A 72,089-nucleotide genomic window follows, 5' to 3' on the forward strand; every position below is an offset into this window, starting at 1 on the left:
AGTTGTATGCAAATACTATTCTATTTTATATAAGGGACTTCCACATCTGTGGATTTTGGTATTTGAAGGGCTCCTAGACTCAATCCCCCATGGATATCTAAGGACAAATATATATGGCTTATGGGGGGTTGCCTATGGCAAATATTGACTGAGGAAGAAAACAATTCAGGCCTGGTTTATAGATTGGTATGCTATGCTGGCACATCCTAAAAATGGATAGCTCAGCACTACTGCCCCACTCTGGGGTGGCTTTGAACTAAGTGAAGGGAGCTCCTATTGTTGGACAGTACTTCAAGGAGTACACCTACTTATTAATTTTTCCTGGAAGAGGAGATGGCCCCAGGTACGGCCTTATACTTGCAGGCAGTGGCTAATGGTTTGACTAGATGGTTTGTGTTATGGACTGACTGTTTGCATCCCCCCAAGAAAGAACACAACTAAACAATTGGTGACAAGGTGTGTGGATAGATCTTTCTGAATGGGCATAGAGAGTGAAGACGTTTGTTCCATGTGATTGCTCATCAAAGAGCAACCTCAGTAAAAAAGGATTTTAATAATCAGATGAACAAGATGCCCTGCTCTGTGGACATCAAGCAGGCTTTCTCTGCAGCCATTCCATCCATGCCCAATGGACTCATGAACAAGTGGCCATGGCAGCAGGGGTAGAAGTTACATATGGACTCAGCAACATGGACTTCCACTCACTAAGGCTGATCTGTCTATAGTCACTGTTGAATGCCCAACCTGCCAACAGCAGAGTACAACTTTGAGCCCCTGACGTGGTACCATTCCCCAGCAGGCTGAAATACCTGCTGGTAGGTTGGTTGCAATGGACCACATCCATCTTAGAAGAGGCAGTGCTTTGTTCTCACTGAAAGAGACATTTACTCTAAATATGGATTTGTTTTCCTTGCCCTCAAGGCTTTTGTCAAAATCACCATCTGTGGACTTACATAGTATGATTCACATCAAGGTATTCTTATAACACTGCTTCTGACCAAGGAACTTACTTAACAGCAATTGTGGACTCATGCTGATGGAATCTACTGATATTACCATGTTCCCCATTACCATGAAGTAGCTGGTCTGATATAATGCTGATATAGCCTTTCAAAAATTTAGTTTCCATGCCAGCTGGGAAGGAACATCTCACAGGTTTGAGATAAAGTCTACAGGATGTGGGAAATACTGTAAATCAGTGACCAATATACAATGCTCTCTTTCACAGAGGTAGGATCCATGGATTCAGGAAAGCTGTGTGAGATGGGAGTTATTCCTTTCACTATTACCCACAGTGAGCCACTCTGTGTGGAAGTTCAGTGTGGGGTACCAGGCACTCTTGAAGTTCATGCCTGTTGTCCCTGATCTGTTGCTCATCCTGTTAGCACAAGGCAGCAGCCAAGCCCACAGCTCCCCAGCCCCTGCTGGATCACCTCCTTTAGCTTCTCCAGATCCTAAGCTGAGTGTGTGGATGGCTCTGTGGTGAAGTGTGCCAGCTCCTTCTGTGCCATTGAGGCTGGAGATAGAGAGAGGGAGATGAGGGTTCCAGCTGGTCTTTGTAGGTTCCAGTTTGTCCTTGTCCTGCCTTTTAAATGTCCAGCTGTTCTTACCAACTGCTGGTACTGAGAAACTCTACAGAGCCTGCAGGGCTATAACAGACAAGGACCGACAGCCTCCCATAGGGTTCCTCAATAGCTCCTACAATTACATAAGGTGGAATTCCTACAGCAAATCCCATATAGTGGCTCTGCTTGTCTGACAAAGCCTAAATGACACAGCATCTGTCTACTATCTCTGAAGATTCTCGGGGAGGACTTCGTCCTCTTGGTCATTTATTGGCCTAATTTTCTGCTCCTCAGAGTTTTCAAATTTACTGTCGCCTTGACTCTTGTGTCTGTTCCCCTTTCTATGCCCCAAGTCAACCAAAATGTGGAACACAATGCCTTTTCCTTAGTTTACCTCAAATACCACTCATAAAAGCAAGGAATTTCACAGAGGTTCTATGGTAAAAATGGGAGTTGCATTAGAGCAAAATACCTATAGCAGAAGATTACTTAAAATTGAATATTAGTTGCCCCATTTTGAAAAGTCCAGTTCCTTGGCCTCCTGCCAACTATCAGTTTTCTTTCTCTTCTCTCGTCTGTCTCCCTCATCTGTCCTCCTGCATCTTTCTGGCAACTCAAAACTCCTTTCATTAAAAAAAAAAGTAGAATAATTCAGCTCTCTCATTGTCTTCTTCTTGATCATTGATATGGTTTGGCTGTGTTCCCACCAAAATCTCATCTTGAATTCCCACGTGTTGTGGGAGGGGCCTAGTGGGAGGTAATTGAATCATAGGGGCAAGTCTTTCCCATACTGTTCTCGTGATAGTGAGTAAGTCTTACGAGATCTGATGGTTTTAAAAAGAGGAGTTCCTCTGCACAAGCTCTCTCTTTCTTTGCCTGCTGCCATCCATGTAAAAGATGACTTGTTCGTCCTCGCCTTCCACCATGATTCTGAGGCTTCCTCAGCTGCGTGGAACTGTAAATCCAATTAAATCTCTTTCTTTTGTAAATTGCCCAGTCTTGGGTGTGTCTTTATCAGCAGTGTGAAAACAGACTAATACAATCATGTTATTGCATGCTTTCATTTTTATAACCAAAGGCCATCAAAGAAAAGACATCTTTCTCCTGAAGAGGAAGTTTGCTGCCAGTTGTAAAACATAGGCCCTTCCCTCCCTGCTGTATCTTGAACTATCTTACATTAGATCTCAGTGGAGAGGGATGCCATATTCTATACCATCCTGTCACAGATTTACTCAAAATCAATTTTATAAAACCAAAACCTTAAAAGATTGGCAAAAACAATTGTATTAGGAGAAGTAGGTCCTGCTAAGAAACAGCTTTGAGAAAGTTTTGAATTACAGGCAGATTGTAACAGCTGTGGATTGCAACATTTTCCCTGGTGAGTTGTTTAGCGTGTCATTGTGTATAAATTTCAAGCTATACTTCTAGAAGCTTTCATTTAGAAAGTTGATTTTTACTTCTTTAAGGGTATAAAAGGAAATTGCAGGGTGTGCCTTGGTATGTGAACTACGGGCAAATTGCAGCATGTCAGTCTCTCCTTTGGAGACATGTATGTTTGCCAGTTTTTAAAATACAATTTAAGGAAGCAACAGAATTGTAGTGAGATGGATATTTAAATTCAGAGATGGGAGAAAATATAGAAGGAAATGGAGGAAGGTAGGAGAGTTATTTTTTAAAAATGTATCAAGACATGAATACAAGCCCTTTGTCTTAACAAAAGGACTAGTTGTAGCCATGCTGAATTAATCATTCTAATTAGATTTCCAAGATATTTGAAAAAAGACTCTCCATATTGAGAGACTGATAGTTTTTCATTGACACTTTGCTATTTTTGTATTACTGGTCCAGAGCCTCATAAGTTTAGAATTTTTAATTCAATAAATTAGAATAAAAAGTGAAAGAGAAAATTACTTCTTTTTGACTAGAGAGATTCTAATCACAGGTTTTTATGTTCTCAGTGTAGGGATGTCTTATCTATCTACTTTTTTTTTTCTTTTTTCTCTCTCTCTCTCTCCCTCTCTCTCTTTTTTTTTTCTATGTGCAAGATAGGAAGAGGTGTTTTGAGGGAGAGCACACTTGTGGGAAATGCCTTCAGCAGCAGCTATGCAAGAGAACAGATGAGAGAAGGCCTTGTAGGTTTGGTATCCACAGTGCTTTTGACAACCAGTTGACTTGATGTTTCCAGTGATATGGCCAGAGCACCAGGATTCAGGGTATGACCAAACCACTATCGGATTCTACTTCTGGAGTTCATTTCCTTGGACATTGCTCTGAAGCAGTAGTTTCTTAACCTTTTTTGGTTCATGGAGGTGTATGAGGTCATAGACCCTTTCCAGAGAAAAATGCACATATGTATACAGAAAAATTTGCCAACAATATTAGAAGATTATAGGCCCCATGAAACCTACCCAAGGACTATAGGCTATAACTCCCATTCTAAATCACTATCTTTTGGAGAATTGTAAAGGCCTTTCTATTCCACATTGAGGTTCCTTTTCAGATCTAAGCCTGAGTGTCACTCAATTCTTCTGTGACTTAGCAGAGGATGATATAGATTCTTATACCTCACAGTTGTTTAACACAAGGCTAGATAAATTCTAAAGTGAGGGCAGCCACAGAGAAGCCACATCTGTGTCTTATTTACTGTTATATTCCAGGAACACAGTGGGTACTCAAGAAGTAATTGTTGAAACTTTTGCTTTAGAGTATAATGTGGTGGTAAAGTGAGGTGAGAAATTAAAGTGGGCTTTGTGTACTCTTGGAGCAAGAGGAGTGCTCAAATGATAGTTAGGATGTGCAACTGGGTCTCCAATAAACCAATTAACAAAGGACTCCTTGCCTTCCTTTAGTATTGCTGGTCATAAGAGGAAACTTGGGGCTGCATAAAAATTTGAGCTGTGGGTAAGGCTGCTGGAGGACCTGCCTGCCAAAGAGAATTCTGCATTTGTCTTCTTTGTTTCCTCTTGCCTAAGGAAGAAGAATCCTTACCCCTTGAGAGGAGAGCAGATTTATGTAATAAGGGGAAGAGATTGCTGGAGGTGGAAGAAAGAGAGAAAAACCACAGGATTAAGAGAAGTTTTTGGAGAGAGACCCTCTGGAGAACACACACTTGCAAATATGCATTTCAGATGATTTCTTCAGGATCGATTTCCCAAAGTGAAATTACCTGGTCAAATGGGGTAGATGTTTTTAAGACTCTTGATGACAAAGTGCTTTTGAGAGAAGTCAATCATTTAACCTCCTCTATTTTCCATTCCTGAAACATAAGAAGGTGCTCATATGTTGTCAGTATTTTTTACATTTTATAACCAAGGAAACAACATTTTGGAGAATGTAAATACTTGCACAAGTTGGTAAATACTCTATTTGTTCAATTCCAAATGACATGCTTTCCCTTGCACAGCACCATGGTTCAGTTTTGAGATCCATGGAAAATGTGACAAGGTTGGCCTTTGACTCAGGCCTAGCAGCCCTGAGAATAGGGATAGGGACTGAGAGAGAGAGACAGCAAGAGCTAGAGAGAGCTGTGGATCCAGGCTTCAGGGATGCAATGAAGCCTGCAAACACCTTTCTCTCAAAAGGCTCAAGAACATCCAGTCACCTCCCTGACCACACTTCTCAGATCTGCTTTTATCTGACTTTCATGTTCTCAAGGTTAACCTTGTCAGGCTTGATGATCAACAAGGTTGCAATGAGTATTCATAGAAATTGGTACAGAAGTTAATGTCCAGATCCACATGAAATGCAGGCAGAAATGAAGACAGTGACACTTACCAATCTTGACAGAAGGGACAAAAGCCTAAACTCTACAAGGAAACATTTGTAACCCTCATCAGCATGGTGCTGCATATTGTAGACAATACATGCACTTTAAAAATCACAGGATCTAAGCATTATGGAAATGACAATGACAACTTAAGGAGACCTGTTGTCACTGGGAAAGGATGCTTAGAAATACGCACTGCTTTTCAACATCATTAGGAAATCTCGAAGTCCTTGGTTTTAGGTTAATTTCTTTTGTAAGTTTATAAGATATAGCTCTCAAATTCTTTCCAAGTCTTATTAGTTCCCGGATATTTACGATCAGTTATTCATTAAGTGGAAAAATGAAAGGAGGGGAGGGAAGACAAATGAGTTTCCAGTTTTTACAAATATTGTTTCCTTTTTTGTTCTGATTCCTGAAAATAATAATATGGGATACATTCATACAGTCCAGAGGATGATCTCTACTGAAGACACAGAGAAGAATGGATAAGCACACAGTATACAAAGTGAACAAATTCCCCTTAATGAATATTCAAAGCCTGTCCACCAAAACTTCCCAGTTTTCTGGTTTCAGTAGGTTTTGGAGGTTTGATTTTGTAGGTCAGACCTGGTAGGTAGGGCAGGGACTGAGTTATCTGTGCTTTTGTTCTTCACTAGTGTGGGCCTGCCTTATCAATGCATCCCTAGAGCCAATTAAGGACAAGATGAATTTCTGGGGCCTCTCTTGTTACCTTTCTTAAGCTTCCACAAGAAAGGTAACTTCTAGTACCTTTACCTGATCTTGCTTTAAAAGTCAGGAGAATGCTATGGTCTGAATGTATATGTCCACCCAAAATTCATAAGTTGAAAACCTAATCACCAATGGGATGGTATTAGGTGGGGTCTTTGGGAGACGATTTGGTCATGAAGTTGAAGCCCTCATGAATGGCATTAGTGCCTGTATAAAAGAGGCCCCAAATACCTGTCTTGCCCCTTTCTACCATGTCAGTTTACAGCAAGGAGACAGCCTTCACCAGACACTGAATCTGCTAGTGCCTTGATTTTGGACTTCGCAGCCTTCAGAACTATGAGAAGTAAACGTTGTTTATAAGCTATCCAGTCTATGGTATTTTGTGATAGTAATGTACATGGACTAAGACAGAGGCTGTTACCAAAATTATAGGAAATGTATTTAGAAAAATTATTTTAAAATGCCAGATATTTATTCATATGGAGAAAAGACTCTTCTCTTAGAGAAGTATTATGGCCCCTAAAGGCTGTACTTATTCATATATATGCTTTTTCATTTAATGTTGACAGCAACTCTATGAGATAGACATTATTATTATCTCTCTTTTATGGGTGAGGAAACTGTGGCTTGGAGGGGTTTAGGTGACTTGCTCCTGGCTACACACCTAGTGAGAAATGAAGAGAGGAGGACTCACACATAGATATTCTGAGATGAAATTGTTTGCTCTTTGTGTTACTTCATGTTCCTTTGGTTTAAACCAGGGTGTATTATTGAAGTAATCATGGTTATATTTATCTTTCATCATTAGTATCCCTCATCATCCATGAAGTGGCTTTCATCTTGTAGGTCAAATACTGGGAGGTATTTCCAGTTAAAAATCAAAAAGTCAAGAAGTCTGAAAGTACAACTCTGAGCTTTGGCCATTTGAATGTGAAAACAGCCCAGTTTCATCAAAATTAAATGAGAAAAAAGTGAACAGTGTATCAAGTAGGAGTGCATTTGGTTGTAAGTAATAGAAAAATGGAAGAATCTGGTCAGAGTAGCTTAACCAAATAAGAATATATATATTTTTCATAACAAGAAGTTTAGAGGTGGGCAGTCCATGGTAGGGAATAGCCCCACATGCATCAGAGTCCCTGCTACTCAAATCCTTCCACTCTGCCATCCTTAGCATGGGACTTCTGTCTTCAGGTTTGTTGCCTAATGATTGTAAATTGGGTTTTCCATCTTTAGCTCCATATCCACATTCCATATTGGTAGAATATGGGCACAATCTGTTTGCCTTTGAGTCTTTCTTCTTGTTTGGAAAGGGATGTTCTCTCTGAAGACTTCCTTGTGTCAATTGGCCAGGGCTAGGTCTCAGGACCACCCTAACTACAAGGGAGTGTAGGAAGGTGAATATTTTCAGCTAGGCCCACTTTCATACTGGAAAAAACATGGATTATGTTAGAAAGAAAAAATAAAAGAATGAATGTAAAGTGAATTTTTTGGAGGGATTGGGAGTGAAAGTTGTGAATGGATAGTAATGATTAAAAATCATTTAAACCAAATGCTCAGTTGAGATAGGCTTCTGAGGAGGAAACTAGAACCTTGTACTTGGGTGTGTTCTAATGAATGAGGAACTAGTTGGGACAGCCTAGGCAGCTAACTGCATTGAAGAGCAGGCAGAGCTAAGTGGCTGGAATGGTGGTGAGAGATAATGACAGCGAGGTGGAGCTCAATTACAAAATGGCCAGAAAAGATTAGGACAGAGAGAAGATGCCAAAATTTATGGGGTCATACTTTTTAAAAAAATTATACTTTAAGTTCTGGGATACATGTGCAGAACGTGCAGATTTGTTACATAGGTATACACATGCCATGGTGGTTTGCTGCACCCATCGACCCATCATCTACATTAGGTATTTCTCCTAATGTTATCCCTCCCTTAGCCGCCCACCCCCTGACAGGCCCTGGTGTGTGATGTTTCCCTCCCTGTGTCCATGTATTCTCATTGTTCAATTCCCACTTATGAGTGAGAACATGCAGTGTTTAGTTTTCTGTTCTTGTGTTAGTTTGCTGAGAATGATGGTTTTCAGCTTCATCCATGTCCCTGCAAAGGACATGAACTCATCCTTTTTTATGGCTATATAGTATTCCATGGTGTATATGTCTCACCTTTTCTTTATGCAGTCTATCATTGATGGGCATTTGGGTTGGTTCCAAGTCTTTGCTATTGTGAACAGTGCCGCTATAAACATATGTGTGCATGTGTCTTTATAGTAGCATGATTTATAATCCTTTGGATATATACCCAGTAATGGGATTGCTGGGTCAGATGGTATTTCTGGTTCTAGATCCTTGAGGAATCACCACACTATCTTCCACAATGGTTGAACTAATTTACACTCTCACGAACAGTGTAAAAGTGTTCCTATTTCTCCATATCCTCTCCAGCATCTGTTGTTTTCTGACTTTTTAATGATTGCCATTCTAACTGGCATGAGATGGTATCTCATTGTGGTTTTGATTTGCATTTCTCTAATGACCAGTGATGATGAGCTTTTCTTCATATGTTTGTTGGCCGCATAAATGCCTTCTTTTGAGAAGTGTCTGTTCATATCCTTTGCCCACTTTCTGATGGGGTTTTTTTTTTTCTTGTAAATTTGTTTAAGTTATTTGTAGATTCTGGATATTAGCCCTTTGTCAGATGGGTAGATTGCAAAAATTTTCTCCCATTCTGTAGGTTGCCTATTCACTCTGATGATAGTTTCTTTTGCTGTACAGGAGCTCTTTAGTTTAATTAGATCCCATTTGTCAATGTTGGTTTTTGTTGTAATTGCTTTTGGTGTTTTAGTCATGAAGTCTTTGCCCATGCCTATGTCCTGAATGGTATTGCCTAGGTTTTCTTCTAGGTTTTTATGGTTTTAAGTCTTACGTTTAAATCTTTAATCCATCTTGAGTTAATTTTTGTATAAGGTGTAAGGAAGGGGTCCAGTTTCAATTTTCTGCATATGGCTAGCCAGTTTTCTCAGCACTATTTATTAAATAGAGAATCCTTTCCCCATTGCTTGTTTTTGTCAGGTTTGTCAAAGATCAGATGGTTGTAGATGTGTGGCATTACTCCTGAGTCCTCTGTTCTGTTCCATTGGTCTATATCTCTGTTTTGGTACCAGTACCATGTTGTTTTGGTTACTGCAGCCTTGTAGTATAGTTTGAAGTCAGGTAGCGTGATGCCTTCAGTTTTGTTCTTTTTGCTTAGTGTTGTGTTGGCTATATGGGCTCCTTTTTGATTCCAATGAAATTTAAAGTAGTTTTTTCTAATTTTGTGAAGAAAGTCGGTGGTAGCTTGATGGAGATAGCATTGAATCTATAAATTACTTTGGGCAGTATGGCCATTTTCATGATACTGATTCTTACCATCCATGAGCATGGAATGTTTTTCCATTTGTTTGTGTCCACTCTTATTTCCTGGAGCAGTGGTTTGTAGTTCTCCTTGAGGAGATCCTTCACATCCCTTGTAAGTTGTATTCCTAGGTATTTTATTCTCTTTGTAGCAATTGTGAATGGGAGTTCACTTACGATTTGGTTCTCCATTATTGTTGTATAGGAATGCTTGTGATTTTTGTACATTGATTTTGTATCCTGAGACTTTGCTGACATTGCTTCTCAGCTTAAGGAGATTTTGGGTTGAGACCATGGGGTTTTCTAAATATACAATCATGTCATCTGCAAACAGAGACAATTTGACTTCCTCTATTCCTGTTTGAATACCCTTTATTTCTTTCTCTTGCCTGATTGCCCTGGCCAGAACTTCCAACACTATGTTGAATAGGAGTGGTGAGAGAGGGCACCCTTGTCTTGTGCTGGTTTTCAAAGGGAATGCTTCTAGCTTTTGCCCATTCAGTATGATATTGGCTGTGGGTTTGTCATAAATTGCTCTTATTATTTTGAGATACGTTCCATTATTACTTAGTTTATTGAGAGTTTTTAGCATGAAGGGGTGTTGAATTTTATTGAAGGCCTTTTCTGCATCTGTTGAGATAATCATGTGGTTTTTGTCATTGGTTCTGTTTATGTGATGGATTATGTTTATTGATTTGGTATATTGAACCAGCCTTGCATCTCAGGGATGAAGCCCACTTGATCATAGTGGATAAGCTTTTTGATGTGCTGCTGGATTTGGTTTGCCTGTATTTTATCGGGGATTTTTGCATTGATGTTCATCAGGGATATTGGCCTAAAATTTCCTTTTTTGTTATGTCTCTGCCAGATTTTGGTATCAGGATGATGCTGGCCTCATAAAACAAGTTAGGCAGGAATCCATCTTTTTCTATTGTTTGGAATAGTTTCAGAAGGAATGGTACTAGCTCCTCTTTGTACCTCTGGTAGAATTTGGCTGTGAATACATCTGGTTCTGGGCTTTTTTTTGGTTGTTAGGCTGTTACTGCCTCAATTTCAGAGCTTGTTATTGGTGTATTCTGGGATTTGACTTCTTCTTGGTTTAGTCTTGGGAGGGTGTACATTTCCGGGAATTTATCCATTTCTTCCAGATTTTCTAGTTTATTTGCATAGAGGTGTTTATAATGTTCTCTGATGGTAGTTTGTATTTCTGCGGGATTGATGGTGATCTCCCCTTTATCATTTTTTATTTTGTCTATTTGATTCTTCAGTCTTTTCTTCTTTATTAGTCTGGATAGTGGTCTATCTATTTTGTTAATCTTTTCAAAAAACCAGCTCCTGGATTCTTTGATTTTTTGAAGGGTTTTTTGTGTCTCTATCTCCTTCAGTCCTGCTGTGATCTTAGTTATTTCTTGTCTCCTGCTAACTTTTGAATTTGTTTGCTCTTGCTTCTCTAGTTCTTTTAATTGTGATGTTAGGGTGTTGATTTTAGATCTTTCCCACTTTCTCCTGTGGGCATTTAGTGCTATAAATTTCCCTTTAAACACTGGTTTAGCTGTGTCCCAGAAATTCTGGTACATTGTATTTTCATTCTCATTGGTTTTAAAGAACTTATTTATTTCTGCCTTAATATCGTTATTTACCCTGTTGTCATTCAGGAGCAGGTTGTTCAATTTCCATGTAGTTGTGCAGTTTTCAGACAGTTTCTTAATCCTGAGTTCTAATTTGATTGAACTGCGGTCTAAGAGATTGTTTGTTAGGATTTCTGTTCTCTTGCATTTGCTGAGGAGTGTTTTACTTCCAATTATGTGGTCAATTTTAGAATAAATGCTAAGAAGTATGTATATTCTGTTGATTTGGGGTGGAGAGTTCTGTAGATGTCTGTTAGGTTTGGTTGGTCCAGAGCTGAGTTCAACTCCTGAATATCCTTGTTAATTTTCTGTCTTGTTGATCTGTCTAATATTGACAGTGGGGTGTTAAAGTCTCCCACTATTATTGTGTGGGAGTCTAAGTCTCTTTGTAGGTCTCTAAGAACTTGCTTTATGAATCTGGGTGCTCCTGTATTGGGTGCATATATATTTAGGATAGTTAGCTCTTCTTGTTGTATTGCTCCCCTTACCATTATGTAATGGCCTTGTCTCTTTTGATCTTTGTTGGTTTAAAGTCTGTTTTATCTGAGACTAGGATTGCAAACCCTGCTTTTTTTTGCTTTCCATTTCCTTGGTAGATCTTCCTCCATCCCTTTATTTTGAGCCTATGTGTGTCTCTGAATGTGAGATGGGTCTTCTGGATACAGCACTCTGATGGGTCTTGACTCTTTATCCAATTTGGCAGCCTGTGTCTTTTAATTGGGGCATTTAGCCCATTTACATTTAAGGTTAATATTGTTATGTGTAAATTTGATCCTGTCATTGTGATGCTAGCTGGTTCTTTTGCCCATTAGTTGAGGCAGTTTCTTCATAGTTTCAATGGTCTTTACAATTTAGTATGTTTTTTGCAGTGGCTGCTACCGGTTTTTCCTTTCCATGTTTACTGCTTTCTTCAGGAGCTCTTGTAAGGCAGGCCTAGTGGTGAAAAATCCTTCAGCATTTGCTTGTCCGTAAAGGAGTTTATTTCTCCTTTGCTTATGAAGCTTAGTTTGGCTGGATATGAAATTCTGGGTTGAAAATTCTTTTCTTTAAGAATGTTGAATATTTGCCCCCACTCTCTTCTGGCTTGTAGGGTTTCTGCAGAGAGATCCATTGTTAGTCTGATGGGCTTCCCTTTGTGTGTAACCTGACCTTTCTCTCTGGCTGCCTTTAACATTTTTTCCTTCATTTCAACCTTGGTGAATCTGACAATTATGTGTCTTGGGGTTGCTTGTCTCAAGGAGTATCTTTGTGGTGTTCTATGTATTTCCTGAATTTGAATGTTGGCCTGTCTTGCTAGGTCTGGGAAGTTTTCCTGGATAATATCCTGAAGAGTGTTTTCCACCTTGGTTCCATTCTCCCCATCACTTTCAGGTATATGAATCAAATGTAGGTTTGGTCTTTTCACATAGTCCCATATTTCTTGGAGGCTTTGTTCATTCCTTTTCATTCTTTTTTCTCTAATCTTGTCTTCATGCCTTATTTCATTAAGTTGATCTTCAATCTCTGATACCCTTTCTTCTGCTTGATTGATTCGGCTATTGATACTTGTGCATGCTTCATGAAGTTCTCGTGCTGTGTTTTTCAGCTCCACCAAGTCATTTATTTTCTTCTCTAAACTGGTTATTCTGGTTAGCAATTCTTCTAACCTTTTTTCAAGGTTCTTAGCTTCCTTGCATTGGGTTAGAACATGCTCCTTTAGCTCGGAGGAGTTGATTATTACCCACCTTCTGAAGCCTACTTCTGTCAATTCATCAAATTCATTCTTTGTCCAGTTTTGTCCCCTTGCTGGTGAGGAGTTGTGATCCTTTGGAGGAGAAGAGGCATTCTGGTTTTTGAAATTTTTAGCCTTTTTGCGCTAGTTTTTCCTAATCTTTGTGGATTTATCTACCTTTGGTCTTTGATGTTGTTGACCTTTGGATGGAGTTTCTGTGTGAATGTGGATGTCCTTTTTGTTGCTGTTGATGCTATTCCTTTCTGTTTGTTAGTTTTCCTTCTAACAGTCAGGCCCCTCTGCTGCAGGTCTGCTGGAGTTTGCTGGAGGTCCACTCCAGACCCTGTTTTCCTGAGTGTCACCAGCAGAGGCTGCATAACAGCAAAGAATGCTGCCTGTTCCTTCCTCTGGAAGCTTCATCCCAGAGGGGAACACACCAGATGCCAGCCGGAGCTTTCCTGTATGAGGTGTCTGTTGACCACTGCTGGGAGGTGTCTCCCAGTCAGGAGGCATGGGGGTCAGGGACCAACTTGAGGAGGCAGTCTGTCTCTTAGCAGAGCTTTATTGCTGTGCTGGGAGATCTGCTGCTCTCTTCAAACTGGTAGGCAGGAATGCTTAAGTCTGCTGAAGCTGCACCCACAGCCGCCCCTTCCCCCAGGTGCTCTGTCCCAGGGAGATGGGAGTTTTATTTATAAGCCCCTGACTGGGGCTGCTCCTTTCTTTCAGAGATGCCCTGCCCAGAGAGGAGGAATCTAGAAAGGCGGTCTGGCTACAGTGGCTTTGCCAAGCTGTGGTGGGCTCCACCAAGTTTGAACTTCCCAGGGTCTTTGTTTACCCTATGAGGGGAAAACTTCCTATTCAAGCCTCAGTAATGGCGGACTCCCCTCCCCCTACCAAGCTCAAGCATCCCAGGTCAACTTCAGACTGTGTGCTGGCAGCAAGAATTTCAAGCTAGTGGATCTCAGCTTGCTGGGCTTTATGGGGGTGAGATCTGCTGAGCTAGACCACTTGGTGCCCTGGCTTCAGCCCCCTTTCCATGGGAGTGAACAATTGTGTCTCACTGGTGTTCCAGGTGCTACTGGGGTATGAAAAACCCCTGCAGCTAGCTTGGTGTCTGCCCAGATGGCCACCCAGTTTTGTGCTTGAAACCCAGGACCCTGGTGATGTAGGCTTCTGAGGGAATCTCCTCATCTGTAGGTTGTGAAGACCATGGGAAATGCATGGTGTCTGGGCTGGAGTGCACCGTTCCTAACAGCACATTCCCTCATGGCTTCCCTTGGCTAGGGGAGGGAGTTCCCCAACCCCTTGCCCTTCACGAGTGAGGTGACACCCCATCCTGCTTCAGCTTGCCCTCTGTGGGCTGCATCCACTGTCTAGCCAGTCCCAGTGAGATGAGCTGGGTACCTCAGTTGGAAATGCAGAAATCACCTGCCCTCTGTGTTGATCTCGCTGGGAGCTGCAAATGGTAGCTGTTCCTATTCAGCCATCTTGCCAGCCACCCTGGGGTCATACTTTTAAAGCCAAGTCAAATAGTTTCTGGAAGCATAGACTCTACTTTTCTAAGAGGAAGAACTTACTTGTCTTAAAGTGGCCTTGTTTTTCAAGCCACCTACTTACACCACAACTCGGAGTGTCTCAGGAAGTTGGAGTATTGCTTAGCAGAAAACCCCCACATGCTGCCATTTTTTTGGTAGTACTTTGATTATTTCAAGAGCAACACAGTGATAGTGCTAGATTTTGAGCAAGAAGACTATAATTATCCAATGCCCCTTCTGTTAGGGAGATTATGTGACAAGCCCATGGCTTGTGGAATGTGCATCTTGGGGTTTTTGTCTTAGCCACTAATTGGCTTCACTTTTTCCTTTTGTTCTCTGTAACAACATTAGGCTTCTGCAGCACTGCTGGCCATTTATTGGTGATACATCTGTGACCATAGAATGGTGAGGCTGCCTGGGGTCTTTGTGACTTTGTTCGCTTTAGGCTCATGTTAAGGCCATTAGAGTTACATAGAAGTACACTAGAGTCCACTGCTACTGGAGCTCTTGCCCTAGAGTGAAAACTGGGGCCACGAGGATACAGCCCCACTGACAAGCTGGCTGGGGCCTGTCCTATGAGTAATATATGAGAGCATCAAGCCGCAGGCTGGGTTTAAAGATGATCAGCAGCACCATGCTGAAGGAGAAGCCAGGAAGGAGAACTCAGGTATAGAAGCCAAGTGGAAGAGGAGAGTGCTGTGGTTAGTTAAGCTAATAAAATGGAATAAACAGAGAAGATACATTTTGTAGAAGCCAATGTCTAGAAATATCAGAACTCTTGGAGGTCAAGGCAAGGGATGGGCACTAGGCCCCAGAAGGCACAGTTCTGAGACAGAGTCAGGTGGCATGAGTGTCAGCTAGGGTGGCAATGGTGATTGGTACTGGGCCAAGTGGGGAGGGGTGCTGAGAGAATGTTGTTGAAAATGCACACATCTGGTTCTCCCAGTCCTGAGTCTTATCTGTCTTACAATAGTGGTCTGAGACTGGCCACTGTGAAAATGTGGTACCTGGACCTGATCAGCAAAGGCTTGACACTTGGAATTTCTCAAAAGGGATTGTTGGAACCCATTTCCATTACCAGAAAACTGTTTTCTAATCTACTTGGTGCAAGGTGTGGTCCAATCTCTATACGCCTTTTCTTTTCCATTGTTTAAAATGGAGACGTTTCCTAGTTTGTAGCCTGGAAGAGATGTTATGAGTCCAAATGAGATTATGTAGTTCTTGGAATTCCACTGAGGAAATAGCTATGTAAATTCAATGTGTTGTTATTCATGACATGTATGGTTGAGCTGAAAACTCTAGCTACTACCCAACCATGCAAGCCATAAAATTAGACTTCCTATACTGTGCACAGTAATTCTCTTTCTTACAATAGAAACCATAAACCAATTTTGCCTTACAGAAATGTGCTCTCATCCAAAATTTTTAATGCACATTTTAAAAACCAGCTCAGTTTTACTGTGGAGTCACATCTGAGGAAAGTGACATAGTCAGGGAAATGTCTGTCTTACATACAGGAGGAGCATACATATTTTATAAGCTTACCAGGAGCTGATTATGAAGATCACGCATCAAAATGATCTAACAACTTTCATTTTCACATCGCTAGTTCAATTAAGAAATAATTTCCAATAATATGAATCCAAATATATTTTCATTTCTGGACATATATGCACCCATGCTGTGGGCTTTATTTCATTTTTTTATTACTCTTTAATTCTTTAACAGTTGCATTTTTTTTCTTTGCAAGTGCATAGTGGGTAATTTATGTTGTTTTGATAGTTTGTTTCTTTGATATAATTTGCAATTCTGCACCCAGAGTTGTAATATACAGTATATTACAACCCAGAGTTGTAATATACTACAGTTTATCTAAACTACAGTTTAGATAAATGACATGGAAATACAGAGGTTATCATGTAAAATGATTCATTTTCAAAATAGGGACTTCTGTAAAATGAAAAAAAAGATATTGCTATTAATCACATTTTTTGTATGACTTTTTTCCTTCACTGAGATTTGTTGCATTTACTATTGTAACATATTTCCAAAACACATTAGTTAAATGGGGCTGAAAATCACACTTACATATTTTATGGAAAAAATGTGCAGATATATTTTCAATTTTAACCTATAAACTATGGCTTTTTTTTGATGATTAAAATATTCTGGCCCATTAAAATGAGCTACATAATAAAAGTGATGTGCAATAATAATTTTACAGTGCTTAATAATATAAAGTACTTTATCTGAAAGATGCCTTTTAAAATACTTTATGCATAATTCAAGCACTTTTGTTCTCTTCTGTAAAGAAAATAAGTGAGTGATATGCAAGTGAAATCAGAAATTGAAAAGAATTTAAAAAATAAAAACTGGACAGATTTCTGCCTCTGCTCAAATTAAGAAGTAGTGACATGTTAAAATGTTTTATGCTATTGGCAACTGGGGAAAGTAGGGCAGAGTGACACAATAGAAAACATTAGGCCCAAACTTTCTCTAATATAGGTTTTCTGGCTTTAAAAAAAGGGGCACAAAGGGTCATTGAAGTTTGTTCAATATGCTTCTTATTGTCAATTCATGTCGCTAAAGAGAGTTTGCCCTTGCTCACACAAGAGAGGAGCTTTCAGATCTTCAACCAGATACCTGACAGGAGTATCTTTAACATGCAAACTAGCCCAGGGAGTTTGCCTGCCTACCAGTCACCATCAAAGCACAAGCACCTGAAGAAAAAGTGCACACGTCCTCCTAGTGCTGCCCCTGAGCTATCCCTAAAGAAGACGCAGGAAAACCAGGTTAGGGAATTGTAATGTGTTTATTAATGAAGGCTGGGCTATTGTTCACTTAGAATCATCCAAAAGTTTAAAATAATTTTGAAAGGGGCTTACGGTATAAAAAGAGGTGTGGAAAATCAGCCCCAGTAGGAACCAATTAATTACTAATCCACAGTGGAAATCATGCTCCACATTTTTAAAAAAAATCTGAAGACATGGTAAACTATAGGTAGATTTTTAAAAATTACATATGAACTGATGACTAGATTGTGAAATGTAATAAAGTGCCAGAATACCCAGTTGCTTTGGTACAGAATTCCGTATATTGTTTGTAGGTTTTATCCACCTAACAACACAATTTTGTTTGGGTGAATTTTTGTTTGTACTTGATAAAGGTTTTGGTTGTATTGTCTGGCTTATTTGAGTCGGGCAGCCTGATCTTTTGTTCTGACTTAATCTCCCATGAACAAATTTCTAAAAGGATGGTTTTACTATTTATAAATTTGGATGCTTCTCAGATGTCATTTAGAAATTAACGTAATTAAAAAGGCATAAATGAAACAGGAACCTGTTGACCTGCCCTAGATATAGTCTTACCAGAAGGCAGGGTTGTTGTGTGGTTTGTTTTTGTTTTTGTGGGGTTTTTTTTGGTGGGAGGTATTTACTTGATTATAGCCTTAGAAAATTCAGACAGAGCTTTGTAAATAGTGTCCTGAAACCTTGTTTGTAAGAAAAGTTGGTTACTCTGGCTTCTATGGTCTCACTCTATTCTAAAATCTTTCATGATAAGCATGTCCTAATAGGTCAAGGTAAAGCTTTGCTGTCCTGGTAATGGGTGGGAAAGACATACAGAAAAAGAGCGCATAGATATGCTTTCATTTCCCTCTATGCTTTCTTGCCTTCTGGATTTGGCCTTCTCCTTGCTCTCCAACATCTTTATGTTGAAGGGCCTACAGAGTAAACCGTGGGACTCAATAAACATTTGTTACTTGGTTTATTTTAGAGAAAATTTGAATATAGCCTAAATAGACACAAGATTTTGTTTCGTTGGGGCAATATTTACAGAGTGTCTCACATAGCATAAAGAGTAAAATGTATTTTAATGTGGGTTGTCTTTGGTTCATCCTTCTATAAATTAAAACTAGACATTTCTGTTGAGAATCACTTTGTTCCCTCTACTCTTTGTGTATGACATTCACTTGTGAAACAACAAGACTTTCTAAAATCCTTAGCCAAGTTTAAATCAATTCTGAAAAATCAATTAATACTGTGTTTTATTTTTTTTTTGCCATCTGCTGTCATTTATTCTGGTTTTATTTTTTTACCCAGAGCAACTCCTTAGAAGAGTATTACATGGGTAGAAATAATTGTTGGTTAATTGCTTATGATTGGAGAGTATGTGTTCTGAAGTTGGAGGTTAAATAAAGCCAACACCACAGGTCTACATAGAATATATGTATGGTTGATTTGATAGAGAAAAAACCCAATTCACTACAGAGAGGGCCAGGTGAGATGCCTTGAGGGCCTTGGACAACACTTTTGATTTCTAATCTACACAGATTACTTTGGAACTGACTATAAACTAGTTAAACGATTGGCTGGTGACAAAAAAAAAGATGAAGAAAGTAATGAATGCGTACTAAATGGCACAGAAGATTTAGATGGATTTGTATTAGCTTTGTAACCAGACTGACATATGGGAAATAAAATTTATTGTTACTAAACATTGAACATTACTCTTGAGCACTAAAATAATGAACACAGTAAAAATAAATAGCATTGAACTAACTAGAGCAGTAAGACTTTCAAAAGAACCCTCCAGAGAGAGGAAGGAAGGGTTTTTCTTTCACATTGTGTAGATAATATAAAGCGCACATCACCTATGCAATAGCATTAGGCTAATTATTCCCAGATAGCTGGTCAGAGTGTCTAGTTATGCCCAATTTATTGACTCTTTCCTCTTAAATTCCTAAGGAAGCATCGATATTTCTTAAAATATACATGTCAAGATTTCAAATCCCCAAGCTTTTAAAAACATAGCAAGAAATCATAATACAGTTTGGATTAGAAAATGATTAGAAAAGTTTCAACTTAGCATCTGTGTTGAGTGTTGAATAAACCTATTAGAACTTGATATATTGCCTTGGAAAACCTAAATGACAACAAAAATTATTCGTTTAGGGAGTAGCCTTCCTGAAAAGAGTTAGAAACTCTTATCACTAGAGACATTCAAAATGGCCATAAAATGTGTCAAGGAAATTATTTTCCCTCTGATGTTATTCTGAGCATACATAATGAAAAAAATTCTTTTTATCAGTGTGTTTTTTACAAGCATACATAATGAAAAAAATTATTTTATCAGTGTGTTTTTTACTCTCAGTTTACCATTAAGTGCATTACAAATCAGTTCTGAATTTCACAGTAAACACACTCATGTTTTTCAGGGTCTCCTCAATAGGTCCATATAGTCATAGATTAATTGCTTAGGACAGTATCAGGTTTGTCACTTACCCAGGTACTGACTTTCAAACTGTACCTCTCTTTAGGAATAAGATTAGTTTTGTTGTTGTTGTTGTCGTTTTTTCTTCCTACTAACTGCATTTGTCCCTCTTCATCAAAGCACACTCTGAATAGCCATGCTTTTGCATCTTAGTGATGCACAGAGGTTGATCAGTTGGATTGAAAGACAGAGCTCGAAAGGTGTTGTAATGTTTTGTTGGCAGCACCAGATCAAGGTGGTATGCTGTGGAGGGGATTCCAGCTTTAGCTCTGCCACTAAAAAGCAGCTGGACTTTAGGTCAGTTGATTGGCATCCATAGGTCTTGGTTTCTTCATTCACAAATTAAAAAAAAAAAAGTCTTTGCCCCTGTTCCAGGATGCTCTCAAAACTATTTTTTATCCATCTAACCACCAGGCTTTATTCCATCCAAGGGAGAACAATATAAACGAACAGTGCTGCTTCTGGAGGTCTCATCTAATGAGGGGCTGAAAAACTTTTAAGGGGCCAGAGAGTAAATATTTCAGATTTTGTGAGGCAAAGTTGAGTGAATTATGTAGGTATTTATGTAACATTTAAAAATGTAACCATTAGAAAATGTAAAACCCATTCTTGTGGGTGGTATAAAAACAAGTGGTGGGTTAGATTTGGCCCTGCTGTGGTTGTCCACCCCTGCTCTAGAGGAATAATATACACAGATAATCACACCCCAATGTGCAAGATAGAAGTAAGAGGCAAAAAAATTCATCTGAACCGTTTCCTTCCTTGACCAGACACTTTAGTTAAGACAGCCTTTCTTGGTTGTGCAAGAGCCCTTTGCCTCACTGGGGGCCATGGAGAGCCCTCCTGCCCATTCTTTTCATCTCTCTTCTTATCTTTCTTTCTCTTTGTTTTCTTTGACCTCAAACTACCATTCCCATTTGCTTCAAGAGCTTTTTTATTGAGACAAGATGAGGAGGCCTGGGGGAAGGGTGGAAGGGAAGGAGGAGGCCAGCAAGAATTTTAATTTCCCATGCGCCAACATAATTACAGAGCAGATACAATTGCCTCCAAATCTTTTGTGCTGCTTTATATGCATTGATTATTTTCCTCATCTTTTTGTCACCAGTCAGCCATTTAACTAGTTTACAGTCAGTTCCAGGGAAATTTATGTAGATTAGAAATCATCGACCTTAACTGAAGCCCTGAAGACATCTTACCTGTTAGCATGTCGATAGATATTGTGTTTTAATAAATTCAGTTTCTCTATCAGAAACTTTGTGTCAGCTGCAAGCCTCTCTTATCACAGAGGCATCTGAACTGCCCTAAGTATGAAATATGGACAATCAGAAAGCCTCATCTCAGATTGTTCTGGAGGTTTACTCCAGAGAGAGTCCATCATTTTGGAAATTCATTTAAATAGGTAGAAGGAAAATATCAAGAGCCTAAAAAATGCATGTAATGCCATTGCATTTTCGTTTTAAGTTCCCCTGGGAAATGTTACCCTTTGAAGTTGTAGATGAATTAGAATTTTTCTCTCAGAATTATTAACACATACCATTTCTGACAAGTAGTGTGTTTCCTTTAACAATCTTTGATTTTTCTCACATTTAAATGCAGTTAATATTGAATAAATGGCCTGTTGTCTTTCTTAGTATTTATTGTTAATGTGACTTGAACACTTGCAGAATTTCCTTTTTGAAATGTGTAAGGATATATACATGTTCCAAGATAAGACTTTATCTAAAACATTCTGACCAGTATTGAGTATGTATCAAAAATGATGTGCTTCTTAATTTGAAGTCCAGTAAAGACAAAATGAAAAGTGGTGGGATAAGTCTGGTAAATTGCAGCTTAAGCCCAAACAATGACTATTATGGAATATAAACATGTATAAGCTTGTCTGTCAAACTGGTGGTGCACTGCTGCAATGAAGCCTTTTTTGATCACTACAGGTACTGGATGAGCACTCATTCAGAGAGAAGGAGCCAAGCTTGAAAAGCTTCATCCATTATCAAAACCATAGTCACAGCCAGTGTATGTGTGGATGACACATGGGACAGATGCCCACCACTTAGCCTTATACCTGGCCAGTCCCCCATGGACTCAAATCTGGGCTGTAGAAGAGAGAAGACCTTGACTAGATTTTCTGTGTATGGAAGGTGATACGGCGGAATCGGAATCTGTGGCGGATGCTGTTAGTTGCCCTTCTAACCCCGATAGCCATTTCCCCTCCTTTTTGTAAGCACAATCTTGTTTTCTTTGAGGGGGAGGGGGTAGCCTTATGCCCCACTATGAGGGCTAAAATCATGATTGGTTTAAGTCATTAATGGCAATTTCATTACTTTGACAGTCTCCCTTTCCCAGGGGTCCCAGAGCTATGATGACCATGTGACCTAGTTCTACTCAATGCTGTGCAAGGAGAAGGGTGCAGCTGGGCTTCTGGGAGAAACTCTCCTACCATTTTGCCCACCTGATATTGTGTGAAGATGTGCAGCTTATATCTATGGCAGTCATCTTGTGATCAAGAGGTGGCATGTCCAAGAATGAAAAGCTCACAGTTGAGAATGGCATGGTCGAGGCAGAAAGAAATTAGATGATGGATGGTGCTGTGGAGCTGCTGCATGAAACTTGGAGCTCCACATCTTCAGAATTCTTATATCACGAGATCAGTAAATGCTTTTATTGCTTAAGCCACGGTGAGCTGGGTTTTCTCTTTCTTTCAGCTGCTTGAAATCAAATGAGTGTAACATCAAAATGGATTAATGCATTTGTTTAATTCACCACAAAGCTTGGAGGACTTTCAGTAATTCGAGGGCCCCAGCCGAAGAGGTAGCAGAGTTCAGGAAGAGTGAGCGTGTTAAGCCAGAGCATCAGTACCCAGAATAAGCAGTGGAAGTGCCAGTGGAGGCAGCGGTGCCCAGAGGCTATGGCAATAATGTCTGGCAATCGTGGCAGAAGAAGCAGATGTGCCAGACTGAAGTAATGTGAGTGGGGAAGCCCAGCAGATGTAGCAGTCCCTGGTTGACACTGGGGTGCCTGATGTTGCAGAAATAGAAATAAAGAAACTATGGCACAGAGTAGCTTTCTGGATACCTGATTTTACTTGTTTGTAGGCATATCTGAGGCATCATTTTGTATATTAAAGAGGATAATCTTCTGCCTCATATATGCCCAGAATGTTTAAAGGCTCAAACACAACAGGAGTTTGTGTTCTGCTCATATAACAGTGTGGTGGCCAGTGGATGGTTCTCTCTCTTTCTGGTGAATCAGGGGCTTTGGAGACTTCCATTTGAAGATACTGAAGTTCCTTGGGACCTGGTTGTCATGGCATTCGGCTGGTAGAAGAAAAAAGAACATGGGGGAGATATGGCTGCTTCTTAAAAACCTCAGTCTAGAAGTGGCACAAATTACCCCCCTTCTACTTCACAGTGGAAAGGAGTTATATGTTTCTACCTAACTGCAAATGGAGTGGTCAATGGGTTTCCCTGGCTTGGCAGCTGCTCCAGGTTATATCCTGAAATAGGAGAATGAAATATGATAGGCAATCTCTGCCAGCCAGGTACTCCTGGAAATATGATACTTGTTTAGTGGTGAGATTGGGGTGGGGCAGATACTTTGCAGAATCCTAGGGTTCTGAGCTAGCTGGTGGGGTAAGCTGCTGACACAGAGGTAACAAGGCCAGTGATTTACCCATGGATCTTCTAAGTGTTGCCAATTAAAGTAGCTTAGGCAGAAGGGGCATTTCCCCCCCATTCCTTGGAATTATTTGCTTGACTATATCAAATTACTGAATAATTGAAAAACCCTCTCTTTTGTCTAACTACAGTCATGTGTTGCTTAACGACAAGGATACACTCTGAGAAAAGTGTTCAATAAGTGATTTTGTAATTGTGTGAACATCAAAGAGTATGCTTACAGAAACCTAGATGGTGTAGCCTACTACACACCTATGCTATAACCTATTGTTCCTAGGCTACAAACCTGTACAGCATATTACTGTACTCAATACTGTAGGCAATTATAACATGATATATTTGTGTATCTAAACACATTTAAACATAGAAATGGTATAGTAAAAACATGTTATGATCTTAGGGGACCACAGTCATATGTGCAGTCTATCACTGACCAAAACATTGTTATGCAGGGCGTGACTATATTTAGATCTGGTATGGCCATAGTACTGAATTTCATTTATGGTTTAACATAAACCAAATACTGACAGTCTAAACTCTAATATATACACCTGCCAGTCCTTTTATTATTGGAAGCAAAGCACTTAAAAGCATGTGGTAGTTTTTTCTTTTTAAAAGTATTTCTGATGACTGCATGGCCTACGACTACTAAGAAATAGAATTTCAAAATGAGCATCAGACTTATTTTTCAAGTGCCTTGTCATAAATGCATTGCTACCCATGTAATAAAGTAATTTTCCCTTGTGAGATAAATATAGCACTAAAGAAGAATGAGCCTTTTCTGATAAAATGGCTTTTATTAATCTTCTAATGTTTTTATTTTGTTCTAGAATTATGATTAGTTTCAAGAGAGTAGCAAACAGGTTATGATCAGAGTTGAGTATTATTGCTATCCAGATATATTTGGTTAATGCCTGCTGTTTATTTCAAAAACAAAATGTTCCATTAAGAAAAATCAATGATAGTGGTTAGACTTTATTATGAAGAAATTATACCTGTTATGTAAACCTTGCTAATTATAAGTGCTTGGATTCATTTGGGTGATATAACAGATGAAAAAGGCCATTTATTAGGAGAAGTACTTGGCATTTGTACCAGGTACCAGCATAATAAAACTAAAATAATAAAACACAACCCAAGGAAAGAAAAAATGTTAATGAGGAATGGAATTTGCCCAGGAATGAATTATACCAGGAGACAGCATGGAGTGTGGGATTAACACTGAGTGCTTCATCCTGGATATCAATTTCCTATAACACCTCAAACAGCTTGTCCTTGTCTTCTCCTCCTTCCACTTTACTTCTTACTTTTTCTGGCTGAGCTCATGCACGTACATGCTTCAGCTTCTATTAATTCCTAAGTATTTGTAACTTCAGCGCTGACCTCTTGCCCATGGTTCAGTCTGCCCTCTGGCTATCTCTGCCTGGATGTCTCCTAGGAACCTGAACTCTACATGTTCAAATAGAGTTTATCTTTCATGCTCTTCTTCAATATCATAGTGACAGCCCTCACTCCTCCCTCCCTCACACCCATATCCAATCAGCCACCCCTTTTTGTTTCTAGCCAGAAATTTCTCTCTCAAGTCTAGATTCCACATTTGCTCCTACTCCTACCGCCTTAGTCTGGGCCATCATCACTTTTTGTTTTAATGACTATAACCTATACATCTAACCAGCAGACTCATAAGATGTAGTCACTAGAGCAATTTTATTTTTTGTCTTCTGTAGTCGTTTATTTTAAAATTGTTCTCGCAACTTTTAATTTTCAAATATTTCAAATCGGCAGAAAAGTTGAAATAACGAAACAATAAACACATATATAAACCTCACCTTCTAGATTGATCAGTTGCTAACACTTTGTGAGCTTTCTTTGTGTGAATCTCTCGCTCTCTCTCCCTGTCTCCACTCCTCTGTCACTCTCTCCTGTAATCCATTTTCCATATCTCTGCACAGAACCCAACCCTGCTTTGGCTCCTTAAAGATGGTGGCTTGGGAATGGTGTGGACACTGGCCTTCCCATATGTTTCTGATGGTCTGACTCCAATAGTAAAAGGTGTTTCATTTCAGACAGAAGCAGAGGGAGACAGCAGAAGAAAAGGGTTACTATGATGAGAAATGTCATGAACCTTGGCAAGCCATGTGCTTGTATGTCTGGGTGTCAGCGTTTGCAAGGAGTCCATTTTCTTAGATGCAGGTTGGCCACATGAGGGCTCAGGGTGGGGCCAGAATGTTGTGTGAGACTGTGGACCTCAGAGAAATGTCCTCATAGATGATACTGGCAGATATGGCTGGGCCCAGATACCTCCTTGAAGTGGCTGGCTCTTTGTTAGTGGACGTTGAAAGCAGAAGGTGTGAACAAACTTGTTTCCGGACTCAACACTTGGAGATTCTCAGAATGGGTAAGACTTTAAGGCTGAGGAGGTGAAGGTGGCTACAAAAACCTTATGAATGCAAGTAGTGGACATAAAACAGCAAGATGTGAGCACTGTTGTTATGGTGGCCTCACAGGCTAGTGAAGCCTGATGACATTTGGATTACATAGGGATAGGAAAAAAAGATACTGAAAGAAATACATATATTTCAATGAGAACACTTCCTTTACCCTATAGTTCTCCATGGCCCTAACTGTGTACAAGTTATCCATCATTCCACCCTTGCATTTTGATGGTATATATGTGATATAAACACATGTGACAATCTGTTTGGCCAGTAGATCTACAAAGCCACTGAGGATTATTAGTGCTGATTTTATTTTAATAGAATAAAATATTTTTTTGTCTGAATTAACTACTCTGCCTTTCAAGTCATTAAAGCAAAACTCAAATCCTTACTGTTTCAAAAATATTGCTAATTGGCTTATTTGTTAAAAAACATCTGTTTTTCATCAGAGGCAACTGAGGCAATATGTTGCAGATTGTGTTTTCCAAAGATGATGACAATGGTCGCTCTTACCTCTTGTTCTCTTATGATGTGACTGTGACATTTCACTTATAAAATAGTGGAGCCTGTGTCCCTCCTCTTGAACGTGGGTGGATGTTGTGATTGCCTTATCAATAGCGTGTGGTGGAAATGACTCTCTGTGACTTCCAAAGGTAGATCATGAAAATGCCATGCACCTCTGCTTTGCTCTGTTGGCACATTTGTTCTTGGCATCTAACCACCATGCTATAAGAAAGCCCAGCTAGCTCACACGCAGAGGCCATATGAAAAGGCCATGTACAGGTATTTCAGCCAACAGCCTAGCTGAGATCCCAGCTGACCACCAGCATCAACCACCAGACATGTGAGCAGGCCAGATGATTCCACTCCTCGGCTGTTGAGTAACCCTCAGTCTTTGAGTCTTCCTCCGTGAATACACAGCTATCAGAGGTCAAAGACAAGCCCTCCCTCTGTGCTCTGTTCAAATTTTTGACCCACAGAATCTGTGAGCGTAATAAAATGGCTATTCTATACCACTGAGTTTTAGGGTGTTTGCTGTGCAGCAGTAGCAACTGGAACAGCATGTAACACCTTTTTCTGGTTTGGTAACAACTCAGTGATTTTTGATCATCTAAAAATGTTTTATAAATGAATCTATTTGAAGACATTTTCTTTATCCTATATCATCAAGGTCCTAATTTGAGAAATATCTCTGTGAAGTCTTTTAATACAAGCATGCCTGGGTAGTCAGAAGAGCCTGCCTGCCAGGTAATTTCTCTAGGAGTGTTTGTATGGAAGACCAACAAACCTTTTGAGAAAGAACTCACCCTGAGCAAAGAGACTCTCTGCTCAAGAAGTTGGTGCCAGGGTAATGGTCTAATGTTCCAGGGCTGGTCAACTTTGAGAATAGTCCAGTACCATCACTTGACTTACCTTCCAGCCCAGCCACCATAGACCTATCCCTGAATCCCACAGAGAGAGGAATTACAGTGCAAGAAAGAGGAAAAGAAGAGTGCTTCAGTTGCTCTTCCTTGGGGCATTGGGAATATAAGTCAACGGGTTCAGCAGCACTGGTATCAACTGCCTTGGCCACATAAGGAGGCATCTGACCTAGGATGTTGGGCACTGGGTGCCCCATTGTTGATTTTGGTGGACTTGGCAGAAAACCAGAGGAGAGGGGCAAATAGTGCTTGCTATGTGGAAGCTGGGAGGACCATATTCACCCATTTATTAATTCACTCTGTGGTGGGCAGTCTTAACTGTCCATGACTTATGTTTTTCTTTTCTGTAATAACAAAATTGTAGTTGGCATGTGGCTGCCAAGGTATCCTATGTTTTTCAGCTTCCCTTGTAGTTAGGTGTTGTCATGTGGAATGTGAGAAGTGATTTGTGCTTCTTGCAACGCTGGGACTTTATACACCCAATATGCATCTTCATGCTCTCTTTTTCCTCTCTACTGGCTGGAATTTATCAACTCAACCTTTGGGTCTCTGAATGACTCATATCATGGGTCTCTGAATGACTATGTGGAGCAAAGCCACCCACTGACATGGAATGCTCACCACTAATTTTTAGGTAAATAACAAGCTATCTTTTCTCAATCTTTGAATTATTGTTGAGTTTCTTTGTTTTATCATTTTACCCTTAACCTAAATATGCTTATCTATCCAACAAATATTTACTGAACTATATATTAGGTTCTGTGAAAGATGATGAGGATACAATGGCAAGCTTAAAATTCACCAGGGGAAGCAGACAAAATATAATTACAATTGTGATCCACGCTAAATCCTCTAGAGGAGAGGTGCATGGTGAAATGAGTGTATATAGTCAGCAGAATTGATGCAGTCATGGGCATTAACAAAGTCCTCTGTGAAAAAAATAATAATTGATTGTAGTCTTCAGGAAGAGTGAGATTAATTTGTGGGTGGGAGGCAATCAGCAGAGATCCTTCTAGTCAGAAAGGATAGCATATCCAAAGGCCTTGGAGTAACAGTTTGCACGGTCAGGCTGGTCTTGGACTCCTGATCTCGTGATCCGCCTGCCTTGGCCTCCCAAAGTGCTGGGATTACAGGCGTGAGCCACCACGCCGGGCCAGATCACATAGTCTTTGATGTGTAGTTCAGTCTGCCGTCCTCTGCACTGGCAAGGGCCTACTGAACGCTTTCCATAGTGAGTGTAGGTCACCTTCTGGCTTGTTCCACACACAGATGTGAGTGTGGAGCGTGCAATCCTTATAACGAGAAGAATCCAGGAATACTATATTCCATTAATAACAAAGATTTGTGTAAAAATGGCAATTTGATCCTGACATAAAATGCTTGCCAGTTGTTTCTATTTCCCCTTTCCTGCCTTTTGTAGCCGTCCAGATCTTCTGACTGCATCATGGTGTGGATCTGTTTACTCTAGCATCTCTCCTCGCTTCCGAGGAGGCATTTCTATTTTAAAAAGAGCGGTTTGCTGAGGGCAGCTATCGCAGCAGGAGAGTGACTGGAAATAATTGCTAGCACTCTCCTGGTGGCAAGTGAAAGAAACTGAACTAGAGAAAGCGGAAAAGAGGATTTACTGGTTAATGGAACTGGAAGGGAGGGGCGATGTCAACATTAGGGACAACTGGAACCAGGGACTTGAACATTGTGAGGAATTCTCTTCCTGCTTGTCTTGGCTTCTTTGAGCATCAGCTTGTCTGCGCACATTGGCTTCTCATGTGGCTGGAGCCATGGTTGCTACATCTCCAGCCTCCCACGTTTACAGTTCCAAGACTAGAAAGGAAAGGTCCTCTCTCCTAAGCTCAAGTTTGAAAAAAAACAGAGGATAATCCTGATTGGCTGGATTGGGGGGGGGGTCACGTGTTTATTCCTGGGCCAATCACAGTGACCAAAGTGTGAGACTTTGTGATTGGTCCAACTGGATCAAGTGCCCACCTCTTGGCACATGTTGGAAACGCTCACCAGAACCACCTGGTTTGAAAAGGCATCTACCTAAAGATGCTGTTCTGGGCACTGTTTTAATACATTTTTTTCCTTGAAGTTTTCCTTCCCTCTATTTCCTTATATTTATGTATTTGTAAAATGACATCAAAGACAGAGCCTCTCTTAGGTCCTAATCTCTCTGAATAACAAAGGAGGTAGCGTCTGTGGCTAATGTCTCTTTTAACAAGGAGGGTGTGCTTAGGGCAGGCGCTCCAGGAGCCCAGGGCAGGGCTCAGGCCGGGTAGCCCTGAGAAGCAGGGCCCATTGAATATGTGTGAAATGCAGAACACACAGTAAATGGGCTGCAGTGGAAATCCCGCATCTGTGATACTGGAGGGGTTTGTGTATTTCTGGCTGCTGGTAGATAAGAACCAGAAATTTCTGTGTGCTGAAAACTAGAGCACAGAAAGATTGGTGCTTGTTATATGAGGTGAGAGATGGAAAGAGAGAGAAACTGTGCCGATCTTGTTTCTGAACCTGGGCTCACCACCTTCTTTTCTTTTTTGGCATGTCTCTCAACTCGGAAGTTTGCTTGGGGACTTCCCCAGCCAGTTCTGTGCTCCTCAAGGCAGGAAACCATGCTTGCCAATCTTTTGGACTCATTTTTAATCGGCTTGGAAATTTAATCAGAATAATGCCAGGTACATGCAATTGTAAAAAAAAAAAAAAATCTATTAATTAGCTACCCACAGGCTTGCCTTCTCAAGTTAAATTTAAATCCTGAGGAGAAAATGACATACAGCTGTGTTCTATACCGCCAGGTATGGAAACCACCGCCTGGGATTAAAGCATCAGTGAAGATGCTGCTTAGGAGGAATTCAGATTTTAGAGAAGAAACGAGGTCATGAGAGCTCATTACTGGATCACTGAACTGGTAAGAATTATAAAGAGCTCGCCTTTTTCTTTTCTTGTATATGTGCATTACATTCATTTTTTTGGTGTGACAACAGTGTTTATAAAGGACCAAACATTCACTTTGCTAATGACAGTTGACATTTCTAGTCACCCAAGAAACAAGGATGCTTAATTTCAAGAGATGTGCATCAAGATGGTACCAATGGGTACACAGTGTAGACTCTTTGGGGAACTGCACACTCAGAATGGACACAGGTTTAATTTAGCTCAAAACACACTTAACATATGCAGTAGGACAGTTTGTCTGCAATGCCTAACTATTCTTTATGCCCTATAACTTTGGTTCATTTATCTCCCCGGAATTCGATCAGGAGTAGCCTCTTGCCACAGTGGTGGCAAGTCTGCTGCCAAGCGGCTAGCCTATTACTGGGAACCTTGCTAAAACAAAGATCTTGATTCAATAGTGCAGGGGTGGAATCTGAGACTCCGCATTTCTAACTAGTTTCCAGGTGATGCCAAGGCTGCTCGTCCCAGGGTCACACTTTGAGTAGCAAGGTACCAAGTTACAGAGACAGCAGGAGTTAAGAGCCCAGACACCTTAATTGTGTAGCTGATGTGAATATCTGGGAGCTTCTGGTGCAGAGGATCCCAGACAAGCCCTAATTTGTCCTCTGAGCCCTGTTTTTCCCATTTTTATTTTCCCCCTGCACTTCCATGGATTCCACAAGAGATGTGTCCTTTGAACAGAGTCCCTTTTCTGAGCTAATTTGAGGGGATTCTATCCTGTTCTTGCAGCCAGATGAGCCCTTGCTAGTTCAAGAAACAGATACATCAGTATTTAGAGGAGTCCACAGGTTAGGTGTGTATGAGGTACAAATAACCGGACTCTGCCTCCCCCTGACTATGGCCTGGCAACTTTCTCTTTCTTCCTTCCTCTCCATCAGCTGAACACTTCAAGTCTGTGCCTTCAGGGCAAGACCTTCTTTTGACCTTGTTAATTTGCTCATTTATCTAATCAACTCGTTTAGTTAAGAGATGTAGTTTCAAAATGGAAACACCTCCAATACTGCAAAGTGAAGAAAGCAGAACATTCAGCTGTTTCATATAAAAACAATCTGAAAATACAGTAAATGAATCCACGGTTAAAATGCTAAACAGTAAATTTATTTGCAAAGTGAATCACACATCTGTTGTGCTTTTACTGTAGCCCAGAATAATTTCTAGTTATAGCAACACTAAATAGAAAATAGCTTGTATTCTATTATTTAAAATATTCATGAAGTGGGGAGAAGACTAGAAAGAACTGAATGTATAAATGTGACCTTTATGGGGCTGTTTTAATGCTTGGCCTTGTATGGCATCCACGCCCAGTTTGGCTCAGGCGATGAAAATGAAATGGACAAATATATTTGGTGACATAAATAACAGTAAAGTTAATAGGTTTTACTCAGTACTTGGCATGTGAATGCAAAAGGAACCCAAATCCTCTGGGGTCACTCAAGATATACTGAGCACCCGCTTTTACGCAGGGAACCGTACTAAGTGTGGTGGGAGTTCAAAAGTGAGCAAAATGCTTCTTCTTTCCCTTTGGCTCTTATAGTCTGGGAAAAAAATGACCAACAATGTTTTTTTCTCCTCCTTCCATTTTCTATTAGCTGACAACTACATGGATCCTCTTTTCCTTATCTCTAGTGGTGAAATCTTAGTGTCAGCATCAGGCCAAGGAGTGAGGTATTTTGAACAGACATTTTCAGTGTTCCTCAGATCCCATGATGCAGATGATAGTTCCCTCTTAAGGCCAGCCCCTTAGGAGTCCATCTTTTCAGTTTACTCCACCTTTCCTAATCAGAGCCATTCTTTGCTCAGATAACTACAGACACTTCTGGAGAAACAGCCCTTTCCCTACTCTTTCAACCCCTACAACCTCCCTGAGAAATTTCTGCCTTGGCCTCTGTAAAGGGCCCACCTGACAAAGCGATATTAGGAGGCACATTGCATAAAGGACACAGCCTGTGAACTGGGGGAGCCCTGCTACTCACCAGCCACTCTCCCAGCACAGCTTCTTCGAAACTTTTTTGTTTGAAAAGATGTTGTGTCATGGTGAATAAGAGCATCAATGTGCCAGGGCCAGGGGTGCCATAAACTAAATGGTGTCCCATCCCTAAATTCATATGTTGGAGCCCTAACCCTTCATGTGGGCTATACTGGAGATAGGGCCTTGAAGAAAGTAATGAAGGTTAAATGGGGTCATAAAGTTGGAGCCTGACCTGGGAGAACGGGTGCTCTCAGAAGAAAAGGAAGAGATACCAGAGCTCTCTCTCACCATGCGAGGGCACCGTGGGAAGGCAGACATCTGCAAGCCAGAAACAGAGCCCTCACCAGAATCCAGTCGTGCTGGCTGGCTGATCTTGGACTTTTAGCCTCCAGAACTGTGAGAAAATAAATTTCTGTTGTTCAAGCCAACAGTCCCCAACTTTTTTGACACCAGGGACCAGTTTTGTGGAAGACAATGTTTCCATGGACTCGGGGAGGGGGTGAGATGGTTTTGGGATGATTCATGCACATTACATTTACTGTGCACTTTATTTCTATTATTATTACATTGTAATACATAATGAAATACTTATACATCTCACCATAATGTACAATCAGTGGGAGCCCTGAGCTTGTTTTCCTGCAACTAGATGGTCCTATCTGGGGATGATGAGAGACAGTGACAGATCATCAGGCATTAGATTCTCATAAGTAATGCACAACCTAGATCCCTTGCATGCACAATTTACCATAGGGTTTGCACTCCTATGAGAATCTAATGCTGCTGCTGATCTGACAGGTGGCGGAGCTCAGCTGGTAATTCATGCAGTGGGGAGTGGCTGCAAATACAGATGAAGCTTAGCCCACTTGCCTGCAGCTCATCTCCTGCTGTGTGACCCAGTTCCTAACAGGCCACGCAGGGACTGGTACCGGTTTGTGGCCCTGGGGGTTGGGGGACCCCTGGTGTAAGCCACCAGTCTGTGGTACTTTGTTAGGGCAGCAAGAAATGACTAATTAATACAAGGGAGACTCAGGGATGGGGAGGCAAGCTGAGGTGGGCAGAAGGAGAGAGGTGGGCAGAAGGAGAGAGCGAGGCAGCTGTGCTTGCTGCAGGTTGGGAACTGAGATGGCTCCCAGTAGAGGTCAGCTTCATTCATTTCTTCAAACAGTTTAAAATCCACGTCTGAGAACCATTTCACTTCTTATGGATGGGCAGCAAGAAAAGCTGCCTGCAACAAGATTTAATTATAAGACTTCTAGTAAGACCATTATTTTGTTTTAAACTACAAAGAACATGCAGCTCTTATGATACAGATAGTGAAAGAGTCACATAAAAATAGGCATTTGGCCTCAGAACCACAGTCTTATGGCAGTTTAAGTTTGAATCCTGAAATTAATTTTTGACAGCCCCAATAAACTGCACATTGAGACCACACTTCCCAATGACTGATCTGATCATTAGAGTTTCTATTTCTCAGGAATTATTAGGAGGAAAACCAACTATATCCAAGCTACTGGGAGATGCACAACCACTGATAATTAGAAAGAATAAAATCGATGACTAAATGAATGTGCAGTTTACATGCAAAGTAACCTTTTATTCTTTCCAATTAGGCTTTCTCCTTTAGGCTTGGCAGATGAGGCTGTGTTATAAATAGAAGTGGTATTTTGTAGGGTTCTTCAAACTGAAGTGTACATGAGGTCAAATTATAATCAAGGTAATATATATAAGTAATGAGCTGAGTCCACATTCCCAGGCATTTATACATTTAGTGGTAATAAATGAGCAAAGATGAAAAGAGAGCTTCCGGACAAACGTAGCAAAATAGTTACTTGTGCGGTTGGAGCACAGCAACTTATCTCTTTGTAATGAATGCTTGCCAGTGATAATTGACTTCATTTGTTAATTGTATTCATGATATTAATGACATCATTAGCATAACAGTCACATCCTATTCTCCTGTGGTCAAAGTCTAGGGAATTACAAGTTTTGCACACCTTGTTGCTATAGATATACTTATGCATGCCAATGATGTACAAATTCAAATGCCATCTGTGCTGACTTTTACAAGGACACCCTGAAATAATTCCTTGCCTGTTTTTAAGGGGGCTTCTGAGAATTTGGGAGAGATCTTTTTTCCTCAGGATAATGAGTTTCATATTTATGAGAAAGATCCAAATTTAACTCCTGTCATCTTTTTCTCCCCTGAATTCTACTTATTAGTAAGACCTAGCCATGAGCTAAGAACCTGGGAGGAGGAGGAGAAAGTGGCAACAGCCTAGTCTCAGTAAGAGAGGAAAAGGAAGTGATGGGGCACAGAAACATCAAAATATGGCAGCCTGGCATTTGAGAAAACTGCAGAAGTGGAATGTCTCCCTCACCTTACCCTTCCCTCTCTCCCCTGAAGCAGGTCATAAAACCCAGGAAGGGCACTCTCTGACTTTCTCGGATCCTTCTTCCCTAAAGCAGGTCATAACATCCTCATTCAGGAGGTAGCCTCCCTATACCCGGAAGAAAGGAACATCCTTATCTCTGAAGACACAGAAGAATCTGAACAAACAAACCTGCCTTACTAAGTTCCTCCAAGTTTATTCCCATTAAGTCATACCTCCTTTGTCCAGTCATACTTCTCCATGACTGTCCATTCTTCAACAAACTCAAGTGTAAAAATATACAGGTTTTCCTGTTTCTCTGGGTCTTCATTTCTGAAGGCCCTCATGTCACATAAAACTTATATTAGATAAACATGTGCTTTTTTTTTTTGTTAATCAGGCTTTTCTTATAGGTGCCTCAGCCATGAACCTGGTGAAGAATGAGAAAAGAAATCTTTCTTCCCCTACAGAAGTAAGTGAAAGTTTACCCCTTCTGGCGTGGGGGATTGTGGGAAGAAAAAGATAGAGGTTTGGGAGGCAGTGGGGAGATGGGTATATGGGATAAGACATTCAAAAATGGGGTGGGGGAGATTTGTTTCAGTTTAGGTGTGAGACTCTAGAAGGGAACTGGATTACTCTCTTCTCCCAGGCAACTCTTGTACCAATTCATGTGTTGAGGTGTGGAGGAGACCCAGATGTGCCCATGTACCTCTCCCAGCCCCAGGAGGGATAGTGAAAGGGACTGGACAAGATGCAAACAAGCCTGCTTTAGAACCCAGCAAGACGTGAGGAAGGTGACCCCCAGCAGGTGGTTGAAGGATGTGGCAGAGCTTGAGTGAGTAGCCAGAGAGAATCACCAGGCCATTGTGGAGATGCAAGGGGCCAGCCCGGCCCAGTCCAGCCCAGCCTAGCTTCTGCAGGAGACACTAACACTCCTCCAGATGTTGGCTGCTCCATGAGGGTCACTCTCCAGAAGCATCCCAGTCTAGGCATTTTGCTGCAAGGGATGCCATGTGGAATCAAGGACCTTTCCCTTCCTTGAACATCATCTTGAGGAAGAGAAGGAAGGAAGGAAGGAACGAAGGAAGGAAGGAAGGTCGGGCATCTGAAAGACTGAATGACATTAGGCAAGTCACCTAAATGAACCACAAGGATAAGGCCAGCATATGGGCCCTGCCAGGCAGCTGAGGACATGCAGTGGCTTTTATCCCAAAGACATCACATTACCTAAGGACTCTGTTCAGATTTTGGGATGGCCTGTAATTTTAGAATCGAACTAAAATCTCTAGTTCCCTCTTTCTGATTGCAAGGGGAATGGGGAATTTAGAGAGATTAATTTATAAGAAAACACTGAAACTTCATTTTCTTTTTTTCTTTCTTTTTTTTTTTTGAGATGGAGTTTCGCTCTTATTGCCCAGGCTGGAGTGCAATGGCATGATCTCAGCTCACCACAACCTCCGACTCCCGGGTTCAAGCAATGCTCCCGCCTCAGCCTCCCAAGTAGCTGAGATTACAGGTGCACACAACCATGCCTGGCTAATTTTTGTATTTTTAGTAGAGATGGGGTTTCACCATGTTTAGGCTGGTCTCGAACTCCTGACCTTGTGATCTGACCCCTCGGCCTCCCAAAGTGTTGGGATTACAGGCATGAGCCACCATGCCCGGCCTGAAACTTCATTTTCTCTGGATTTATGAAGGTAGTGTAAGTGAATTGCAACCCTGCTACATATGAAATTGCTATCAAGAGGCAACTTCTTTTGGTCCTGTTACCTCTCCAGGGCCATTCCAATTATTTATAATAATTGCTCAGTATAATTATGTATGGAAAGGCCAGCAGGTCTGGAAATGGCTCCATGACTGCTCTGTCACCATGAACTAGTTCTCAGGCACCATCTGAAGTTCTGAGATGTGGCCCTCCCCTGATTATCTCTGTGGTGTCTCCTTACCTGACCCTTTCTTCCTGATTCTGCTTCGCATCTGGGATTCCTCTGCTTTCCCCTATGACCTTGACATATGCCTGGTGGGGAAGCCATGCCATGTCCTCAGCTGCCTGGCAGGGCCCATATGCTGGCCTTATCCTTGTGGTGCATTTTTCAGATGGGCACAAGGAGGCTAGGTGACTTGCCTAATGTCATGCAGTTTGGCTTTGCAGTGGCAAAGCCAAGGTTTGAACTCATGTCAGGTTTTATGGTTTCTGTGCCTAACTCTACCCTCTCCTTTGAATCCTGTACTCTTCCAGATGCAGATTTTCCTGCACCCATTTGGTTGGAAAGGAAGCTAGTACACTGACAACTTAGCAAAATATTTCAACCGACATGGATACATTTTGCTTTGAAGCCAGCTTCATTGATACCTAATTTATTCACTGTTAAATTATATTATCCATTTTTTTTTTATGATCAAAGTCTAAAATTCAGGGCAGGACTCTCAGGCAGCGGGTGGAACTTGTTCAGACTGTGGCCACTCCAATGATGGGTAAGTCCCTTGTGATCCCCAAATCCATGGAGGAAAGGTACAAGAATGAACTTGTTCTCACAATGCTGAGCAGTTAGAGTAAATAACTCCAAATGAGGTGTTTTCTGTATAACTCTCCTTGCATTCTTGAGTTGACAGTCCCAAATGTGGAAGTGAGAAGGTGTTTTTTTTTAGTGTCCAAGAGCACTCCTTCCACAGCTTGATGGAAACCAAGTAGTGCTTTATAGAAGATCTTCAGATCCCCCTGATCCAAGAATGTCACATCCCAAACTGAAAAGTGCCTGACCAAATGGGCCTTCAGCTCATGGCTGTAAAAGACAATCCAAACTTTGTGAGGTTTCTCATACAGGACACTGCCAAATCCTTTCACACTATCCCTACAGATAGGAGGTTTAGTAAGAAGGGCCTGAGAGAATGTGTAGGCCAAATGAGTCTGCTATTCTACCCCCACCCCTATTGTTGTTTCCTTCACTGGGTGCTGGTGTGTTTAGTGGGTCCCTGGCCGTCACCATGTAAAAGGGGCCTCTCAGGCTGGTCCTGCTGGGCTACTCCATGTCCAAACATTTCCCTGTCTCCCCATTACCACCTTCTCTGAGTCTTTTTACCTGTTTTGATGGATGGATGCTGTGATAGTTAATTTTATGTGCCAACTTCGCTGGGCCACAGTGCCCAGATACGTGGTCAAACATTATTCTGGGTGTTTCTGTGAGGCTGTTTTTGGATAAGATAAACATTAATTAATTATTTATTTATTTATTTATTTATTTTGAGAGACAGATTCTCGCTCTGTCAACCAGGCTAGAGTGCAGTGGCGTGATCTTGGCTCACTGCAACCTCTGCCTCCTGGGTTCGAGTGATTCTCCTGCCTCAGCTTCCCAAGTAGCTGAGACCACAGGTGTGTGCCACCGCCCCTGGCTAATTTTTGTATTTTTAGTAGAGACAGGGTTTCACTGTATGTTGGCTTGGCTGGCCTTGAACTCCTGACCTCAAGTGATCTGCCTGCCTTAGACTCCTGAAGTGCTGGGATTATAGGCATAAGCCACCGTGCTAGGCCAATATTAACATTTAAATTGGTGGACTTTGAGTCAAGCAGGTTGCCCTCCCAAATTTCGGTAGGCCTTATCCAATCAGCTGAAGGCCTAAATAGAACAAAAAATTGACCTCCCCCAAGCAAGAGGGAATTCTGCCATGGCCTTTGGACGTGAACTGCAATATCAGCTTTTCCTGGGTCTCCAGCCTGATGGTCCACCTTGCAGATTTCAAACTTGCCAGCTTAATTACATGAGCCAGTTTCTTAACATAAATTTCTTTCTATGTGAATTTGTACCCTATTAGTTTTGTTTCTCTGTAGAACCCTCACTAATAGAGATGTATATAGCTTAAAACAATGGTTGTAAAAGAATTGTACTGGGGCTGGGCGCGGTGGCTCACGCCTGTAATCCCAGCACTTTGGGAGGCTGAGGCAGGCGGATCACAAGGTCAGGAGATCGAGACCATCCTGGCTAACATGGTGAAACCCCATCTCTACTAAAAATACAAAAAATTAGCCGAGTGTTGTGGCAGGCGCCTGTAGTCCTAGCTACCCGGGAGGTTGAGGCAGGAGAATGGCGTGTACCCGGGAGGCGGAGTTTGCAGTGAGCTGAGATCGCACCACCGCACTCCAGCCTGGGCGACAGAGCGAGACTCCGTCTCAAAAAAAAAAAAAAAAAAAAAAAAAAAGTACTTCAGTGTAGTGGTTAAGAATGTGGGCTCTGAAATGAGATGCCTGTGTTAAGATCCCTGCTCTTCTGTGAGATCTAGGATAAGACACTCAACCTCTCTGTGTCTTTTTACTCATGAGATAATATTAATACATGCAAGGCACTTAGCACAATGCCTGGCAGATAGTAAGTGCTCAACAAATTACATAACTGGTTAGTGGTGGAGCTGGGATTTGAACTCAGGTAGTCTGCTCCAGATCATGAGCCCTTACCATTATGTGATATGTCCTGAGGAAAAAAAACAAACTGCTTTTCCTTCTGTCATCCTCATTGCAGAATACTTCCCCTCTGGTCACCAAAATATGTAGGGATTTCTCCCCACCAGCCAGAATCAGTTTTCCAGTGGACACCAGCTTGATGTTCTATAATTCAACTCTGACACTGTCTATCCACAGTTAGCATCAGATCCAACAGCTTAGCCCCACAAGACTGCCCCACACTTCAGATGCCAAGCACAAGTCCCAGGTTGTGACCTGTATTTCTGACCAACTGGCTTTATATAAATTGGGGGTTCTCACTGCCCTTTCCCTGGATTCGATTAGTTAACTAGAGTGACTCACAGAACTCGGGGAAAAACACTTAGATTTACTTATTGTCTCAGTCTGTTAGGGCTGCTATAAAAGATACCTTAGATTGGGTAATTTATAAATAATAAACACTTTTTTTTTTACAGTTCTAGAGACTGGGAAGTTCAAGATCAAGGCACCAGCAGATTCAGTGTCTGGTGAGGGCTACTCTCTGCTTCCAACATGGCATTTTCTTGCTGCATCCTCACACGGTAGAATGGGCTGAAGGGGCTGGGCACTCCCTTCATTTTCTTTTATAAGGGCATTAATCCCATTCATGAGTGTACAACCCTCTTGACTTAATCACTTCACCAAAGATCCCACCTCTTAACACGATTACCTTTGAGTTTAAGTTCCAGCATATGAATTTTGGAGGGACACATACATCCAAACCATAATACCTACTTATTATAAAGGATATTACAAAGGATACAGATGAGCAGCCAGATGGAAGGGATGCATAGTGCAAGGTATGTGGGCAGGCATGTGGAGCTTCCATGCCCTCTCCAGGCACCTCTACATGCTCAGCATTCCAGAAGTTCTCCAAATCCCATCCTTTTGAGTTTTTATGGAGGCTTCATTATTTAGGCATGATTGATGACATCATTGGCCATTGGGGATAGACTCAACCTCAGCACCTCTCCCCTTCCAGGAAGTCACGGAGTGAGGCTGAAAGTTCCAACCCTCCAATCACATTGTTGGTTCCCCTAGCAACCAGCCCCCACCAACTGTTACCTCATTAGAACAGAAGATGCTCCTATCACCCAAGAAATTCCAAGGGATTTTGGATCTCTGTGCCAGAAGCTCCTATCACTCAGGAAATTACAGAGGTCTTAGGAGATCTGTGTCAGGAACTGTGTTAGAGACCAAATATTAGCTCCAGAAATGGGGACAGAGACCAAATATATATTTCTTCTTGTATCACAATATTACACTTCCTCTCTTGTTCTGATGCTGTTTTTCTTCTCTTGAGGACCCCTTTGTAACTTGAACTAGTTAGGGTCCACTTTCTCCCCACTCCCTTCAATTTCAGTAGATCCACTTTAATCTCTTTGGGGTTTCCTAAAATATTTTATTTATTATTTTTATTAAAAAAATTAAAATTCATATTATATTTAATTGGCCAATCATAACTGTATATAAAAGTACTTTATTTAAATAAAGGTTTCTGTGGCTAAAATATTTGAAAAATGCTGGCATAACATATTATTTTCCCAGATAACATATTTGAATTAAAAATGTTTATAGTTCTCCAAACCTCAGTGACTTCTAGTACAACCTACAAAACATAACTTAGTGAGAGGTTAAGGCCAGTCTAGGCTGGACCTCCATGGGCTGAACTCTGAGGGCATTGCTAGACAGGCCCTTAGGTTTGCAGACTTGGAGCACCTTTTCCATCCCTACCCCAATCACACAAATAAAATATATATTATTATGTAAGAATACATGTTTATCTTCAAAACCAGCAGCATAGCATCTTCAAATCTCTCTCTGCTTTTGCTGTCACATCACCTTCTCTCACTTTAACCCTCCTGCTTCCCTTTATAAACACCCTTGTCATGACATTGATCCCATTTGGAGAACCAGGACATCTTTCTGTCTCAAGATTCCTAATCACATCTGCAAAGTCTCTTTTGCCATGACAGGTAATATATTAACAGATTCTAATAATTAGGCATGGACATTTTTGGGGGACTGTTTTTTTTTAGCCATATAGAACTTACGCTAGGGTCTGGATAATAGATGGGAAGAAAGAAAGAAAGGTATTGGACATGAAGGGAATAATTAAAGCAAGCTCAGAAAGTCATAAGTTGAAAAATATGAGCATACAGATAAGCTCCACCTGGTTACAATGGGAGGCTTGCTCTCTTCTTCACTTCCTCATCTCTATTCCTAAAACTTACAATATATGTGGATGTGACTTCTATGTCTGCAAACAATAATTCATATAAAGTTTGAAGCAATGAGTTAATACATTTGCTCAAAGCCATACAGCTTGTTCATAAGATTATAACACAAAGTTAATGGGGTGCTAAGCTGCTGCTTAGCTCTTAAGTCCCACTAACAATGCTCATACTGCTTGTAGCATTATTTATGTACCTAGAGCACAAATAAAAATGTAATTCTGAACAACTAAATACATATAAATAGAGCAAGGTCCATGCATCTCTTTTGATATACTTGTATTCCTCTATCATATATTTGAAAATCTTCTCTATTTTCTTGTTTCTTCCTTTCTTTCTCTTTCCATGGTCCCAGCTTGAGTCCTAGGTTTTCTCCCCCACCCCAGGATTTAAACATGTCTGGGGCACTGCTGAGTCATGGAGCCAGAGCTGTCTGAGTCCATTTTTTTTTTAACCATTGTACGTACAGTCAGCATAGTGCCTGACACCTGATGGGCCCTCAATACTTGTTGAACAAATTAGGGAATGATCCTATTTGCAGCAGAAACTGTGCAGTCCCATGAGAAAGAACTCAACCCAAGGGAACAGGGAGTCAGGCACACAATTTTAGTACCATATGAAAATTCCAGGCCAGGTGCAGTGGCTCATGGCTGTAATCTCAGCATTTGGGGAAGCTGAGGTGGGACAATTGCTTGAGCCCAGGAGTTGGAGACCAGCCTGGGCAACATGGTGAAACCTGATCTCTACAAAAAATAAAAAATTAGCTGGGTGTGGTGGCACGCGTCTGTACTCCTCGGTACTTGGGAGGCTGTGGTGGGAAGATTGCTTGAGCCCAGGAAGTTGAGGCTGCAGTGAGCTCCAGCCTGGGTGACAGAGCAAGACCCTGTCTCAAAAAAAAAGAAAAAAAAAAGATTCCAGGCAAGGAGATCACTTGGAGTCCAGTTTTTGATCTGTCACTCAGTTTGCCCTCTGCCCCACTGTGAACTGTGTCCTTGGAAGGAGAACCTGAAATTAGAATTCATTAAAGAATTTGGATGACACAGGAGCACCTGGGAACACTGCTTTGGAGACTGTGGTATTAGACACTCAGCCCAAAGTGGCCACATCTTAATGTGGCAGGGATGCAGGTGGTGCTGCTGTGTTGGGGCACCATTGACCTAGCATCATGCTTTGTAGCTTTGGCCTAGCAGGGTAGCATTAAGGTGCTGTAGCTTTGGCTAAGTGACTCTGAGGAGCACAGTGGGAGCTTGACACCAGCAACAACCATAAGGCTCCTTCTACGAGTCTTGGGAGCCTCAGCTTCAGTTATTACTACATGGCTACTGGGAGGCCTGAGATCTTGGGCACACACAGGACACCTCCATGGCTCCTGGAAACAGTTGGGAAGACACCAAGGGGAAGTGAAGGGGCCACAATAGTGTGTGAAGGAAAAATCAGAGAAATACTGTTCACTTTAATGCGATCTTATTTTTACCTTTCAGACCAGGCTTGGGAAAGCACAGGTAATGCATAAACAAGATAGGTATTGGATGTGCAAATAATATTTACTCATAATAGCAATATAGGTAGATTAAATTATATATATTATATATTAACATTAATATACACACATAAGCAGTATTATATATATTATAACCATTATCAGATATATGCCTGTGTATGTGTGTGTTGTGTGTAAACATTTGCATAAACAGAAATCAATTGATTGGAGTTTTTATTGTCATAGATACTGATCATGTCGGTCACATGCAGAAAAATGTGAAAGCAGTAAAGGTCAATAAAAAGCAACAAATGGCCCAACCTAATTTGAATATGGTCAGGCTAATATCATAAAGCCCATTGCACTTGTGGAGAGCGTAAAAAATAGCACCAGAAGATATTGTAAGGCAGTCAGGTGTTTTTTTTTTATTGTTGCTTTTTCTTTTTGTTCGTTTGTTTGTTTTTTTTTCAGTAAGAAAGGATAGAAGAAAAATAGTAAAAACTACATTGGGTGCCAGGATTTATTGTGTTTATTCAAAGTAAAGTTAACACTCTTAATGGCTCTGTTTCTCTCAGCCTGAAAAGAAATATATGATAACTTTTCACAGATGAGATGCCCAAAGGTATTATATTGTTTCCTTATTAAGAAGAAGTTAATAAAACCTTTAATATCAAGAATTACAGAATATAATGAATGGTATTTCCATAGTTAATTCAGAAAAATGTGGCCTTTTGTTTTGTTTTGTTTTTCTGTTTCTTTCCTAGTTTCCAGGGAAAGAAGTAAGAGTTTTAATTTTGAGGTGTGTTTTGGAGGGAGGATATTTGTCTGGCAGAGGGAAGACAACCCCATCACTGTGTTTTGAATTTGGGAGGTCAGTGTGTTTGTGTGAGTGTGTGGATGTGTGTAACTATTTGTGACTGTAGGGTATTTGGAGATTTTATATCATAAAGGTAGAGGAGGAGAATGGCTTGTGTGTGGTTTGATTCCCAAGAGTGTGAAGAGGAATGGAGGGCTGGAGATTCTGAGGGTGACAGAGACATGAGCCTTCCGGAGCAGGGCACCCAGATGTGGCAGAACCTCGTGTAGTGTGTTAGTTTTCTATTGCTGCTTAGACTGGATTACCATAAACTTAATGACTTAAAGCAATACAAATTTGTTACCTTACAGTTCTTCCATATGCCAGAAGTCTAGCGGGCTCACCTGAGGCTCTTCAGGCTAAAATCAAGGTGTTGGCAGGCCTGCTTTCCTTTCTGGAGGCTCTCAGGGAGAATCTGTTTCCTTGTTCATTCATGTTGTTGGCAGAATTCAGTTCCTTATGGTTGTAGGACTGAGGTCCCCAATTCCTTGTTGGCTGCCATCTAAAGGCTGTTAGCTTTCAGAGGCTGCCTGCATTCCTTGGCTCCTGGTTCTATGCCTCCATCTTCAAAGCCAGCAATGGCAGGGCAAGTCCCTCTCAGGTTTTGAATCTTTCCTGCCTCTTTTTCCACCTTACCTCTGATGAACTGTTCTGCCTTCCTCTTTCATTTTTAAGGGCTCATGTGAATACATTGGAGCTGCTGGGTAATCCAGGATAATCTCCCTATTTTAAGGTCTGCAACCTTAATTTTATCTGCAAAGACCCTTTTGCCATATAATGTAACACACAGGTATAACACCAGGTGGTAAAGATCTTGGGAGTCAAAATTTTGCCTGCCACACATGGGAATTACTATTTGGGTTACTTTTTAGACCGAGGCTTTAAGAACCTCAGTGATCATCCCTTTGGCCAAACTTGGTACAGAGGTTACAAAGTTGTCAGTGGAGCTGGAGACTCTTGAATAAATCTCAAGGGCCTGGGAAGGAGTCACAGCAGTGGTGGCCTCAAGCCCCAGGATTCTTCTCTGATCCAAAGATAGAGGATTCTGAAAAATGACTGGTATTGGACTTCTGGCCAAACTTGGAGAGCTGTGGTATGTACCAGTTATAATGCTTTTAGCTACAAATAACAAAAGCTTGGGTTCAGCTGGCTTAACAATAATAACTTCTGTTATTGTAGACAACACAAAGTGCAAAGGTCGGGCGGCTAAAGAGTTGGTTAACCCTGTGGCTCAAAAATGCCACCAGGGACCTAGATTCTCTCTTTCTTCTCTGCCATCTTCAACTGACTGGTCTTGTCTTCAAGCTGTGGTCCTTTGTGGCTTTAGGTTGCTGCCTTGATTTCACATCTAGAGATGCCTGTATCCAATGGAGAAGAGACCATCTCATTCTGCGTCTCCTTGAAAGATGGAAGGAAATGTTTCCCAGAAGCTTTCTGCTTTCCTGTGTGTCTCAGGCCAGAATTGCACCCCATCCTCCTTCTGACAAGGTGCTCTGTTGGGACTACTCAGGATTCACTCACCTGGGCTAGAGCTGGGGTGGCAAATGATGGACATCTGAACAAAAATCAGGGCTCAGCTAGGGAGAACATTGGAATGGATGTTGTGCAGGCCACTGGTGGTGTCCCTGACAGGGAGAGGGTCAGATATAATTTGATTTCGGAAAATGAAGAAAAATAAATGTGACATTTATTACATTCTGTTTCCACACAGCATCAATGATCACATTAATCTTACTGCCATGAGCAGGGAGGCCTGGTCAGAGAGTTTAAGAGACTTGCTCAGAGCTACACAGCAGGTAAATAGAGGGTCATGGCTTGGACCCAGGTTTTCTGACTCAAATCTACTTCTCTTTCCACTACCCTGGAATTGTGTTGTAATAATTGAATAGATCCTTCTTTAATACCAAAATTATACCATATGCTTCAACTATGCATTTTGATTTCTGGCAAAAACATGCCTATTTCTAAACCACCTATTATAGTTTTGCCTAGTTCTTAAACAGATATCAAATTAATACATTGGAAGGAGATAAATTTCTCCCTGCCTCAAACACTGTATATTCACATTAGGAGAGATGACTGCAGAAGAGACAGTCAAGACATTTGTGGATCTTTAGTTCGGCATTCAGTGTGACATTGATTTAAACTTCTCATTTTTTTCCTCAAGAAAAAAAATTTAACAAGAAGAGGCAAAACTACTGAATTTAAAATTGCATTTAAAAATGTCATCCTCAAATAAACGAAAACAAAGCTGTAGGCAAATGGATTTTCTAAACTGTTTGCCTCAAATCACATCTAGCTGAGAAGAAAATGGGAGAAGTTTTAGCATAAAATATAATTATTTGGGAGCCAATATGATGCAGAAAACAAAGGTTAAGTAAGAAAGGACATTCTGAGCCAGAATAGTAATAAGTAGAAGTAGCAAGTCAGTGTATTTCAGCAAGAATACGTATGATTTTTTTTTTTTAAGAGACAGGCTCTCGCTATGTTGCTGAAGCTGGACTTGAACTCTGGGCTCAAGCGAGCCTCCTGCTTCAACCTCCTGAGTAGCTGGGACTACAGGCATGTGCCCCTACACCCAGCTCTTGTATGGAATTTTTATATGGAATGTGTAATACATAAACTATTCAAATCACTGAATGCTTGTGGGGTATCCATTGCACCTGGAAATTAAACCAGGCTATCTCTTCATACAAAAGTGGAGAAAGCACTAAACAGGCTAAAGAAAATTACCTCTCTACTCTTGCCTTCTGTTTTCTGTTAGTCTTATATGAAGCTTTTAAGGGATAGTCAACTGCACAAAAGCAACATCTGCTTGACAGATTTCCTTTAGTCCTGGAGCCCACCATTCCGTTCTACCTCACTGAACATGTTTATTGGAAAGTATGAGAAGATTCCAGTGGAAGCACAGATGCATTTATTTAACTAGCTGCTTGTTTCTTTGGAACTGCTCTTTTAAAATGGAGGCAAGAGTTTTGGGGCTGGTTACAATGAGTGGCAATGTCCACTTGTGGGAAATACTGAATGATGGATAATGTAACAGCTGCAATGAGTATTTGGCAGAATGGAAAATGTTCTAGATTTAGCTCCCTTGCATGCATGTCCAGGGAATGATTAGCATGTTGGCACGATGAGGTCAGTGTCATTTTTAGCCAAAACACACTCCAAGGTCAGAAAGTTAACTTTTGATTGTCTGTTGTGTTTTTAAAGATCTGCTGGCACAGGTCTTTGGGTTTTCCTTTTGAAGGTCATTTTCTGAATTAATGGGTTTCTAACTGTGTCTATGGCTAGGAAAATGGATTTCAGTGAAAATCAAGAAGATTGTATTTTTTAAAAAGACATTTATTGATTAGTAATATATATAAATTGTTAAGATACCTGTCTTTTCCCATATTGGTAGCAACTATCAGGTTGCATATATATAATTGCCAATAGTTGACAATTTTTACCTTAAAGAAGGCAATTTTATATGGTCCAACTGAATATATACTATATTTCAATTCAATCTAACACTTTAACAAATATTAAGTTCCTGCTGAGGTACTATGTTAAGTGTTGAAGCTACAGGGATGAACAAAATAGTCATGGGTCTTGTCTTCACAAAGCTTACAGTCTAGAAGGGGTGGCAGACAATTAAATCATTGCTTTGATAGCAGAAGGACAGTTACTGTGTGAATTCAGAGCAAGGGAAGCTAATCCATTTTAGAGTGGTCAAAAGAATCTTCCCAGAGGAATGAAAGCTAAGCTGAGCTTGAAGGATGAGTGAGAGTTAAATGGAAGAGTAGAACAGAGGCGAAGAAGCTCCTGGCAATGGGAACAGCAGTGTGAAGACAGGGAGGTAAGAGCAATAGAGCAGGGGTGTGTGACATGACGGGAGCTGAGCGACACTCAGAGTGGAGGGGGGCTATCTAGACAGATGATGCTGGGAGGGAAGAAAGGCCCCATGGTGAAGAGAAGAATCTGGTAATTCTGTAATAAAATACTTACCTGTCTATTCTGAAGGCATCAAGGAACTACTGGACAAGGAGTGACGTGATCATGACGGTGCTGTATAAAAAGGGCCACGTGGTTGCTGTGTGGAGCATAGGTTGGAATCTGGGAAGTCACCTAGGAGGCTGTTCCTGGAATCCAGGCAATAAAAGATGGTGGCCTGTACTGGGGCAGTGAGCATGGGGATGAAACATGGAAGACTCCGTGAGCTGCTTGGGAGGCAAATTGATGGGTCTTGGTGATTCCAAGATCAGTGGGGAGGGGGCAGGGATGGGTGACAGAGAGATGGGAAGGAGAATTGCTCTCTGAATGTAGAACTGCTTCTGGGTCACTGGAATTTTCACTCGCCACAGTGGTTTGACTTCTTAAATGACTCAGTGGACTCCAGTATCACAACTTGCCACCAGGTGCTGCTCTCTAACATCTGAATTCTAGCTTAAAAACTCTCTAGGAGGTTTTGGGCTATGTAATAATTATTAGATTTTAGCTTTAACAATTCCAAAATGTGTGCATGGAATTTATTTAACATGGAGGAATACCAGCAGAGTTTTGTTACTTAAAATCTGATGATAAAAGTTTCATTTTATAGTTCAATCCTATGGACATTGTAAGACTTTGGTCTTTAAATCAGTTCCATGTTCTGCTTAGAGATAGTGTGGATTTGAATGCAGTAAAGCTAGAAAAGGGGTGAAGCTGGTTCATTGTTAGAAGACTGATTTTTTTTTTTTTTTGAGTTTTTACACAAGCCTTTTTTGTATTCAGTGTTGTTTATTGAGGAGTGAATGAGAGACTACTGCCAGACATGCCAATGACACTTCACATTCAAGGGCTGGAAACTGGGAAGCTTCCCAACTAAGTCACTGTATAAGCCTTCTGGGAAAAACAACCAAAGTGACATCAAATATGCCATCTTCATGCTTGTTGTCTGTCATCAGTTTTTTTCAACTTTTGGGTCCACTGGTTTGCTGGGTAGTAGGAGAAGACTGATTCTTCAAAAAAAAAAAAAAAAAAAAAAAATAGGGCCTGGATTTTCATTTTGACAGACATCAGCTCAATTAGATCAGTGCTTTCAAGATGGTTCTTTCCTCTAGACTAGGAGGAAATGTGAAGAGAACACTTATTTGTTGAGTACCTATTTTTTTCACATACTTTAAATTTTAATTTAGTCCCCAACCTTTTGAGGTAGATCTTTGTATCTCTATGTTATAGATGAAGAAATCTAGGGCGAGGCAGATTAATTGACGTGCCCAAGGTTACATAGCTGCCAAATAACACAACTGAGGCTTGATTTTAAAGCATACTTTTGCCTTCCACTTTATGGTGTCATCTCTGTCATGTCTCATACCCACAGTATGCCATCATGCCCATCATGCACAGATGCATGATTAAAATAAAAGCTCTTTGATATCCAACTTCAATTTCATTTAACTGTCTTCTAACACATTCGTTTAATCAGCTATGGTAGCAATCTTATTCAAGTAAGGTTAGTAGACTCATGTTGATAATGAGCTTGATAAATGAGTTGGTAAAAGGATACTGTTGCAACTGAAGACATTTTTGAAGTGGTTATTTGTATGTTTTAATGGATAAAAAGCAATTGTTACTATAGGATCCTTTTTGGGGCCTCAGTGCTCAGGGCAGATGGAATCCTGTCAATCAAACTTTCAGATAATAACAATTTAGCCACCAGAGATAAAGGAGCAATGCCCATATTAATATACAGTAGTTTATAGGGCCACCAAACAGAAGCTATTATGGCTGCTTGTAGGACCACTGAGTGGGAAAGCCTGCCATGTTGCTGTTATGGCAGATATGATTATCTGGAGGCTGTCTGCAAGGAGAATCCACCTGTAAGTGATTCAGAAGCTATCATATTCTATCGAGGAAAAAAAAATGTGGCTGGAGTCATTTGGGCCTCTTGAACAAAGAGGTCAGAACATGGTCACCCATTTTCAATTTCTTAGCGTAGACTGTAATAAAGTCCACATGATTAGAAAAAGATGATGTAGCAATATTAAGTCAGACAGAAGAGGCTTCAAGAAAAAGAGTATTAGAGATGAAGAGGGTTTCTACATAACAATAACGGTTCGATTCACCAGGGAGATATAAAAACTTAAATTGATATACACTAATATCATTTTTAAATACATAAAACAAAAGTTGACGGAACTGTAAAGAGACAACCATGCCAGACATATCTGGTAGGTGAGTGGGAAATTTTAATCTACTTTTCTCAGTAATTAATAAAGCAGTTAAAAAATAAAAAGGATATAGAAAATTTTAATAACACTAATTGTGTTATTGGTCCAACAGACATTCACAGATCACTGTACCACCAGTCTTAGGAAATTTTGGAACATACTTTATGTAATTTATGGATTAAAGCAAAAATTATAGTGAAAAACAAAATACTGAGCAATAATGAATATACAACAAATAATTTACAAGATGCATCAAAACAACACTTTGAAGAAAATGTACAGCCATGAATGTATATATTAAAAAAAGAAGAAAGGCTAAAAATTAAAGAACGAAGCATGCAACTTAAGACATTAGAAAAATAGTAGCAAAACAAATTTCTTCAACAAGAAGGAAGATTATAATAAAGATAGCGTATATTAATGAAAAAGAAAATAAAGATACCACAGAAAGACTCAAAAAAGATAATTGTTGTATTTTTGAAAAGATAAATAAAATTAACAGTCTTCCTCTGGGAAGAACAATCAAAAAAGGAGAGAAGGCACAAATAAAAGTTGCTTGGGTGAACAAAACAGCATAACCATAGGTGATGTGGAGATTAAAAAGAAAGTTTAAGAATGTAACGAACAATATTTTGCCTATAGATTTTTTTTAGCCAAAATAGATCTTTTTTTGTTTGCTTGTTTTTTGTTTTTGTTTTGGAGAAAAATAATTTGTTGGCTCATGTAACTGGATGTACAAGAATGGACTTAAGGCACGGCTGAATTCAGGGACTTATGTCATTATATCTGCTCCTTTCTCCATCTCTTGAGTCCACTTAAATTTTATTTTATTTTTTATTCAGGGAAAATATTCATATGAAATTTGTCATCTTTACCATTTCAAAATGTACTGTTCAGTGACAGTAAATACATTTATAATCTTTTTTTCCATTATCATCTTCCCCCTTCCCCTTCCGGGCCTCTGGTAATCACTAATCTCTAATTCCAGGAGATTCACTTTTTTAGCTTGCACGTATGAGTGAGAACATACAATATGTGTTTTTCTGTGCTTTGCTTATTTCACTTAATATGATGACCTCCAGTTCCATCCATGTTGCTGCAAATGACAGAATTTCATTTTTTATGGCTAAATAATATTCCATTGTGTGTGTGCATGTGTGTATGTACATATACACACATACATACGTACATATACATACATTTTCTTTATCCATTCACTTGTTGACGGTCACTTAGGTTGATTCCATATTTTGGCTATTTGTGAATAGTGCTGCAATAAATATGAGAATGAGATATCTCTTTGATATATTAATTTTCTTTCTTTCTTTTTTTTTTTGAGATGGAGTCTTGCTCCTTTGCCCAGGCTGGAGTGCAATGGCACGGTCTGGGCTCACTGCAACCTCCGCCTCCTGGGTTCAAGTGATTCTCCTGCCTCAGCCTCCTGAGTAGCTGGGATTACAGGTGCCCGCCACCATGCCCAGCTAACTTTTGTATTTTTAGTAGAGATGGGGTTTCACCATGTTGGCCAGGCTGGTCTCAAATTGCTGACCTCGTGATCCACCCACATTGGCCTCCCAAAGTGCTGGGATTACTGGTGTGAGCCACCGTAATCCCATTAATTTTCTTTATTTTGGCATTAATTTTCTTTATTTTGAATATATTCCCAGTAGTGAAATTGCTGGATCATCATATGAAAGTTCTATTTTTAGGTTTTTTGAGAAACCTCCATACTGTTCTCCATATTGGTTGCATGAATTTACATTCCCACCAATAGTGTGTGAGGGTTCCTCTTTTTCCACATCCTTACCAGCATCTATTGCCTGTCTTTTTGTTACAAGGCATTTTAAGTAGAGTGAGGTGATATCCTGTTATGGTTTTGATTTGAATTTTCCTAATGATTAATGATGTTGAGTATTTTTTTCATGTACTGTTGGCCATTTGTATGTCTTCTTTTGAGAAATGTTCAGATCTTTTGACCATTTTTTGATTGAATTATTTGTTTTGTTTTGCTTTTTGCTATTGAGACAAGGGTAATTAACTGGCACAATATGTAACGACGGATTGTTAAAAAATTCTGTTTAAAAGACAAAAATGTACACTATTACCACTTCTATTCAACTTTATATCTTGTCTAGTCTAGCAGGCCAGAAAAGAGAAATAAAAAGTATAAAAATTTGAGAAGATATAGAAAGATTAGAATTATTTTTAAATGATATAACTTAACTTCCAAGGGTCTGTAGACAAATTATTAGACTTAATAAGAGTTTTACAAGGTTCTTTGATGTAACTATTATATAAAAATCGAATACACTTCCATACATCAACAATGAACAGTTAAAAAACAAACTTTTAACATTTAGCATTTATAATAGCTTACAAAATAAAAGGTACCTAGGTAAAAATCTCATCAAAGATGTGTGAAATCTTTATAGAAAAAATCATGAAACTTTATTGAAAGACATTTAAAAATGAACGGCCATATCATTTTCAAAGACAAGAAGACTCAATATCATTAAGAAGTAATCTATCTCCAAATTAGTCAATAGATTTAATAAAATTTCAGTAAAAAAAGAAAGGTGTTTTTGTGAATCTTGAAAAACTTACCCTAAAATAGAAATTGAGAAGCAAAGAACCAAGAATAGCTAATATATTCCTGAAGAACATGAGGTTGGGGAACTGATTGTACTGTAATATTGTAGATGATGTGACATTGGTACATCGGTAGACAAACAGGCCAATGCAACAGAATAGAGAGTCCAGAGACAGACACATCTATATAAGGAAAGATATAATAAAAAAGATGTATTTCAGATCAGTGGTGAAAAATGAAGCACTCAGTGGGAAATGCTGTCCTTGTGGGAAACAGTGCATTACTACTCTTATCATACACAAAATCAGTTAAGGACCTAAATGTTAAAGATGAAAGTTTAAGACTTTTGGAAAAAAATATTGGAGGATATTTTTATTTCCTCAGGGTTGGCAAGGTTTTTTAAAACAAGACACAGACAGCATGTACATAAAGGAAATGACTGATAAACTATACATTACAAATAACTTCTGTTCATTAAAAAGCACACAAATAGGATGAAAAGGCAAGACACAACTTAAGAGAAGATAATTTCAACTCTACATAACTGGGCAAAGGCTTTTTTTGCAGTTCATATAGAATTCCTAAAATCAATAAGAAAAATATGGCTCAAGTCATTCAATGATTCTTGAAGTGTCCATTGCAGACCCCTATAGATAAATACTACTGTAGGCCTTTAGGGTTTTGAAACAAAGCTCTGCCATCCTCTTCCAATAACCAGTCTTCTTTTGAGAAACACCTGGCTTCCTAGTGGGCCTTAGTAGAAATTAAACATTGACCGTGGGTCACCGAGATACTACGTGATGTGAAGTACCCGCCATGAACACTATGAGGAAGTTGCTGTGATTCTGCTGCTGTTCCTGTTATTTGTTTCCTGGTAAGCATGGTCCTGTGTTTTTTTTTTTTTTTTTTTTTTTTTTTCTTTCCATCATGGCAGCTTAGTAGAAGCCTCAAAATCTCTTCTCTAACTTTATGAGTGTTGAGAAGCAGGATGTGGTGGCTCAGACAGTATCAGAAGATTCCTTGAAGCCAGCAGTAGAGGTGGTGGCTATCCAGTCCCCCACTTCCTGATCATGCAGATTGTAGCTTTTTGGTGGATCAGTTTTGTCCCATTGTTCAGGGAGTTGTTCCTGGAAGTTTAGTGTGTCAGTTCAGGTCAGCTGAGAAGCAGATGTCAAGATGGAAATTTCTCCCAATAAATGTGAGAGATTTATGGAGGAAAATGCCTGTGAAGAATAAAGCCAGGAGGGAGCAGGAGTGCGCAGGGAGATGAGGCTCTGACATCACCCATAAAATGAGAGGGGAAGGAAGGAGGATTGAGCAGGAAGAGACCTGGATTGCAGTGCAGCTCTGAGAAAAGTCTCGGCTAGGCTGATGGGCAGTACCCAAGCACAGCCTGCTTGTCAGAGGGGTCCTGCACTGGGCAGGAGGAGCCTGGCTCTAGAACTCCCACTGTACTAACTACTCACTGGCTTGGAGTCACTGGTTTGGAGCAGGCTGTGTAAGGTGTGGCCTCGTGTGGATGCTGGGGTAGGTGCTGAAAGTGGCAACTGCCAGCCAACTGATCTCAGAGCAGGTTCTTTCTCAAAGAGAGATCTGGGCAGCACAGTCCCAGGGTTGTCTAACTCAGCCTGGAGGCTTCTCCTGTTTTTCTAATGATTTTTTTTTTTTAGAGCATCAAAATTCTGTTTCAAATCACTCACCTTAAACTAGCTTGTACAGTTTCTGTTACTGGTAGTTGAACCCTGACTACTATAACCCTTAAGCTCAGCAGAGTATCTGATGTATTGTAGAGGATCAATAATATTTCTTGTATTAATTAATTTAAGCAGAATGGCTAAAGGTCTTTTAAGAACAGAATATATATTTTTTATTATACTTTAAGTCTGGGATACATATGCAGAATGTGCAGGTTTGTTATATAGGTATACACGTGCCATGGTGGTTTGCTGCATCCATCAACCCATCATTTACATTAGGTATTTTTCCTAATGCTATCCCCTCCTCTAGCCCCCAACTCCCCGACAGGCCCCGGTGTGTCATGTTCCCCTCCCTGTGTCCATGTGTTCTCATTGAAGAATAGGATATTTAACATTTAATTGCTGGTTGTTTGCATTGCTGCAAATAATCCTTTTAGCAAATTCTGATAGACCCATAAAACCATATTTAGGGGTGATGTGGCTGCCACCATTCATCAGTCTGCTGATGCTTATGTTGGGGTAGCAGGAGGGATTGTGGTCCAGGAGTTCCAGGCTGTGGTTGGTAGCGAATGAATTATTCCTGATGCAGAGAAGCAGCTACAACTTGAATTCCTTGCAGGAGATGATGAAAGGAAAAATACAGTGCAGGGAGGTCACTTTAGAATGGGTGGGTAGGTGGCATGTGGAGGCTGGTATATGGGTTTACATGCAAAGCAATGAATTCCATATATATCTTTATAGTTCTTCCTCAGATTTAAACATCAGCCATCAGAGCCACCTCCTTTTCTCTCTCTTGCTGCCATCCCAAGTTCTTTATTAAAGCTAATCAGCTCTCTTAAATGGAAGGATTAAAGCAATCACCCTAATTCAGTCTACGCTCAGGAAGGCTCATTGTGTTTATAAAATCTTAGCTGTTTTCTGAGAACTATGTTTACTAAATTTTGAACTCTACCATCAAATTCCCCCAAAATATTGAATATAATGAAGAAAAATATTTTTGAAAGAAGTTGATGTCAACAGTTTTACAGAAAAATTCTTGGGCAAAGGGGAAACACACAACATATCAAGACTTCTAAAATTAAAATTAGTCAGCACTTCTCTAAAAAAAGCTCACCTTTTTGGTGGAAAGAGCTTCGGGGAAACACACTTAACTTACTGAGACTTCTAAAATGAAAATTTAGTCAGCACTTCCCTAAAAACACTCACTTTTTTTGCTGAGAAGAACTGCAGGAAACTTAGGTGGAGGTGGTAATTTGTCCAGGTAATAAACACATTAAGAACGAGAGCAGCAATCAAAGTTTTTCCTCAATCATATCTCAGGCTAATGGAGCTGAGTGCTTTCTGGTTGGGCATTTTGCATTCTGCATCTGGAACCACCCAGGCTGATGAAAGAAACTGATCTATAGTAGTATTTAGTTTTGCCAAGCAGTGTTTAATATTCCAAATGAAAAGCTGTGGAATCTCACTTGAAAAGGAGGACAAATTTAAACCAGTGTCTAATTCTCAGCCTTCTTTTTTCATTTCATCATGGTGACCTGGTACTCCCTGCTGTCTAGTGCTTTGGTTCATTATTGTGTCTGTACAGGGACTGCACCTGCCATACAAAAGCACTTAATTTAAGCATTTGGGAAGATGCCATTAATAGACTTAAAGAAAAATGTTATATGTATAATATATGTACGGATATTTGGACCCACTGATAATTTATTTAATATTTTAAAAACATTTATTTAAAAATAACAATTCTTTAATATCATAACACATCTAATAAATTATATATAATAAATTTTAAAATTTATTAGCTATGATATTAAAGAATTGATAAAGATATCTAAAAAGGATATCTAATACATTTTAAAATTTATTTATTAAATAATTGTTATCTTACTCTTTGTTTAAATAGTGTTACTTTTTGCTTGAGTCAGGATGTCATTAAGTTTCACACATTGTGATGGATTGATGTGCATTTAAGCCTCTTTTAATCTACAGGCTCTCCCCATTCCTATGCCTCTCTGTCTCGATGTCTCCTCTTGCAGTTTTATTGGTTGAAGAAATGAGGTCATTTGTTCTGCAGAGTTTCTTACAGTCTGGATCTTGCTGACTGCATCTCTGGGATGCCTTTTAGCATGTTCCTCAGTTCTTTGTATTTCTCAAGAATTAGTAGCTGGATGCAGGCTTGATCAGATTCATGGTTGTCTTTTGGCAAGACTCCTTCATAGACAGTGCTCTGTGTTCCCATCAGGAAGTACATGATGTCTAGCTGTGTGTGTGTGTGTGTGTGTGTGTGTGTGTGTGTGTGTGTGTGTGTGTGTGTGTGTGTGTGTGATGGAAGCAACTACAGACTACAGGGGAGATCACTGACTAGACAGATTATTAATTCAAAATAAAAAGCTGCTGACTTTTTATTCTGAAATAAACTCATAGGAATTTGGAAAAATAGTATACAGTCACATGTACCCTTCACCTACCTTCCCTTATCTATGTAAGGAACATGTAACCCTAGTTCAATATCAAAACAGGGAAATTGACACCAGTACAATAATCATACACTTTTAAATGTGTTCTGATGAGAATATTTTTCTTTTAAAAGTCCAGTGAAAGAATCATAAAAAACTTCATAATTTGGTTAATTACATGTGACTTTCATAAATTTGTTCCACCTCAAAATAAGAAAATTAATCTCTGAAAATTAATTTATGAACCTAGGTTAAAATACATCAAAGCTAGCTTTATTTTGAGCTGAAGATAGAATTGGCACTGTCTGATCCTGTTCCAGGACACTTATTTGTAATTCAGTGGTTTAAGTGTGGATTCTGGGTGTCCAGAAAAAAATAATGCCAAAGGCCCAGTTTTGTTAAATGCAAAAGAAACAACCTCAGAGATGAGGTCACCTTCCTTTCCCTTGAAATGCAGGCAATGCACTTACATAATGAGTCCATGGAAAACTAGCATAGAACAGAGCTAACAGGAATGACAAAAACATTTTTAGTACTTTCTAATTTACAAAGTACTTTAGTTAAATAAAACTACCCTGTAATGGGATGTCTGAACCTAAGAATCAGTGGAGGTCATGTCTTGCTTAGAATATGAATTCCTTCTTTTGTGATAGCAGAGAAAAACTTGGCAATTTTGACATAGTGACAGTGTTGCTTACAGCAGTTTAAACGTTTGTTGGAATATTTCTGAGGATTCCTTCTTGTCTAGTTTTGAAATTTAAAATTATTATTTAGGTTCATAACTTGTAAAAATTGGGAGAAAATTTTGAAATCAATTGCGGTATCTACTCAAGATACACATGAGAAACTGAGGTCTAGAGAAGTGAAGTACAGTCATCCCTCGGTAAGCTGGCGGGATTGGGTCCAGGATCCCATGGATACCAAAATCCACGGGTGCTCAAGTCCCTGATATAAAATGGTGTTGTATTTGCACATAACCTATGCACACTCTCCCATGTACTTTAAACCTTCTCTAGATTACTTACATTACCTAATACAATGTAAATGCTATATAAATAGTGGTTATACTGTTTTGTTGAGGGAATAATGACAAGAAAAAATTCAATAATGACAAGAAAAAAGTCTGTACCTGTTCAGTACAGATATAATCCTCCCCACAAAATATTTTCAATTTGCCATTGGTTGACTCCATGGATAGAGAGTACTAGGGATAGCCAGGTATGTCTTCTAAACCCCCACAGTACAGAGGGCTGACTGTAATTTGCTTAAGGTCACCCAGTGAGCCTTTGGCTGGGCCAGCAAAGTTATGTCTCTTCACCACTAAGCCAGGATTTGGGGCAGATGAGGAGCATGTGTGAAGGCCCAGAGGCCGAAGGGATCTGTTTCAGCCATGAGCATGACTGTGGCTTCTTGTTCCCTGTAGTATCCCCAAGTTTTCTGCAGCATCTGACATGGAAAGGAGAGTTTGGCATGTGAGTGTCCAGTGTGGCTCTGGTGCAAGATTAATATGGGGGAGTGACAGGAGATGAGACACTGAAGAGGCTGGCAGGGACAAACCCTCACACACTTTGTACACCGTGTTAAAGGGTTGGAACTTTGGGTTGGTAGATAACAGCCCTGAAGAATTTTAAAATAACATAATCAAATTACGACTTTAGGAAAATCATTTGGCAACAGATGAAAGATGAACAGCTACAAGCCGATGAGACTGGAGTGGAGACAGCACACAGATCCCTGGTGGAAAGGAAGGGGCTGATGATAGGGATCCCACTAAGGCAGTGACATGGAGGATGGCGTTCACAGAGTTGCATTTGGAAGATGCTCAGTGGTGGGCTTAGTTAAACGGTGACAGAGGAGTGAAGGCTGACTCCTGAGTTCCTGCAGTGGGTAAAGTGGTTGGTGGTCTTTTGTTTGCTAAGATAAGGAATGCAAGCTGCCTGGGTGAGAACCAGGAGATTGACTCTTGAGATGATGGATGTGGGTCTGGAGCTCAAGAGAGAAGCGCCAGCCCCTCAGGGAGGAGACAGTGTAGTGGAAGTTCACAAATTTAACATTTTTTTTCTTTTCTTTCCTTTTTTTTTTTTTTTTTTTTTTTTTGAGATGGAGTTTCGCTCTTGTTCCCGGGGCTGGAGTGCAGTGGCGCCATCTCGGCTCACCGCAACATCCGCCTCCCGGGTTCAAGCAATTCTCCTGCCTCAGCCTCCCTAGTAGCTGGGATTACAGGCATGCGCCGCCTGGCTAATATTTTTGTTATTTTTAGTAGAGACGGGGTTTCTCCAAGTTGGTCAGGCTGGTTTTGAACTCCCGACCTCAGGTGATCCGCCAGCCTCGGCGTCCCAAAGTGTTGGGATTACAGGCATGAGCCACCGCGCCCGGCCTAACATCTTTTAAAGAAGCATTTTGGGCCGGGCGGGGTGGCTCAAGCCTCTAATCCCAGCACTTTGGGAGGCCGAGGCGGGCGGATCACGAGCTCCAGAGATCGAGACCATTCTGGCCAACATGGTGAAACCCCGTCTCTACCAAAAGTACAAAAATTAGCTGGGCATGGTGGTGTTTGCCTGTAGTCCCAGCTACTCGGGAGGCCGAGGCAGGAGAATTGCTTGAACCCGGGAGGCGGAGGTTGCAATGAGCCGAGCACGCACCACTGCACTCCAGCCTGGTGACAGAGTGAGACTCTGTCTCAAAAAAACAAAAAAAAACAAAAAAAAAAAAAAAAGAGAAGCATTTTGTCGACACAATACAGACCTCAGTGTGTTTCTGACACTAAGACACCCAGTCTGTATCTTTGCAGCAGTGATGAAAATAAAAGTGCTTCTGGTGGTTTCAAAACCTTAAAACATGACGTTAATCTCTGCTGTTGCTTTTTCCACGCTTGTTTGGAGAAGCTGAGGTTTTCAAAGGTGAGCCAAAATTCGAACCAGCAGCGGGCAGCGCCCCAACTTGCACGCTCACTCAGCAACCTTGGAGGCATGTACTGAGGTCCAGAGGCGGCTGAACAACCGCCTGGTGCCACTCAAGTTTGCTCCCTGGTTCCCATCGCTCTCCTCACCCCCACTGCTCTCTCCCCAGAGCAGCTTAGCCAAGTATTTCTTCTAACTTCTAATATTCTCCCGGAGAGGGGTTCAGGGAAATACAATTTTCTCTGTCTCATTACATTTTCAGATTTTTAAACTTGGTTATTGATTTTATTACATTCATCTATTTTTACTTCTGTATCTCTTACCAAATTATAAGTTGTTTGAAGGGAGGAAATGTAACTTATTCCTCTTTTTTGGAACCCAGATCCAAGTTTGGATCTTAGTACAGCTCTTAATAAATGGAGTTGAAATGAAAGTATTTTAGTTTCAGGTTTCTAATTTTTTTTTATAAAATAAAGTTTCCATAAGAATTGTTACAAGAACTTTTATAAAAGAAACAAGTGCCCTACTCTTTCTCATTTGGTTCATTCAGATATCTTTCTTATATTAACAAAAGTACTTAGAATATAGAAATATTCTATAAAAACTATTTTTTGAACTCCAGAGATAGTCTACTTTAGTTTTTTTTGGCACTTGGATTTTTTAATGCCTTTGATTTTATACACATGACTTTAAAAATGGGCAATGGTTGCCTTTTGGGCATATTGAATTTAAGCAAATGTGTTTAGGTCTCTCATGGGTGGTGGCAAAGGTGAGTTTAAGATAATGCATTTTGCAACAAACAATTCAAATGATAAATAAGCTATTCTCTGAATTAGCCACTTAGGAAAGGCTGGGGTGTATGGAAATTAATTCTGTGTAGCTGAACATTCTTTTTTTTTGTATTAAAAAATGGTTAGTCTTTATTGAAAGCTTATATATGAAGTGTTTTTGTGTGTATATATATATATTTTTATTTTTTTAAGTTTTACTTTAAGTTCTGGGATACTTGTGCTGAATGTGTGGATTTGTTACATAGCTATACATGTGCCATGGTGGTTTGCTGCACCTATCAACCCGTCATCTAGGTTTTAAGCTTGGCATGCATTAGGTATTTGTCCTAATGCTCTCCCTCCACTTTACCCCAACCCCCTGACAGGCACCAGTGTGTGGTGTTCCCCTCCCTGTGTCCATGTGCCCTCATTGTTCAGCTCCCACTTGTAAGTGAGAACATGGGGTGTTTGGTTTTCTGTTCCTGTGTTAGTTTGCTGAGATGATGGTTTCCAACTTCATCCATGTCCCCGCAAAGGACATGAACTCATTCTTTTTTATGGCTGCATAGTATTCCATGGTGTATATGTGCCACATTTTCTTTACCCAGTCTATCATTGATGGGCATTTGGGTTGGTTCCAAGTCTTTGCTATTGTAAACAGTGCTGCAATAAACATACGTGTGCATGTGTTTTTACAGTAGAATGATTTATAGTCCTTTGGATATATACCCAGTAATGGGATTGCTGGGTCAAATGGTATTTCTAGTTCTAGATCCTTGAGGAATCGCCACACTGTCTTCCACAATGGTTGAACTAATTTACACTCTCACCAACAGTGTAAAAGCATTCCTGTTTCTCCACATCCTCTCCAGCATCTGTTGTTTCCTGACGTTTTAGTGATCTCCATTCTAACTGGCATGAGATGGTATCTCATTGTGATTTTGATTTGCATTTCTCTAATGACCAGTGATGATGAGCTTTTTTTCATATGTTTGTTGGCTGCATAAATGTCTTCTTTTTAGAGGTGTCTGTTCATATCCTTCAACCACTTTTGATGGGGTTGTTTTTTTCTTGTAAATTTGTTTAAGTTCTTTGTAGATTCTGGACATTAGAGCTTTGTCAGATGGATAGGTTGCAAAAATTTTCTCCCATTCTGTAGGTTGCCTGTTCACTCTGATGATAGTTTCTTTTGCTGTGCAGAAGCTCTTTAGTTTAATTAGATCCCATTTGTCAATTTTGGCTTTTGTTGCAATTGCTTTTGGTGTTTTTAGTCATAAAGTCTTTGCCCATGCCTGTGTTCTGAATGGTATTGCCTAGGTTTTCTTCTAGGGTTTTTATAGTTTTAGGTTTTATATTTAAGTCTTTAATCCATCATGAATTAATTTTTGTATAAGGTGTAAGGAAGGGGTCCAGTTTCAGTTTTCTGCATATGGCTAGCCAGTTTTCCCAGCACCATATATTAAATAGGGAGTCCTTTCCTCATTGCTTGTTTTTGTCGGGTTTGTTGAAGATCCGATGGTTGTAGATGTGTGGTGTTATTTCTGAGGTCTCTGTCCTGTTCCATTGGTCTATATGTCTGTTTTTGTATCAGTACCATGCTGTTTTGGTTACTGTAGCTTGTATTGTACTGTATTGCCTCCAGCTTTGTTCTTTTTGCTTAGGATTGTCTTCGCTATGTGGACTCTTTTTTGGTTCCATATGAAATTTAAAGTAGTTTTTTTCTAATTCTGTTAAGAAAGTCAATGGTAGCTTGATGGGAATAGCATTGAATCTATAAATTACTTTTGGCAGTATGGCCATTTCCAGTGAAAGTGTTAGAAGCATGGAAGTTTACAAGAGAGAGAGGATTTCAAAGGGAATTTCTGTTTTAAAGGCCTGGCAATGGACAAACAAAGCCTCATGTCTGAAAAATTCTGTTTTCTTCCTAGCAGCCAGAAATTAATTGGGTTATAGAGAAAACTTTTTTAACCCCTTAATGAAAGAAAAATAGACCTTTTGTATCTCATGTTTGTGTTCAGTTCTTTCAATTATACAGCTTTCAATTTTTTAATGAAAAGTAAATTTTTAAAGAAGCAATCCACAAATTATTCTATGTTCTTAAAAGTTCAAATAATACAGAAGTATATAGAGAGAATTAAGTTCTTTTAGCACGTCCTGCTAGTTTACTACCTCCTCCTCAGCAATGACTACTGTGAGTGATGCAGACTCCTCAGCCCTTGTTCTGTGTATTCACATATATACGTGCACCCATGCAAGCTTGTAGTTTTTATTTTTATAACATAAATAGGAATATTACATATATTGCTTTGTAATTTGCTATTCTTTTCTGAATAATAGCTCTTTGGCATTTTTTTTCGTGTTACTACGTATAAATCCACGTTATTCTGTTTGACTTTTGCCCAGTGTTACATAACACGTGTGGTAGATAGCATGGTTATATATGCTTTTCCAATAATCCCTCGATTTGCCAGGCAGAGGGCAGATATCCCTTGATCTCAGGGAAGGCCTTTTTTCCAACCAGTCATGGTCCTTTATGCAGGGTATTTACTTCCAAACCTCCGTAATAGCTACAGTGACCATGTGACAGGGTTCTGGTCTATGAAATGTAAGGGAACACCAGCATACAGGCTTCTGGGAAATTTCAGTGTTCTTTGATAAAAAAGCAAGAGTGTTACAAAAAAAGGTTTTTTTCTGCCCTGGCTGCCCTCCCCACACCCCTAACTTCCTGCCTTTGAATGCAGATGTGATTTCTGGAGCTTGAAACCATCTTGAGACCACAGGCCACAGGCTTAAGGTTGGAAAGTCAACACGCAAAATTTGTTGGTTAGTTTTGCTGTCTAACAAACAACCTCAAAATCTCAGTGGCTTACAACAAAAATATTTATTTTATTGCTCATGGGTATTTGAGTTAGCTCTGGCTCTGCTCGGCTTATCCAGGATTGGCTGGGCTTGGCTCTAACCTGTGAGTTCGGTTCAGCTTTGTATTTCTTCATTCCTCTTGGGTCAGAGGTTTCCTAAGAAATAATTCTTTTCATGGATCACAGGAGTGCAAGAGAGTTGGTAGAAACATGAGATCCTGTTAAGACCTTGTCCTGGAACTGGCACATACACAATTACTTTAACCCACATTCAGTTGGCCAATGCATGTTGCAAGGCCAACTCCAACATCAGCCCATTCTAGCACACTGCAAGGTTATACTGCAGATAAAAGGGGTAGAGAGCTGAGAACAATAATCAAATTGAAATAAAAGGATGGAGGAGCAGAAGGATGAGACCCTGGGTCCTTAATGAGAACATGGAGCAGCTGTGCCAACAATGGCACTAGTTTTTTCTAGGCTTTTTTTTTCTTTTTATTTATTTATTTATTTATTATTATTATACTTTAAATTTTAGGGTACATGTGCACAATGTGCAGGTTAGTTACATATGTATATATGTGCCATGCTGGTGCGCTGCACCCACTAACTCATCATCTAGCATTAGGTATATCTCCCAATGCTATCCCTCCCCGCTCCCCCCACCCCACAACAGTCCCCAGAGTGTGATGTTCCCCTTCCTGTGTCCATGTGTTCTCATTGTTCATTTCCCACCTATGAGTGAGAATATGCGGTGTTTGGTTTTTTGTTCTTGCGATAGTTTACTGAGAATGATGATTTCCATTTTCATCCATGTCCCTACAAAGGACATGAACTCATCATTTTTTATGGCTGCATAGTATTCCATGGTGTATATGTGCCACATTTTCTTAATCCAGTCTATCATTGTTGGACATTTGGGTTGGTTCCAAGTCTTTGCTATTGTGAATAGTGCCACAATAAACATACGTGTGCATGTGTCTTTATAGCAGCATGATTTATAGTCCTTTGGGTATATACCCAGTAATGGGATGGCTGGGTCAAATGGAATTTCTAGTTCTAGATCCCTGAGGAATCGCCACACTGACTTCCACAATGGTTGAACTAGTTTACAGTCCCACCAACAGTGTAAAAGTGTTCCTATTTCTCCACATCCTCTCCAGCACCTGTTGTTTCCTGACTTTTTAATGATTGTCATTCTAACTGGTGTGAGATGGTATCTCATTGTGGTTTTGATTTGCATTTCTCTGATGGCCAGTGATGGTGAGCATTTTTTCATGTGTTTTTTGGCTGCATAAATGTCTTCTTTTGAGAAGTGTCTGTTCATGTCCTTCGCCCACTTTTTGATGGGGTTGTTTGTTTTTTTTCTTGTAAATTTGTTGGAGTTCATTGTAGATTCTGGATATTAGCCCTTTGTCAGATGAGTAGGTTGCGAAAATTTTCTCCCATTTTGTAGGTTGCCTGTTCACTCTGATGGTAGTTTCTTTTGCTGTGCAGAAGCTCTTTAGTTTAATTAGATCCCATTTGTCAATTTTGGCTTTTGTTGCCATTACTTTTGGTGTTTTAGACATGAAGTTCTTGCCCATGCGTATGTCCTGAATGGTAATGCCTAGGTTTTCTTCTAGGGTTTTTATGGTTTTAGGTCTAACATTTAAGTCTTTAATCCATCTTGAATTGATTTTTGTATAAGGTGTAAGGAAGGGATCCAGTTTCAGCTTTCTACATATGGCTAGCTGGTTTTCCCAGCACCATTTATTAAATAGGGAATCCTTTCCCCATTGCTTGTTTTTCTCAGGTTTGTCAAAGATCAGATAGTTGTAGATACGCGGCGTTATTTCTGAGGGCTCTGTTCTGTTCCATTGATCTATATCTCTGTTTTGGTACCAGTACCATGCTGTTTTGGTTACTGTAGCCTTGTAGTATAGTTTGAAGTCAGGTAGTGTGATGCCTCCACCTTTTTTCTTTTGGCTTAGGATTGACTTGGCGATGCGGGCTCTTTTTTGGTTCCATATGAACTTTAAAGTAGTTTTTTCCAATTCTGTGAATAAAGTCATTGGTAGCTTGATGGGGATGGCATTGAATCTGTAAATTACCTTAGGCAGTATGGCCATTTTCATGATATTGATTCTTCCTACCCATGAGCATGGAATGTTCTTCCATTTGTTTATATCCTCTTTTATTTCCTTGAGCAGTGGTTTGTAGTTCTCCTTGAAGAGGTCCTTCACGTCCCTTGTAAGTTGGATTCCTAGGTGTTTTATTCTCTTTGAAGCAATTGTGAATGGGAGTTCACTCATGATTTGGCTCTCTGTTTGTTTGTTGTTGGTATATAAGAATGCTTGTGATTTTTGTACATTGATTTTGTATCCTGAGACTTTGCTGAAGTTGCTTATCAGCTTAAGGAGATTTTGGGCTGAGACAATGGGGTTTTCTAGATATACAATCATGTCGTCTGCAAACAGGGACAATTTGACTTCCTCTTTTCCTAATTGAATACCCATTATTTCCTTCTCCTGCCTAATTGCCCTGGCCAGAACTTCCAACACTATGTTGAATAGGAGTGGTGAGAGAGGGCATCCATGTCTTGTGCCAGTTTTCAAAGGGAATGCTTCCAGTTTTTGTCCATTCAGTATGATATTGGCTGTGGGTTTGTCATAGATAGCTCTTATTATTTTGAGATACGTCCCATCAATACCTAATTTATTGAGAGTTTTTAGCATGAAGGGTTGTTGAATTTTGTCAAAGGCCTTTTCTGCATCTATTGAGATAATCATGTGGTTTTCGTCTTTGGTTCTGTTTATATGCTGGATTACATTTATTGATTTGCGTATATTGAACCAGCCTTGCATCCCAGGGATGAAGCCCACTTGATCATGGTGGATAAGCTTTTTGATGTGCTGCTGGATTCTGTTTGCCAGTATTTTATTGAGGATTTTTGCATCAATGTTCATCAAGGATATTGGTCTAAAATTCTCTTTTTTGGTTGTGTCTCTGCCCGGCTTTGGTATCAGGATGATGCTGGCCTCATAAAATGAGTTAGGGAGGATTCCCTCTTTTTCTATTGATTGGAATAGTTTCAGAAGGAATGGTACCAGTTCCTCCTTGTACCTCTGGTAGAATTCGGCTGTGAACCCATCTGGTCCTGGACTTTTTTTGGTTGGTAAGCTATTGATTATTGCCACAATTTCAGCTCCTGTTATTGGTCTATTCAGAGATTCAACTTCTTCCTGGTTTAGTCTTGGGAGGGTGTATGTGTCGAGGAATTTATCCATTTCTTCTAGATTTTCTAGTTTATTTGCGTAGAGGTGTTTGTAGTATTCTCTGATGGTAGTTTGCATTTCTGTGGGATCGCTGGTGATATCCCCTTTATCATTTTTTATTGCATCTATTTGATTCTTCTCTCTTTTTTTCTTTATTAGTCTTGCTAACGGTCTATCAATTTTGTTGATCCTTTCAAAAAACCAGCTCCTGGATTCATTAATTTTTTGAAGGGTTTTTTGTGTCTCTATTTCCTTCAGTTCTGCTCTGATTTTAGTTATTTCTTGCCTTCTGCTAGCTTTTGAATGTGTTTGCTCTTGCTTTTCTAGTTCTTTTAATTGTGATGTTAGGGTGTCAATTTTGGATCTTTCCTGCTTTCTCTTGTGGGCATTTAGTGCTATAAATTTCCCTCTACACACTGCTTTGAATGCATCCCAGAGATTCTGGTATATTGTGTCTTTGTTCTCGTTGGTTTCAAAGAACATCTTTATTTCTGCCTTCATTTTATTATGTACCCAGTAGTCATTCAGGAGCAGGTTGTTCAGTTTCCATGTAGTTGAGCGGTTTTGAATGAGATTCTTAATCCTGAGTTCTAGCTTGATTGCACTGTGATCTGAGAGATAGTTTGTTATAATTTCTGTTCTTTTACATTTGCTGAGGAGAGCTTTACTTCCAAGTAGGTGGTCAATTTTGGAATAGGTGTGGTGTGGTGCTGAAAAAAATGTGTATTCTGTTGATTTAGGGTGGAGAGTTCTGTAGATGTCTGTTAGGTCCACTTGGTGCAGAGCTGAGTTCAATTCCTGGGTATCCTTGTTGACTTTCTGTCTCGTTGGTCTGTCTAATGTTGACAGTGGGGTGTTAAAGTCTCTGATTATTATTGTGTGGGAGTCTAAGTCTCTTTGTAGGTCACTCAGGACTTGCTTTATGAATCTGGGTGCTCCTGTATTGGGTGCATATATATTTAGGACAGTTAGCTCTTCTTGTTGAATTGATCCCTTTACCATTATGTAATGGCCTTCTTTGTCTCTTTTGATCTTCGTTGGTTTAAAGTCTGTTTTATCAGAGACTAGGATTGCAACCCCTGCCTTTTTTTACTTTCCATTTGCTTGGTAGATCTTCCTCCATCCTTTTATTTTGAGCCTATGTGTGTTCTGCGTGTGAGATGGGTTTCCTGAATACAGCACACTGATGGGTCTTGAGTCTTTATCCAATTTGCCAGTCTGTGTCTTTGAATGGGAGCATTTAGTCCATTTACATTTAAAGTTAATATTGTTATGTGTGAATTTGATCCTGTCATTATGATGTTAGCTGGTTATTTTGCTCGTTAGTTGATGCAGTTTCTTCCTAATCTCGATGGTCTTTACATTTTGGCATGATTTTGCAGTGGCTGGTACCGGTTGTTCCTTTCTATGTTTAGCGCTTCCTTCAGGAGCTCTTTTAGGGCAGGCCTGGTGGTGACAAAATCTCTCAGCATTTGCTTGTCTGTAAAGTATTTTATTTCTCCTTCCCTTATGAAGCTTAGTTTGGCTGGATATGAAATTCTGGGTTGAAAATTCTTTTCTTTAAGAATGTTGAATATTGGCCCCCACTCTCTTCTGGCTTGTAGAGTTTCTGCCGAGAGATCTGCTGTTAGTCTGATGGGCTTCCCTTTGAGGGTAACCCGACCTTTCTCTCTGGCTGCCCTTAACATTTTTTCCTTCATTTCAACTTTGGTGAATCTGACAATTATGTGTCTTGGAGTTGCTCTTCTCGAGGAGTATCTTTGTGGCGTTCTCTGTATTTCCTGAATCTGAATGTTGGCCTGCCTTGCTAGATTGGGGAAGTTCTCCTGGATAATATCCTTCAGAGTGTTTTCCAACTTGGTTCCATTGTCCCCGTCACTTTCAGGTACACCAATCAGACGTAGATTTGGTCTTTTCACATAGTCCCATATTTCTTGGAGGCTTTGTTCGTTTCTTTTTATTCTTTTTTCTCTAAACTTCCCTTCTTGCTTCATTTCATTCATTTCTTCTTCCATCGCTGATACCCTTTCTTCCAGTTGATCGCATCGGCTCCTGAGGCTTCTGCATTGTTCACGTAATTCTGGAGCCTTGGTTTTCAGCTCCATCAGCTCCTTTAAGCACTTCTCTGTATTGGTTATTCTAGTTATACATTCTTCTAAATTTTTTTCAAAGTTTTCAACTTCTTTGCCTTTGGTTTGAATATCCTCCCATAGCTCGGAGTAATTTGATCGTCTGAAGCCTTCTTCTCTCAGCTCGTCAAAGTTATTCTCCGTCCAGCTTTGTTCTGTTGCTGGTGAGGAACTGCGTCCCTTTGGAGGAGGAGAGGCGCTCTGCTTTTTAGAGTTTCCAGTTTTTCTGTTCTGTTTTTTCCCCATCTTTGTGGTTTTATCTACTTTTGGTCTTTGATGATGGTGATGTACAGATGGGTTTTTGGTGTGGATGTCCTTTCTGTTTGTTAGTTTTCCTTCTAACAGACAGGACCCTCAGCTGCAGGTCTGTTGGAGTACCCAGCCGTGTGAGGTGTCAGTCTGCCCCTGCTGGGGTGTGCCTCCCAGTTAGGCTGCTCGGGGGTCAGGAGTCAGGGACCCACTGGAGGAGGCAGTCTGCCCGTTCTCAGATCTCCAGCTGTGTGCTGGGAGAACCACTGCTCTCTTCAAAGCTCAGATGGAAATGCAGAAATCACCCGTCTTCTGCGTGGCTCACACTGGGAGCTGTAGACCGGAGCTGTTCCTATTCGGCCATCTTGGCTCCCTGCCTCTAGACTTTTGTTATAAGATAAAAATGAGCCCCTGTTTATTTAAGGCACAATTTCTACTTGCTGTTGAAAACATTCCAAAATGATAAAATGCAGTTGTATTCTAATTTAACTCTTTCTTTATTGATGGGCATTTAAGTTGTTTCTAATTTTCCAAATAATGCTACAACGAATATCTTATATAAAACTTGACCAACTGTATGTGTGTTCTAATCAGGTAGATTCTTAGAAATGAAATTGTTGGGTGGAAGAGTATTTACATTTAAAGTTTTGATAAATAATATCAAATTGCCCTCTACAGGACTTCATCCATTCATTCTTCATATTCTTACTAATTCTGATAGTATGTCATTTTAAAAAATGCTTCCAGTGTGGTGGGTGAAATATAGTTCTGTTTCATTTGCATTACTATGATTAGTGAAGTTGAATGTCTTTTCATATATTCATTGGCCATTTGTATTTCTTATTGTGTAATCACATGTTCATGTCCTTTGCTCATTTTTCTCTTGTGTTTTCCTTTTTTCTTAGTAGTTGGCAAGGGATAATTTTGTTTTATGCTTTTCTTGTCTGTTTTACACTTGATAAATATGGTCATTTATTTGTCTTTCCTTTTTTAAAAATAATTTTAATTAGATATTACAGAGGTACAAAAGAGTATATATGAAATAACGCTTGAACTCTAAAAAATGAGAATACAATAAATTACCAAGAATTCATCATCCAAAAAATTTGTACATTCTCATCGCCTTTGAAGTCAACTTATTTCCTTCCACATTCAGAGTAACTGAAGCCCTGAAATTTGTGTTTATCATTCTCATTTTTCTTTATACTTTTACTACAAACATATGTGTCCAGAAACAGTATTTAGTTCACATATTTTGACCTTTATATAAATGGAATCATACTATAAGTATCCTTTGGTGACTTTTTTCATTCAACGTGTTTTTAAGATTCATCCACTTTGTTGCATGTAGCAGTAATTCACAGTGGCAAAGAATTCTATTATATGAAATAACAAAACGTATTTATCCCCTCTTATTTTTTAAACATAGTAAACGTACTTGTCTGTTTGTTGCAATATCTGAAGTACAGAGGTTAGTTTATGTTGTCTATTGCTTCTGCTGGCTCTTAGTCATGATGCCTCATATGTTTCTGTGGTTTGAGATTTGCTATGGTCTGAAAGCGTCTGTCTTCCCTCAAGTTTTGTATGTTGAAAACCTAATTACCAACGTGAAGGTATTAGGTGGAGCCTTTGGGGAGTGATTAGATCAGAGAGTGGGCCCTCATGAATGAGATTAGTGCCCTTATGAAAGATACCCCAGAGAGCTGCCTTGCCTCCTTCCCCCATGTGAAGATGCAATGAGAAGGTCCTATCTATGAGGAATGGGCCTTCACTAGACACTGAAGCTGTTGGCACCTTAATCTTGAACTTTACAGTCTCCAGAACTGGAGACTGTCTTGAAAGATAACAATAATAATGTCGCAGGGGAAGATGAGCTCAGCTCTCAGGTCTGGTGATGAGAAATGATGCTGACATGTGGCTACCCTACATTTGAGTTTGGTCAGTGGGAATACAAGAGTTCAAATCCCAGTGGACATTTCAGAAACTTCTTTTCTTTTTTTCAAATGTCAAAGCCCAAACTGCATGAAGGCTTTGGGGAAATTTTCTACCCCCAGAACTAATCAAGGACATTCTTTTTTAATGCATATTTTAGGGGTTTATTTTTATTTTTATTATACTTTAAGTTCTTGAGTACATGTGCAGAACATGCAGATTTGTTACATAGGTATACACATGCCACGGTGGTTTGCTGCACCCATCAACCCATTATTTACATTACATATTTCTCCTAATGCTATCCCTCTCCTAGTCCCCCACCCACTCACAGGCCCCGGTGTGTAATGTTTCCCTCCCTGTGTCCATGAGTTCTCATTGTTCAACTCCCACTTATGAGTGAGAACATGCGGTGCTTGGTTTTCTGTTCCTGTGTTAGTTTGCTGAGAATGATGGTTTCCAGCTTCATCCATGTCCCTGCAAAGGACATGAACTCATTCTTTTTTATGGCTGCATAGTATTCCATGGTGTATATGTGCCACATTTTCTTTATCCAGTCTGTCATTGATGGACATTTGGGTTGGTTCCAAGTCTTTGCTATTGTGAACAGTGCCGCAATAAACATATGTGTGCATGAGTCTTTATAGTAGAATGATTTATAATCCTTTGGGTATATACACAGTAATGGGATTGCTATGTCAAATGGTATTTCTAGTTCTACATCCTCTAATCAAGGACATTCTAAATGGTGGCTTTGATCCAAAAAAAATTTGTTTATTATTGTCATTATCTATATAAATTGCTGATCTTTCATCTATAGTTGAAGATCAGTTCAATTAACTTCAATTACTTTTGTACCAACATAGTATCTCCATTGCACAGACAAGAAAACTTAGGCACAGTGAGGTTAAGTAATTTGTCTAAGGTCACGATAGTGGTGGGGACAAGATTCTAATTCAGGTGGACTGGCTCCAAAATCCATGCTTTTAAGCTTTATTGTCTTAAGATTGTCTTTTAATTATAATGGTATGAACATTCATCTTTCATCTATAGTTCCTGCTACTTTTGAATGCTAGTAATGGAGATTGCTTCAGGTTGTATATGTGAATGCATGTATCAGATATATATCTGTGTATCACTTAGGGGTGGTATCTATTTTGTCTTTATACTTGTTTCTTTCCTAAACTTGATTAGAACCTTGGAGGCAGATCACCTGGAACCAGTTTCCATTAACTTTCCCCTGGTTTATTCATTTAAAAATATTTGAGTATGTCCTGTGAGCCCAGGGCTGTGCTGTGTGTTCATTCAAGTTAATGAGTGTTTATTGCACACTCTGTGTTTGCTAGATACTACCTGAATGAATAATGTGCATTCTTGGCACAAGAACATCACAGTTTAATTAGATATAAAATTTTCAATTTTAGGAGAAATCATTTGGCAGTTTTACACTGACACAAAATATTGGATATAGCCGCTTTGACTTGCTGCTTGTGAAAACTACACTTTGTATAATTATGTGACTGAGCTGCAACCCCAGTGGTTTTGAGAAACAAGAATCAGCAGAATTTTGCAGCTTTAATAGAATGTACAAGCAACTAAACTATACT

General features: G+C 40.0%; 2 long non-coding RNA genes across 2 annotated transcripts; one reads left to right on the forward strand and one right to left on the reverse strand.

The window, feature by feature from the left end:
• Positions 1-29,362: 29,362 nt before the first annotated feature.
• LOC112135749 (uncharacterized) lies at positions 29,363-30,029 on the forward strand. Its single transcript, XR_002916981.2, has 3 exons — positions 29,363-29,583; positions 29,681-29,794; positions 29,915-30,029. It is a non-coding gene; the product is annotated as an uncharacterized LOC112135749 (long non-coding RNA).
• Positions 30,030-36,743: 6,714 nt separating this feature from the next.
• LOC129049135 (uncharacterized) lies at positions 36,744-39,932 on the reverse strand. Its single transcript, XR_008511955.1, has 3 exons — positions 39,622-39,932; positions 37,496-37,601; positions 36,744-37,198 (listed from the first exon to the last, which is right to left on the reverse strand). It is a non-coding gene; the product is annotated as an uncharacterized LOC129049135 (long non-coding RNA).
• Between the last annotated feature and the right edge of the window lie 32,157 nt (positions 39,933-72,089).

Source organism: Pongo abelii, chromosome 10, assembly GCF_028885655.2.
Source record: "Pongo abelii isolate AG06213 chromosome 10, NHGRI_mPonAbe1-v2.0_pri, whole genome shotgun sequence".
Classification (NCBI taxonomy): domain Eukaryota; kingdom Metazoa; phylum Chordata; class Mammalia; order Primates; family Hominidae; genus Pongo; species Pongo abelii.